General features: G+C 34.0%; 3 protein-coding genes across 4 annotated transcripts; 1 reads left to right on the top strand and 2 right to left on the bottom strand.

The window, feature by feature from the left end:
• Positions 1-1251: 1251 nt before the first annotated feature.
• LOC138334243 (uncharacterized) lies at positions 1252-15751 on the bottom strand. 2 transcript variants are annotated; one of them, XM_069282865.1, is made up of 2 exons: positions 15639-15751; positions 1252-2242 (listed from the first exon to the last, which is right to left on the bottom strand). In XM_069282865.1, exon 2 carries the CDS (start codon positions 2225-2227, stop codon positions 1625-1627), a length of 603 nt encoding a protein of 200 aa, XP_069138966.1. In that variant the 5' UTR covers positions 2228-2242; positions 15639-15751; the 3' UTR covers positions 1252-1624. The 2 variants fall into 2 exon arrangements, with proteins under 2 accessions (XP_069138966.1, XP_069138964.1); XM_069282863.1 differs by lacking the exon at positions 15639-15751 and adding an exon at positions 13375-13882.
• A 25446-nt stretch (positions 15752-41197) lies between these two features.
• On the top strand, positions 41198-46614 carry LOC138334240 (spondin-2-like). Its single transcript, XM_069282861.1, has 4 exons — positions 41198-41605; positions 44772-44983; positions 45147-45603; positions 46021-46614. The coding sequence occupies exons 1-4, from the start codon at positions 41389-41391 to the stop codon at positions 46233-46235; spliced, it is 1101 nt and encodes a 366-aa protein (XP_069138962.1). The 5' UTR covers positions 41198-41388; the 3' UTR covers positions 46236-46614.
• A 2368-nt stretch (positions 46615-48982) lies between these two features.
• LOC138334239 (ventral anterior homeobox 2b-like) lies at positions 48983-64282 on the bottom strand. Its single transcript, XM_069282860.1, has 3 exons — positions 63853-64282; positions 51347-51534; positions 48983-51158 (listed from the first exon to the last, which is right to left on the bottom strand). The coding sequence occupies exons 1-3, from the start codon at positions 63983-63985 to the stop codon at positions 50982-50984; spliced, it is 498 nt and encodes a 165-aa protein (XP_069138961.1). The 5' UTR covers positions 63986-64282; the 3' UTR covers positions 48983-50981.
• Positions 64283-72089: the final 7807 nt, after the last annotated feature.

Genomic DNA, 72089 nt, shown 5'->3' with positions numbered 1-72089 from the left:
TTTATGTTAATGTTGATAGTTAGTGACTGGAACAATCTGATGAGATAATATCGCTGCACTTTTTAAGCGTAGTTTCAGAGCATGAACTCTGGTCCCAGGTGGAAAAAAACTATCGGAAATCTGCTCATGGTGCACATGATGTTCGACTTACGATTACTAGTGCATCAACTTATCCCAGGGGTTACTATCACTATTATATTACCCTGGACTATGTCATAGTAAACATACATGTAATAAAACTGAAGTGAGATGTGCGACAACACATGAAACAGTTGGTTTGGCGTAGATCAAAAGAATCAACTAACGATACCCTCGCTGTACACCGCTTCGTTCTCTTTAATCTTCAAAAGAAGTCTCCTCAGCCCAGTTTTTTTTTTTGAAATACCTTCAGATTTGCTATTCAAGGAGTGGATATACAATAGTGATAGTCGCCCCTATCATATCGAGGATAATACAATAGATGTAATTCGCAAATCGACCTAACACTCCAGACACTAAACTAGGTTCTGGATATGTAAACAATGGCAACATAGAGCAATGATTATTCAGATTACACAATCATTTGTAACTAAAGCGAGTTCCATGTCATCATTAAGTTAAGAAATTCTCAACTTGACACTAGATCAATACAACAATTGATGATATTGTTTTTGATACATATGTAGTTGATTTTCTGTTTCCAGACGCCTGCCGTCTACCCGGGTACACCTATGATCCAACCTTCCGTGTGTGTATCCGTCTGTATTCAACTTCCCAGAATTGGTACGAGTCTCAGACTACGTGTCGTAATGACGGGGCAGACCTTCTCATCCTGGACACACTGGAGAAAGTGCTAGCCACGGAAACTGGTGTTCACAAACACCTATTTGCAGGTAAAACTCGCGCGCGTGTAAGGATGTGTGTGAGGGTGTGAGGGTGTGTGTGTGTGTGTGTGTGTGTGTGTGTTCGAGATATCTATGTATCAACAGTTTCATTTTTATTATCTTAGTAGTTCACCATTTCAACATTATTATAGAACCCCCTCCACAACCATCAATTTCAACATTGTTGTAGTTTTGGATCTCTCTGCTAAACAATCAAACTTTAACAATAGTGTAGAAGATAGGTTCCCCACTGTTTCGCCTCAGTCTTACTTCTTACAGTTATTACGTATACATTCCTTTGCATTGAAAATGCTACGATCATATTTTGTACATAATTTGGTACTTTAATCAGATTCCATAGCAATACATGTCAAAATATGTAATAATGTTATGTTAAAATATATTCTTTATTTAATGCATTTAGTAGCATTAATATCAAACTGCAAATGACCAAATCATGCTATTCCGTTTACATCATGCATACCTAGCTAGCTATATATATTGTACACTGTATGTAAGAGATATACAGCACAAAAGAAAAAGATATTGTCACATACTTTATCACATGCACGTCCAAAGCAAGATACGTTCTTAGATCAATTCAGCCGTTAAGGTTTGTGTTTGGGTTAGGGTTTCCCTATGCTCTTAATTTGGGACGAAACTAAGCCCAACATGTTCTGTACTGGTTGTACTGTACAGGCCATGTAACACACTGGCCACAGAACGTTATCCGAGAAAATATTATAAAACAACGAACAGTGTCATCGTTTATCTAGCCGAACTCTTGGTATACCATACATTATGAATGGCTTTCCTTCCAATTCGGGAGAAGCCACACCATTGTCTATCACGTGTTGTATGACGTCATTCAAGACATTGTTGTCCATTGTCCTGCGCGTGTAGTCCCATGATCGTGAGTCTTTAGCTTTACTATTTAAAATCATGGACACCAGTTGATCGTTTGTCTCTTTGCGCCAATGACTCCATTCCTGTAGACTTCCGGTGTCACTCCCAGCATCCCCTACATCTTCCGTATCTGTTTCCTCCACGTGATCTGTGGAACTAAATGTCAACAAACGGTCGTCCAATAAGACTCGGTCTACTATATCCGCGCGCTCACGTGACCGGTTGACAGTCGTTACCCATGCGTCAACTGTATCACACCGACACTTATCCTCAAACTCTGAAGAATGTTGTTTGAGTTTCCGTAAATCAGACAGAGGTAAATTTAGCGCTTCTGATTTGGATGTCCATGTCCGGTATTTCTCACATGATGCACAATGGCGGTGATGTTGTAACGTTCCCAGTTTCCGGTCTCTTGTAGTAGATTTTCCTATTTTACGCCAGAAATCGTGGATTCCCATCTTCTTTATACCGATCTGTAAGAAAAATGTAAAAACATTGTGTTTATGTTCTTCATAAATATTAGGGGTAACACGGGATCCATTCAAACGTATATCTGTAGGATACAAATTACTTATACATCCAATATTAGGGGTAACACGAGATCCCTTCAAACGTATATCTGTAGGATACAAATTACTTATATATCCAATATTAGGGGTAACACGAGATCCATTCAAACGTATATCTGTAGGATACAAATTACAATATATATCCAATATTAGGTGTAACACCTACGGGATCCCTTCTAACGTATATATCTGTAGGATACAAATTACTTATATATCCAATATTAGGGGTAACACGAGATCCCTTCAAACGTATATCTGTAGGATACAAATTACTTATATATCCAATATTAGGGGTAACACGAGATCCATTCAAACGTATATCTGTAGGATACAAATTACTTATATATCCAATATTAGGGGTAACACGGGATCCCTTCAAACGTATATCTGTAGGATACAAATTACTTATATATCCAATATTAGGTGTAACACGTGATCCCTTCAAACGTATATCTGTAGGATACAAATTACTTATATATCCAATATTAGGGGTAACACGAGATCCATTCAAACGTATATCTGTAAGATACAAATTACTTATATATCCAATATTAGGGGTAACACGAGATCCCTTCAAACGTATATCTGTAGGATACAAATTACTTATATATCCAATATTAGGTGTAACACGAGATCCATTCAAACGTATATCTGTAGGATACAAATTACTTATATATCCAATATTAGGGGTAACACGAGATCCCTTCAAACGTATATCTGTAGGATACAAATTACTTATATATCCAATATTAGGGGTAACACGGGATCCCTTCAAACGTATATCTGTAGGATACAAATTACTTATATATCCAATATTAGGGGTAACACGAGATCCATTCAAACGTATATCTGTAGGATACAAATTACTTATATATCCAATATTAGGGGTAACACGGGATCCCTTCTAACGTATATCTGTAGGATACAAATTACTTATATATCCAATATTAGGGGTAACACGGGATCCCTTCAAACGTATATCTGTAGGATACAAATTACTTATATATCCAATATTAGGGGTAACACGGGATCCCTTCAAACGTATATCTGTAGGATACAAATTACTTATATATCCAATATTAGGGGTAACACGGGATCCCTTCAAACGTATATCTGTAGGATACAAATTACTTATATATCCAATATTAGGGGTAACACGAGATCCATTCAAACGTATATCTGTAGGATACAAATTACTTATATATCCAATATTAGGGGTAACACGAGATCCATTCAAACGTATATCTGTAGGATACAAATTACTTATATATCCAATATTAGGGGTAACACGGGATCCATTCAAACGTATATCTGTAGGATACAAATTACTTATATATCCAATATTAGGGGTAACACGAGATCCCTTCAAACGTATATCTGTAGGATACAAATTACTTATATATCCAATATTAGGGGTAACACGAGATCCATTCAAACGTATATCTGTAGGATACAAATTACTTATATATCCAATATTAGGGGTAACACGAGATCCATTCAAACGTATATCTGTAGGATACAAATTACTTATATATCCAATATTAGGGGTAACACGAGATCCATTCAAACGTATATCTGTAGGATACAAATTACTTATATATCCAATATTAGGGGTAACACGGGATCCATTCAAACGTATATCTGTAGGATACAAATTACTTATATATCCAATATTAGGGGTAACACGAGATCCATTCAAACGTATATCTGTAGGATACAAATTACTTATATATCAAATATTAGGGGTAACACGAGATCCATTCAAACGTATATCTGTAGGATACAAATTACTTATATATCCAATATTAGGGGTAACACGAGATCCATTCAAACGTATATCTGTAGGATACAAATTACTTATATATCCAATATTAGGGGTAACACGAGATCCATTCAAACGTATATCTGTAGGATACAAATTAGTTATTATATATCCAATATTAGGGGTAACACGAGATCCATTCAAACGTATATCTGTAGGATACAAATTACTTATATATCAAATATTAGGGGTAACACGTGATCCCTTCAAACGTATATCTGTAGGATACAAATTACTTATATATCCAATATTAGGGGTAACACGTGATCGATTCTAAAGTATATCTGTAGGATACAAATTACTTATATATCCAATATTAGGGGTAACACGAGATCCATTCAAACGTATATCTGTAGGATACAAATTACTTATATATCCAATATTAGGGGTAACACGAGATCCATTCAAACGTATATCTGTAGGATACAAATTACTTATATATCCAATATTAGGGGTAACACGTGATCCCTTCTAAAGTATATCTGTAGGATACAAATTACTTATATATCCAATATTAGGGGTAACACGGGATCCATTCAAACGTATATCTGTAGGATACAAATTACTTATATATCCAATATTAGGGGTAACACGAGATCCATTCAAACGTATATCTGTAGGATACAAATTACTTATATATCCAATATTAGGGGTAACATTGAATCCATTCAAACGTATATCTGTAGGATACAAATTACTTATATATCCAATATTAGGGGTAACACGGGATCCCTTCAAACGTATATCTGTAGGATACAAATTACTTATATATCCAATATTAGGGGTAACACGAGATCCCTTCAAACGTATATCTGTAGGATACAAATTACTTATATATCCAATATTAGGGGTAACACGAGATCCATCCAAACCTATATCTGTAGGATACAAATTACATATATATCCAATATTAGGGGTAACACGGGATCCCTTCAAACGTATATCTGTAGGATACAAATTACTTATATATCCAATATTAGGTGTAACACGAGATCCATTCAAACGTATATCTGTAGGATACAAATTACTTATATATATCCAATATTAGGTGTAACACGTGATCGATTCTATGGTATATCTGTAGGAAACAAATTATATATCCAATATTAGGGGTAAACACGGGATCCCTTCAAACGTATATCTGTAGGATACAAATTACTTATATATCCAATATTAGGGGTAACACGTGATCCCTTCTAACGTATATCTGTAGGATACAAATTACTTATATATCCAATATTAGGGGTAACACGAGATCCATTCAAACGTATATCTGTAGGATACAAATTACTTATATATCCAATATTAGGGGTAACACGAGATCCATTCAAACGTATATCTGTAGGATACAAATTACTTATATATCCAATATTAGGGGTAACACGAGATCCATTCAAACGTATATCTGTAGGATACAAATTACTTATATATCAAATATTAGGGGTAACACGTGATCCATTCTAAAGTATATCTGTAGGATACAAATTACTTATATATCCAATATTAGGGGTAACACGTGATCGATTCTAAAGTATATCTGTAGGATACAAATTACTATATCCATATATCCAATATTAGGGGTAACACGAGATCCATTCAAACGTATATCTGTAGGATACAAATTACTTATATATCCAATATTAGGGGTAACACGGGATCCATTCAAACGTATATCTGTAGGATACAAATTACTTATATATCCAATATTAGGGGTAACACGAGATCCATTCAAACGTATATCTGTAGGATACAAATTACTTATATATCCAATATTAGGGGTAACACGAGATCCCTTCTAACGTATATCTGTAGGATACAAATTACTTATATATCCAATATTAGGGGTAACACGAGATCCATTCAAACGTATATCTGTAGGATACAAATTACTTATATATCCAATATCAGGGGTAACACGGCTCCATTCAAACGTATATCTGTAGGATACAAATTACTTATATAAATCCAATATTAGGGGTAACACGAGATCCATTCAAACCTATATCTGTAGGATACAAATTACTTATATATCCAATATCAGGGGTAACACGGCTCCATTCAAACGTATATCTGTAGGATACAAATTACTTATATATCCAATATTAGGGGTAACACGAGATCCCTTCAAACGTATATCTGTAGGATACAAATTACTTATATATCCAATATTAGGGGTAACACGGGATCCCTTCAAACGTATATCTGTAGGATACAAATTACTTATATATCCAATATTAGGGGTAACACGAGATCCATTCAAACGTATATCTGTAGGATACAAATTACTTATATATCCAATATCAGGTGGGTAACACGGGATCCCTTCAAACGTATATCTGTAGGATACAAATTACTTATATATCCAATATCAGGGGTAACACGGGATCCATTCAAACGTATATCTGTAGGATACAAATTACTTATATATCCAATATCAGGGGTAACACGGGATCCATTCAAACGTATATCTGTAGGATACAAACTACTTATATATCCAATATTAGGGGTAACACGGATCCATTCAAACGTATATCTGTAGGATACAAATTACTTATATATCCAATATTAGGGGTAACACGAGATCCATTCAAACGTATATCTGTAGGATACAAATTACTTATATATCCAATATTAGGGGTAACACGGGATCCCTTCAAACGTATATCTGTAGGATACAAATTACTTATATATCCCAATATTAGGGGTAACACGGGATCCCTTCAAACGTATATCTGTAGGATACAAACTACTTATATATCCAATATTAGGGGTAACACGAGATCCATTCAAACGTATATCTGTAGGATACAAACTACTTATATATCCAATATTAGGGGTAACACGAGATTCATTCAAACGTATATCTGTAGGATACAAATTACTTATATATCCAATATTAGGGGTAACACGTGATCCTAAGTATATCTGTTACAAATTACTTATATATCTGTATTAGGGGTAACACGGGATCCATACAAACGTATACTTAGAAAATTATTATATACAATATTAGGGGTAACACGTGATCCATTCTAAACGTATATCTGTAGGATACAAATTACTTATATATCCAATATTAGGGGTAACACGGATCCATTCAAACGTATATCTGTAGGATACAAATTACTTATATATCCAATATTAGGTGTAACACGGGATCCCTTCAAACGTATATCTGTAGGATACAAATTACTTATATATCCAATATTAGGGGTAACACGAGATCCATTCAAACGTATATCTGTAGGATACAAATTACTTATATATCCAATATTAGGGGTAACACGGATCCATTCAAACGTATATCTGTAGGATACAAATTACTTATATATCCAATATTAGGGGTAACACGGGATCCCTTCAAACGTATATCTGTAGGATACAAATTACTTATATATCCAATATTAGGGGTAACACGAGATCCATTCAAACGTATATCTGTAGGATACAAATTACTTATATATCCAATATTAGGGGTAACACGAGATCCCTTCTAACGTATATCTGTAGGATACAAATTACTTATATATCCAATATAGGGGTAACACGAGATCCCTTCAAACGTATATCTGTAGGATACAAATTACTTATATATCCAATATTAGGGGTAACACGGATCCATTCAAACGTATATCTGTAGGATACAAATTACTTATATATCCAATATTAGGGGTAACACGAGATCCATTCAAACGTATATCTGTAGGATACAAATTACTTATATATCCAATATTAGGGGTAACACGAGATCCATTCAAACGTATATCTGTAGGATACAAATTACTTATATATCCAATATTAGGTGTAACACGAGATCCATTCAAACGTATATCTGTAGGATACAAATTACTTATATATCCAATATTAGGGGTAACACGAGATCCATTCAAACGTATATCTGTAGGATACAAATTACTTATATATCCAATATTAGGTGTAACACGTGATCCCTTCTAACGTATATCTGTAGGATACAAATTACTTATATATCCAATATATTAGGGTAACACGAGATCCATTCAAACGTATATCTGTAGGATACAAATTACTTATATATCCAATATTAGGGTAACACGGATCCATTCAAACGTATATCTGTAGGATACAAATTACTTATATATCCAATATTAGGGGTAACACGGCTCCATTCAAACGTATATCTGTAGGATACAAATTACTTATATATCCAATATTAGGGGTAACACGGGATCCATTCAAACGTATATCTGTAGGATACAAATTACTTATATATCCAATATTAGGGGTAACACGGGATCCATTCAAACGTATATCTGTAGGATACAAATTACTTATATATCCAATATTAGGGGTAACACGGATCCATTCAAACGTATATCTGTAGGATACAAATTACTTATATATCCAATATTAGGGGTAACACGAGATCCATTCAAACCTATATCTGTAGGATACAAATTACTTATATATCCAATATTAGGGGTAACACGGAATCCCTTCAAACGTATATCTGTAGGATACAAATTACTTATATATCCAATATTAGGGGTAACACGAGATCCATTCAAACGTATATCTGTAGGATACAAATTACTTATATATCCAATATTAGGGGTAACACGGGATCCCTTCAAACGTATATCTGTAGGATACAAATTACTTATATATCCAATATTAGGGGTAACACGAGATCCATTCAAACGTATATCTGTAGGATACAAATTACTTATATATCCAATATTAGGGGTAACATTGGATCCATTCAAACGTATATCTGTAGGATACAAATTACTTATATATCCAATATTAGGGGTAACACGGGATCCCTTCAAACGTATATCTGTAGGATACAAATTACTTATATATCCAATATTAGGGGTAACACGAGATCCATTCAAACGTATATCTGTAGGATACAAATTACTTATATATCCAATATTAGGGGTAACACGAGATCCCTTCTAACGTATATCTGTAGGATACAAATTACTTATATATCCAATATTAGGGGTAACACGAGATCCATTCAAACGTATATCTGTAGGATACAAATTACTTATATATCCAATATTAGGGGTAACACGAGATCCATTCAAACGTATATCTGTAGGATACAAATTACTTATATATCCAATATTAGGGGTAACACGGGATCCCTTCAAACGTATATCTGTAGGATACAAATTACTTATATATCCAATATTAGGGGTAACACGAGATCCATTCAAACGTATATCTGTAGGATACAAATTACTTATATATCCAATATTAGGGGTAACACGAGATCCATTCAAACGTATATCTGTAGGATACAAATTACTTATATATCCAATATTAGGGGTAACACGAGATCCATTCAAACGTATATCTGTAGGATACAAATTACTTATATATCCAATATTAGGGGTAACACGAGATCCCTTCTAACGTATATCTGTAGGATACAAATTACTTATATCCAATATTAGGGGTAACACGAGATCCATTCAAACGTATATCTGTAGGATACAAATTACTTATATATCCAATATTAGGGGTAACACGGATCCCTTCAAACGTATATCTGTAGGATACAAATTACTTATATATCCAATATTAGGGGTAACACGAGATCCATTCAAACGTATATCTGTAGGATACAAATTACTTATATATCCAATATTAGGGGTAACACGAGATCCATTCAAACGTATATCTGTAGGATACAAATTACTTATATATCCAATATTAGGGGTAACACGAGATCCATTCAAACGTATATCTGTAGGATACAAATTACTTATATATCCAATATTAGGGGTAACACGAGATCCATTCAAACGTATATCTGTAGGATACAAATTACTTATATATCCAATATTAGGGGTAACACGAGATCCATTCAAACGTATATCTGTAGGATACAAATTACTTATATATCAAATATTAGGGGTAACACGGGATCGATTCTAAAGTATATCTGTAGGATACAAATTACTTATATATCCAATATTAGGGGTAACACGGCCATTCAAACGTATATCTGTAGGATACAAAATTACTTATATATCCAATATTAGGGGTAACACGAGATCCATTCAAACGTATATCTGTAGGATACAAATTACTTATATATCCAATATTAGGGGTAACACGAGATCCATTCAAACGTATATCTGTAGGATACAAATTACTTATATATCCAATATTAGGGGTAACACGGGATCCATTCAAACGTATATCTGTAGGATACAAATTACTTATATATCCAATATTAGGGGTAACACGAGATCCATTCAAACGTATATCTGTAGGATACAAATTACTTATATATCCAATATTAGGGGTAACACGAGATCCATTCAAACGTATATCTGTAGGATACAAATTACTTATATATCCAATATTAGGGGTAACACGAGATCCATTCAAACGTATATCTGTAGGATACAAATTACTTATATATCCAATATTAGGGGTAACACGAGATCCATTCAAACGTATATCTGTAGGATACAAATTACTTATATATCCAATATTAGGGGTAACACGAGATCCATTCAAACGTATATCTGTAGGATACAAATTACTTATATATCCAATATTAGGGGTAACACGAGATCCATTCAAAAGTATATCTGTAGGATACAAATTACTTATATATCCAATATTAGGGGTAACACGGATCCTTCAAACGTATACAAATTACTTATATATCCAATATCACGGTCCATTCAAACGTATATCTGTAGGATACAAATTACTTATATATCCAATATTAGGGGTAACACGGGATCCATTCAAACGTATATCTGTAGGATACAAATTACTTATATATCCAATATTAGGGGTAACACGGATCCCTTCAAACGTATATCTGTAGGATACAAATTACTTATATATCCAATATTAGGGGTAACACGAGATCCATTCAAACGTATATCTGTAGGATACAAATTACTTATATATCCAATATTAGGGGTAACACGAGATCCATTCAAACGTATATCTGTAGGATACAAATTACTTATATATCCAATATTAGGGGTAACACGAGATCCATTCAAACGTATATCTGTAGGATACAAATTACTTATATATCCAATATTAGGGGTAACACGAGATCCATTCAAACGTATATATCTGTGGATACAAATTACTTATACATATATATCAAATATTAGGTGTAACACGAGATCCCTTCTAACGTATATCTGTAGGATACAAATTACTTATATATCCAATATTAGGGGTAACACGGGATCCCTTCTAACGTATATCTGTAAGATACAAATTACTATATATCAAATATCAGGGGTAACACGTGATCGATTCTAAAGTATATCTGTAGGATACAAATTATATATCCAATATTATGGGTAACACGTGATCGATTCTAAAGTATATCTGTAGGATACAAATTACTTATATATCAAATATTATGGGTAACACGTGATCGATTCTAAGGTATATCTGTAGGATACAAATTACTTATAGATCAAATATTAGGGGTAAAACGTGATCGATTCTAAAGTATATCTGTAGGATACAAATTATATATCCAATATTAGGGGTAACACGAGATCCATTCAAACGTATATCTGTAGGATACAAATTACTTATATATCCAATATTAGGGGTAATGCGAGATCCATTCAAACGTATATTTGTAGGATACGAATCACTTCAAATAAGTGAACCACGTGTAGTTGAAAGATAAACAAAATGCTAGCCAGTTAGAGTTTTTAAAGTAAAATCATGGTCGACAAACACGACATGTTGTCAAATATTCAAATTGAACACGACTATTGCTGGTACCGCATAACTTTCGCGATATTCGCGTTGCATATACACGGTAGAATTTTGTTTATCTTTCAACTACACGTGGATATTTAAAAATAAAACCGGAAGCGAAGTTGATTGGCTGCCGTTTGCTCTACTAAATGTGTATACGGCGGCCATTACAAATGTGTGAAGTAGAAGGGTCTCGGAAGTATTTCATTGTACACAGTTGTTTAATTTCATAAATGGGATGTAACATGGGGGCAAAGGAGTACATAAGATCCCAATATAAAGGTATGTGTACGTTTTCCCGGCATTGCATGGACGATATATTAGAAATATGCCGCTCACGTAGCGTAGGCCAAATCTGGCCTACGATTTCACATTTTTAAGAGGTACCGCGAGCTGACTATATATTAGGCAAAAAAAAAAAAAATAAATAAAAGCCTAATAATATAGGCAGGTTTAGCGGACTATATGGGTACCAAAGAGACCCTGTTGATATGAAGAGAATTACATATAATATGTACCTGTATAAGTTTGATTTGGGCCGTTTTATGTCCATGCCATGAATCCATCATTATTTTCAATAAAGTATCAATTAAGATATTAAGTTATTGTATTTGAAATATTTACTACATCCTTGAACAAACTTAATATTTACTGAGAATATGTATGCACTTACAATACAAATTTAGGAGACGTATAAAATTTGTTCAAGGATGCGCTCTATGGTTTCTAAAACAAAAACCTAATAGTGTCAAAATTTATGCATATTTTGGATGGTAACCATGGCAACCACAGTAGCAAAATTAGAAAACATTCATTAAAGTTGAATCAGGGAGGGATGTATTAAATGTTTAAAATACAACAAATTAATCACTAAATACATGTAACAGGTTTGAAAACTTGATGGATTTGGGGCCCAAACCATACATAGTTATTTGCAAATTTTCGTAATATCAATGATGTACGATTTATAATGACAACTGCCATAAATGAATCAGGGGTGTACTTCTTATTTCACATACAACAGCTTAAGTTCTTATCTTTAATTAAAATTGATGGATTAAAAAAAGGCTCTGTCGTCGTTATTTCAATACTGCAAAAGTCTCTCGATCGGGATTTAGTTATCTTGGGTGATGGACTAAACACCACGAAAATTATTGTTGAGAATGTTATATATCGAGTGATATACTGTAAAGTGTTCATTCTGATCTTATGATATGTATAAAATGACGTTAAACTAATATAACTTTGGAATCACAAGATATATTCCGAGAAAATTAAATTGTAACCTGTCACACACAAACAACCCACGGGTACTCAGTAGCTATATATAGTCAAACAACCATTTAAGAACATTTTACATCAGAACATCGATTTTTATGTTACATTCATATACAATGTCACGTTTTAGATGATGATATTTAAAGAGTGACATTGTATACAATTGTTAATAGTAAATATTTACCTTTCAGGTGAGTTTTTATCCGCGCTAATTAACCAGACACATGCACATGTACACTTGCTAGGCTTGACTACTATCCTCTCTCTCGATCATCGCACTTTAACCTCTGTCTGTGTACATGTCAATTTCAATGATGACCTGTCACTTCCCCAGAATAAATTTGTCACTTTCACCAAAGAGGCCTCAAGGGGGTACAGACAATAGCTGTCTTGTCCCCTATTGTTTTCATTACCAGGAGAGTCCCGGCCCCTGGACCTCTGACGTCACGATCAGACGGAGATGGAGTGTGCCATACTGAATCTAAAACAAATCACTGCACAGATCATCACCCCCGGTCTAATCTCCCAGCTGGCTAACTCTGGCGATCATTATCTTAGTGTTGTTTTGGACAGGTACATGGTGCACGACCTTTGTCGCCCCAGGGCCGAGTTACGTACAGTATTACATTTACATGTATATCGTCTAAAGACACTTCGACACAATAGACGAATTGTATTGGTAGCGGATTTCCCGGTGGGCGTCACCCCTGTTTGACCCTTTACTTACGCGTAGTTGTGTAACCAGGTTATGAACTTTAAAGTCCGAGTTGGTTATCGTGTTAACAATGACCGCCAGAACTTGACCAACCTTTACACCTATGTGTTTGATTATCCCCAATCTACCTTATGTGTATTAATCCGCGGCCTTATCCAATCTGTTACATTATCGATCAATGTAGAATGTTCAGTCAACCGTGACGTGACCGGCCATGTCCATATAAGGCCATTGATGCATTGTTGTCATGCCTGCAGGTATAGTCACGGTTTGATAGATGGGGTGACATACAATTTCAATGTATAATCAATAAAAAGTGAAATCAACGCCGGTGATATATCATGGTCAGCTTTGTTTACGTTCCCGGGTTTAATCGCCATAATCTACCGTTTAACTGTCAACACGTCATATAGATATATATCTACAATTTGTATCTATATCGCTATTCGATATAGAGAAATGTTCAATAAGTTATGACGTTAATTTAACAATTTGTGTGATTGTTGTTATACTCTACAGGCAGAACATCACATATCAGGTATGTAATGTATTAAGATCACGAGACCATTTCTAAGAAATAAGTTTCTTCAATTTGAAATAATACATAATTATAATTTTTAAGTGATTATTATTTTTTTTTATTACAACATCTGCAATTTAATGTACAGTATATATAACTATATAATACGATATTTATTAGTATACATGAATAAAACCTTTTCACTGCAAAAATATTAAAGATTAATATTTATTCAAAGATTTAAATCAGTCCAATTTGATAGCGATATCAAAATGATGTTCGGATCAGTCTGGACAGAGATTTAGATAGCATATATTATGTAAATTTCTGTGTAATAAAAAACAGTATAATGTAACACTATCTTTTACGAGTAAAATCCCAAAATTTAGCATGAATATATCTAGAATCTGTGTTTTTATTTCAAACTTCTGCCATAACGAAGCAAACAAGGCACAGTTATTGAGTAAAAATAACATGTAAACGGTTATCAGTTATGTGATATTGGAGTAACAGTACCGAACTTATACCGAAAATAATATGTATATCTATATTGTTGTTTTTGAAACTTTATCCATTACGTTTACTAAAAAGCAAAAATACATCAATGATATTTCTGATATATGTTTCTAAATTACAGTATGAGTGTAGATTTAAATTAATTATTTCAAAATTAGAGTAAATTCTTTAAATAGTATATTCATTATCGATCCTTTTGTATATCATACCGAAATTTAATAGCATGATATATGAAAATTTATCGTATAATCCAAAGAGTAACCACATATAGTGTTCAAATGAAAAATGAAATTATTTGTATACAGGCATTATAAATAGAGAAAATATCTTGTACCTTTTCAAAAATATACTTAGTGATATTTAAATAAGTGTATTTAGTGTGGTAATGCTGTAACCCTTCTTGTATGACTATACATGATTATATTCGAAACGGTGAAAATACATGCTTAGAATTTTTACTAATACCTTAGAAATTACGGGAGATTGCTATATGCCCCGATTCCGTAATTACAGTACTAGACTGGAATAATTTTTAAGGTTAAATCTTTACAAGGATTTGTAAGTGATTCATCCTTAATCTTTAGTTGAAATAGTTCTTTTTTTGTTTCTGAATAAGTCAACTTCCATTATTGTTTTACCTGTGTACGACATATATATATATAAAGCGACAGCCGCCAAATTTGAAAAGGATACTTACAAGTGCACGATTTAATTATTCAGAAGGATACACCTCGGTGACGAAATGTGGAGACACACGATGTGGGACCTGCAATTACATCCACGAAGGGACCAATCTTCTTTTAAAGACTGGGAAAAAAGTAACGCCTAATAATTATTTGAGTTGCATGTATGTCCCACCTGTAAAGAATTCTACATAGGACAAACAGGAAATGCACTGAGTGAGAGAGTCCGAGTTCATAAGCAGCAAATACGCTCACCAGAAACTCGGAAAATCCCACTCAGTGCACACCTCGACACATGTGGTAAAGGCTATTTTACTATATTCCCATTTTACATGATGGGAGACGCTGGGATTACAAACAGACTCTGCAAAGAAAATATGTTTGTAAAATTATTTAAACCATTGTTGAATGGTCATTAATATGTTCATTATTGATTAGTTATAATAATTTAATAATATAGTGATACCTGTACCTATATTTACTGACAATACCGTTACCTCCCCTGCGAGTATTGTCTATTATGACGTCATCATTTACTATGACGTCATCTTGTATCTAAGCTAAAGTAAATAAACAATCGCCTGAAGATGGCCTGAAAGGCCTGAAAACGTTAGCGAAAAGGAATGCTGTGTTGATATATTTTTTTCTTAATATCTACTGATGCACAACGTCTTTTAAAAGTTTAAGTATATATATATATGTGTAATATATATTCCTAGGTATGATCAAGGATATTCTATTTCCATTTGCTTTTACATCTTCATTTTAAAAATGGAGGTGACAATAAAAAAAACCTAGAGCATAGATGTACGGGGTTTCCATAATTCAAATCACAATCCAATTAACGGATGTCCTAACCTGATTGACAGTAAGACAATAGCAAATACCCGATATTGTCCACCGAATAGCAAATTGACGGCGGCCAGGTAATTACAGGTGAGTTCGATGAATGGCGTTGTATACAGGTAAACAACATCCTGGTCCAGGTATTACATAACCATCAAACCAAAGGCATGGCTAATTATGTATCTATATCGGATTATCTACTCGTATATCGATCAAAAGTATTCGGCCACGTCATTTTTATATATTTCATGCATGGGACAAATTTTAATCAATTTTCATGGGTTCATTTCCCATTTTCGAGCGACAGTAGCAAAATTACAGACTGATTGCTTATAGTTATAATAAGAATAATTTTCGATTGGTAATTTCAGGACATACATGTATAGGTGTTTAGCACGCTGATCCAAACCCCGATTTAGGACTTTCTGTGTCATGTCATCCTCGATACTCCAGGGGATCCGATCCATGCCCGAGCCATGTAACGTACACTGTGGTTGGCTGTGTGGCGTTGATGTTTGGCGTCGCTCTCTCTGTAGTCTTCAAAGGAAATGCCTGTGATTGGTTCAGCTCTTTTCCGATGAGCTGCCTCCAATTTTACTATGAAAGAGTCCAGGGGTGTAGAGATCGTAAGTGATCGGAACCCCTGGAGTATCGAGGATGGTGTCATCTTAGTGACGCACTTTATATATTAGTTATGAAGGATGATATTGAATGGAAAATTATCACTCCTCTTTCCAACGGTAGTACCATTTTGGCACTTATTGTATGTTTATTGTGTTCATGTTGTTGTTATTTGTTTAGCTATAGAATTACATGTGTAATAGTAAAAGGTGTTAAATAAAATTGAATTAAATTGAATTGTAATAATACCCACCCGAAAAATGACTATTTAGCCGCTAAAACCACAGGGACCTGGCACGATTTTTTTAACAGTATACATATATATATTATAGTATCTATAATATATATACATATGTAAACTGTTGGTTAAAAAAATCGTGCCAGGTCTCTGTTTCTAAAACTTGGTGTGGTGGATGTTTTTGTCTCGGGGAGTTTTTCTCCCTTCTCGTGTACAGATAGAATATGAACTTCACTGTTTTAATCTAGAACCCTAAGACCTCTAGAAATGGTCTATGGACACTCGGGTGGGTCCAAGTTGATATAGAGATTGAACAGTGTTTTGATTGCGTTAAAGGTGGTATGAACGCAATGGGATACAGACATATTCAATGTAGCGCGTTAGCGCTACATGTAGAATATGTCTGTATCCCATTGCGTTCATACCACCTTTAACGCAATCAAAACACTGTTCAATCTATATATTTACATAAATAAATCTACCTTTACGTACAATTTAAAACGGTGATGGTTGCTAAGTTGGGTAACTACGGTAGTCAGGATGACCGAAGATATAGTTCCGATTGTTGAATGTTATAGCTGCAGTTTGGTTTGAAATACAACAATGACACTTTTCAATTATTTTCAACATATATTTTTTTTCAATTTGATAATATATATTAATAATGTCCATTTCGAATAAAAATTGAGATAACCAAGGCGGAACGACTACCGGTATGTATCGTTGTCAGGGTAGTGATGCGGTCCGAAGTGGAGCGAGCCGCCATATTTGATTTTCAACCGAGGAAAGTGACTGTGATAAAGCCTATTGATGGTATGACCGTTGAGCTGCTGAATGTTTGTCATGTATGTATCGGTCTAAGAACGCGATATACACTAAATTCTTCATAGTCATGACTTTTATTTTATTGTACGGAGGATAGACAAGTGTTTGCGTGTGTGTAGGCCTATTTTGAATGCAAAGACGGGGCCATTTAAGCTGATGATACTGTTTCGGATAGGCTACCTGTAATGTTTTTTTTTTCTGGAAACCTGTATATGATCTGTTAACCTATTGTTCGCTTAGACGCTCCCAGAATTGTTCACCGACAATCAGATGTTCTGTATATTTAGGTGAGATGAGTGACCGTACACACATGTACATCTGACGTAACTATGGGATTCCCCGAACATTCCTGAGGAAAGCCCCCCCCCCGGCCCCCCCCCGGTTGTAGCCCAGCGATTCATTTTGTAGTTTATTACCGTTACAATGCTTGAACACATGTTTTGTTTTGATGTCAAATACATATTTAATTGGATCTAATAAAAACTCTTCATTGTTATTTTAAAACCCGTCAACTTATGACACAAAATCTTATCGAAGCGTGAACTAGAAATAGTCCGAACCTGCACTGCGTTTGTATTCATACGTCATTGCGTTTACGCTAATTTGAACGCAACTCCCCTCCCGTTGACTATATAGGGGCATATGTAAATATAACGATTTAATTAATATACTATTACCCCTGTGCTCCCGGCCTCAGACCAAACACGTGTTTAACTTGTCTTGGACATCGGTTTCTCGGTAATATTCAGCAGATTGATAAAGCAACAAGAGGTCCCACTAAAACATGCTGGATCATTTAAAGAATCTAGATGTTACGGGTCTGTCTATATTATTAATGAACATTATGTACGCGCTGATCATTATTAAGTAAGTATTTTCAGTGATTCTTTTTCCCACATGTTTTGTTTTCTCTTTGTGCCCACTAAGCTGCACAGATCATCACCCCCGGTCTAATCTCCCAGCTGGCTAACTCTGGCGATCATTATCTTAGTGTTGTTTTGGACAGGTACATGGTGCACGACCTTTGTCGCCCCAGGGCCGAGTTACGTACAGTATTACATTTACATGTATATCGTCTAAAGACACTTCGACACAATAGACGAATTGTATTGGTAGCGGATTTCCCGGTGGGCGTCACCCCTGTTTGACCCTTTACTTACGCGTAGTTGTGTAACCAGGTTATGAACTTTAAAGTCCGAGTTGGTTATCGTGTTAACAATGACCGCCAGAACTTGACCAAAAACTTTACACCTATGTGTTTGATTATCCCCAATCTACCTTATGTGTATTAATCCGCGGCCTTATCCAATCTGTTACATTATCGATCAATGTAGAATGTTCAGTCAACCGTGACGTGACCGGCCATGTCCATATAAGGCCATTGATGCATTGTTGTCATGCCTGCAGGTATAGTCACGGTTTGATAGATGGGAGTGACATACAATTTCAATGTATAATCAATAAAAAGTGAAATCAACGCCGGTGATATAATCATGGTCAGCTTTGTTTACGTTCCCGGGTTTAATCGCCATAATCTACCGTTTAACTGTCAACACGTCATATAGATATATATCTACAATTTGTATCTATATCGCTATTCGATATAGAGAAATGTTCAATAAGTTATGACGTTAATTTAACACAATTTGTGTGATTGTTGTTATACTCTACAGGCAGAACATCACATATCAGGTATGTAATGTATTAAGATCACGAGACCATTTCTAAGAAATAAGTTTCTTCAATTTGAAATAATACATAATTATAATTTTTAAGTGATTATTATTTTTTTTATTACAACATCTGCAATTTAATGTACAGTATATATAACTATATAATACGATATTTATTAGTATACATGAATAAAACCTTTTCACTGCAAAAAAATATTAAAGATTAATATTTATTCAAAGATTTAAATCAGTCCAATTTGATAGCGATATCAAAATGATGTTCGGATCAGTCTGGACAGAGATTTAGATAGCATATATTATGTAAATTTCTGTGTAATAATAAAAACAGTATAATGTAACACTATCTTTTACGAGTAAAATCCAAAATTTAGCATGAATATATCTAGAATCTGTGTTTTTATTTCAAACTTCTGCCATAACGAAGCAAACAAGGCACAGTTATTGAGTAAAAATAACATGTAAACGGTTATCAGTTATGTGATATTGGAGTAACAGTACCGAACTTATACCGAAAAATAATATGTATATCTATATTGTTGTTTTTGAAACTTTATCCATTACGTTTACTAAAAAGCAAAAATACATCAATGATATTTCTGATATATGTTTAAAATTACAGTATGAGTGTAGATTTAAATTAATTATTTCAAAAATTAGAGTAAATTCTTTAAATAGTATATTCATTATCGATCCTTTTGTATATCATACCGAAATTTAATAGCATGATATATGAAAAAATTTATCGTATAATCCAAAGAGTAACCACATATAGTGTTCAAACGAAAAATGAAATTATTTGTATACAGGCATTATAAATAGAGAAAATATCTTGTACCTTTTCAAAAATATACTTAGTGATATTTAAATAAGTGTATTTAGTGTGGTAATGCTGTAACCCTTCTTGTATGACTATACATGATTATATTCGAAACGGTGAAAATACATGCTTAGAATTTTTACTAATACCTTAGAAATTACGGAGATTGCTATATGCCCCGATTCCGTAATTACAGTACTAGACTGGAATAATTTTTAAGGTTAAATCTTTACAAGGATTTGTAAGTGATTCATCCTTAATCTTTAGTTGAAATAGTTCTTTTTTTGTTTTCTGAATAAGTCAACTTCCATTATTGTTTTACCTGTGTACGACATATATATATATAAAGCGACAGCCGCCAAATTTGAAAAGGATACTTACAAGTGCACGATTTAATTATTCAGAAGGATACACCTCGGTGACGAAATGTGGAGACACACGATGTGGGACCTGCAATTACATCCACGAAGGGACCAATCTTCTTTTAAAGACTGGGAAAAAAGTAACGCCTAATAATTATTTGAGTTGCATGTATGTCCCACCTGTAAAGAATTCTACATAGGACAAACAGGAAATGCACTGAGTGAGAGAGTCCGAATTCATAAGCAGCAAATACGCTCACCAGAAACTCGGAAAATCCCACTCAGTGCACACCTCGACACATGTGGTAAAGGCTATTTTACTATATTCCCATTTTACATGATGGGAGACGCTGGGATTACAAACAGACTCTGCAAAGAAAATATGTTTGTAAAAATTATTTAAACCATTGTTGAATGGTCATTAATATGTTCATTATTGATTAGTTATAATAATTTAATAATATAGTGATACCTGTACCTGTATTTACTGACAATACCGTTACCTCCTCTGCGAGTATTGTCTATTATGACGTCATTATTTACTATGACGTCATCTTGTATCTAAGCTAAAGTAAATAAACAATCGCCTGAAGATGGCCTGAAAGGCCTGAAAACGTTAGCGAAAAGGAATGCTGTGTTGATATATTTTTTTCTTAATATCTACTGATGCACAACGTCTTTTAAAAGTTTAAGTATATAAATTATATATGTGTAATATATATTCCTAGGTATGATCAAGGATATTCTATTTCCATTTGCTTTTACATCTTCATTTTAAAAATGGAGGTGACAATAAAAAAAACCTAGAGCATAGATGTACGGGGTTTCCATAATTCAAATCACAATCCAGTTAACGGATGTCCTAACCTGATTGACAGTAAGACAATAGTAAATACCCCGATATAGCAAATTGACGGCGGCCAGGTAATTACAGGTGAGTTCGATGAATGGCGTTGTATACAGGTAAACAACATCCTGGTCCAGGTATTACATAACCATCAAAACCAAAGGCATGGCTAATTATGTATCTATATCGGATTATCTACTCGTATATCGATCAAAAAGTATTCGGCCACGTCATTTTTTTATATTTCATGCATGGGACAAATTTTAATCAATTTTCATGGGTTCATTTCCCATTTTCGAGCGACAGTAGCAAAATTACAGACTGATTGCTTATAGTTATAATAAGAATAATTTTCGATTGGTAATTTCAGGACATACATGTATAGGTGTTTAGCACGCTGATCCAAACCCCGATTTAGGACTTTCTGTGTCATGTCATCCTCGATACTCCAGGGGATCCGATCCATGCCCGAGCCATGTAACGTACACTATGGTTGGCTGTGTGGCGTTGATGTTTGGCGTCGCTCTCTCTGTAGTCTTCAAAGGAAATGCCTGTGATTGGTTCAGCTCTTTTCCGATGAGCTGCCTCCAATTTTACTATGAAAGAGTCCAGGGGTGTAGAGATCGTAAGTGATCGGAACCCCTGGAGTATCGAGGATGGTGTCATCTTAGTGACGCACTTTATACATTAGTTATGAAGGATGATATTGAATGGAAAATTATCACTCCTCTTTCCAACAGTAGTACCATTTTGGCACTTATTGTATGTTTATTGTGTTCATGTTGTTGTTATTTGTTTAGCTATAGAATTACATGTGTAATAGTAAAGGTTTTAATAAAATTGAATTAAATTGAATTGTAATAATACCCACCCGAAAAATGACTATTTAGCCGCTAAAACCACAGGGACCTGGCACGATTTTTTTAACAGTATACATATATATATTAATAGTATCTATAATATATATACATATGTAAACTGTTGGTTAAAAAAATCGTGCCAGGTCTCTGTTTCTAAAACTTGGTGTGTTGGATGTTTTTGTCTCTGGGAGTTTTTCTCCCTTCTCGTGTACAGATAGAATATGAACTTCACTGTTTTAATCTAGAACCCTAAGACCTCTAGAAATGGTCTATGGACACTCGGGTGGGTCCAAGTTGATATAAACTTTAACTTATTCTCGGACCCCTGTGCTCCCGGCCTCAGACCAAACACGTGTTTAACTTGTCTTGGACATCGGTTTCTCGGTAATATTCAGCAGATTGATAAAGCAACAAGAGGTCCCACTAAAACATGCTGGATCATTTAAAGAATCTAGATGTTACGGGTCTGTCTATATTATTAATGAACATTATGTACGCGCTGATCATTATTCAGTAAGTATTTTCAGTGATCTTTTTCCCACATGTTTTGTTTTCTCTTTGTGCCCACTAAGGTTGGAACATTATGCCGATTTATATTTTAATTTTAGATGAAATATGCTTGAAATAGTCGGAACGTTACATCTCACTAGTATTAGCACGACGGTCTGCAAATAGGCCATCTTTATGAGACTGCCTGTCTGTTGCAATAAGTATACATTGTATATACAGTCGAACTTGGTTGATACGAACTCGGATAATACGACAACCCGGCTTAATACGAAGTACTTGGCCGGTCCCGGCCGAATTCCCTCTTTATCTATGTTAAAAAAAACTCGGAAAATTCGAATTCGGAAAACTCGAAAAACTTGCTTAATACGAAGTATATTTTTGGTCCGAATGACAAAAATCCTACATAAAATGTTCGTATAATACGAAGTGAGATTTATGTGGCTAACGACGGATGATTTTGGAACGGCGGTCACTAGTTTCTGTGTTTCTGTTTTTAACGGATATATTTTGTTTCAGATATTGGCAGTGGAAATATTCCGTTATGTATATATAATTATGTATATGCAGTGACCATATACTGCAGTTATATGTGTTTGTAGGGGATAGTACCATTGGAAACCCAGTGTCTATACTTATACGCTCTGTAGGCTGATTAACACGTGGATAACCGACGGTGGGGGGGGGGGGGGAGAGGGGGGAATAACCGACGATGGGGGGATAGCCTAGCTATATGTACGATTTTATATGCAGTTTCACTCGCATCTCTTGGACCCACTCTTTGCAGTGCTCTTTGACATTCTGATCCTCGACCTAACTTTCTGGACAAGACAGACTTCAGAAAAGTGCTCCTATATTCCGCGAATGGCATCTTCTTACGAAGAATCTCGAGGATATATATATTCTTTATTCCTAGAAGTTTCTGTATTTTTTTTTTACCGTAAATGCGTTGTTAAAGTATTTCCATTTGTTGCCAAATGATTTTGGGCGCAGTTAATATTTGTTTGATCAGGTTTTATGTCATATTAATTCATTGTTTTTATTCAAGCCCTGTCTCTTTGCAATAGTGGAATCTCTTGTCCATTTATAGTGCTATCTCACTGAAACATGCCGGCAGAGACACATCCCCGCGGTCATTATACTGACAACAGGCAAACTCACGCACTCCCTTTTATGCTAAAGTGTTTACACCCCAAGTACGAGTAGTGTAAGGGAATGAAGTAGTAAGCTGAACGCCAGGTTTGTCCCAGGAAAACTAAATGGAACACGCTGCAGATCTTACACTTGAAACCTCTACTTGACAGTGTGAACTTAATATGCATACCATATTTCATATGACGCCGGTACCGTTGGGTAGTTTCACATTTATATGTCAAAATCTCTTTGGTCTGTAGTCAGATATCATATTCTGTGGACAGTCAATTAAACTTGCGATTTCTTATTGATATATACAATTGTAGTATATATAAACCTCAAGCTTCATAAAACATAATTATGTACAAAAATGACATGGACATGCAGTAATGTAATATTTTTATGAGTTCTAAAACGTGAGGTTATATTTATTTACCGAAATATTGACTGGTTTATATAGGAATGTTAACGCTATGGAATCCATATAATACATGTACAATAGAATATGTGTGTTAAGGCCGCGAATTAGTTAGTTGTGGTACTGTGACCAAATAAAGCTGAGAATAGCTTTTTGCTAGACGCATGTTTCGGTACGACCCCGGTCATCCTGTAAACATGTTCTCCTATGTCGTTTTTATTGAAGAGATGACGAGGAGAATAAAATATAACACTATGCATATACAAGATAAATGAGCAGCATAGTGTATTGATAAGAATATAGTGATATAACATTAATAAAATTGTCTCTCTATTCTGTGTAATGCGCATGAAACTGAATGAAAAACAAGTAATAGACCTAAAAAAGGGTGGAAATGTCTGGATCAAGATGACGTCTATCCTTTGTAAATGACGTCATGCTACGTCATATTTGACGTCATAAAATGACGTCGGTTGAAATTTCGGAAGATATTTATTTACGGTCATTTACGTTAATTCAGTCATATATACGCAAATATCAAAATAAAGCAAAATGGGGTCTGGTATTTTTGAGATCGGCCCAATCGGCCCTCTGGCACTCTGGAAACCCGAAGATCGGCCCAATCGGCCCTCTGGCACTCTGGAAACCCGAAGATCGGCCCAAATCGGCCTTACGGCACTATAAGGGTTAAAGTTATTCGTTGCCGAACTCCTCGACAAAAAATCCGGAACTTTTCTGTGTGGATTTTCTTTCATAATTACACGAAGATACCTGCTATTAGAGCATAAATTAGAGTATTTGAAACATCGAATTTCACTCTTTTAGTTATTTACATTCGAGCCAAAGTTATTGTACGATTAACTTCACTCAAAAGTAATCATAAAATATCGTTGATCGACTTTTCCTTTGACCGTCGATGTAAGTGATAGCACATCAGTTATAGTACAGCTATATAAGCCACGGACTATTGTGACGTCACACGGTTTAGCGCTAGAAAATATGCATAATCGGGTGGTCAGAAAATTTGACCTCGATATCGGCGGTTTACAGGTTATTCCGGTCGCGCGCGGCACGGAGAGGTTTCTACACGTGCTAATAAAGCCATTTCCAACATAAACTGAAATTATCATTTTTGACTGCACAAATCCTTTAAGTATGTGTCTATTTAATTTTATATCAGTAGTTTCAATTTCATATCTTAAATTGTCTATATTACGTTTTCAAAAGTAAATGTTTTATGGGTAAATTGCATTATATATATATATATATCATTTACATGAAATAGTAAATACAAGCATTTTCACAAGTCAAAAACAACTTTGAATTGTTGCAAAAAACAGTCCTAATGTGTTTTTGAGACACTTTTTCTTTTTTAATAAGCTATCAGTAATACAATCATATACCGGGTAATACATAGCTTTTAAATAAAAATATTTGGTGCCTATCAATCAGTTGTCTAGCGATACCCTTGTAGATCGTCTTTCATTAAAATATATACACTTTTATAATATTTTTCTTGCTATTTTAAGTTCTAAAAGTATTGTACGTAAAAATAGCTGAATTACATATTCTTTATTAAATACTGAACGTCTTTAAAAGATCATGCAGAATTAAATCCACTTCAAACTATATGACGTCTTCCACTAATTGGTGGCTAGTCTACCTACAAGTATCCAATTCAGCTTGTTTTGATTGTTAATTACCGGTACACACAATATGTTTATGATCCCAACCCCGCTAGTTATCTTGACCGTATATTGCGTCATGGTCCTTTTTTTTTTTTTTTTTTTTTTTTAGCACTCAGGACTATAAGGTCATTCTCTATGCATATATGGTCCCAATGCGACAATGGTATATAGCATATGTATATATATATATTTTTTTTTTCTTATCTTTCACAATAACAAGTCTCATTGTTTCTAACAGTAATTGTTTCTGACGGAGATAGAGAGAAAGAGAGGAGAATCGAGATAGAGAGGAGGGTAGTGAGAGTAAGGAGCAACGTGGAGAGAAAATACAGAAAGATAGAGAGAAATACAGAGAGAAGGTGAGAGAGAGAAAATACATAAAGCGATAGGGGGAAGGGGAGGAAAAAAAACAGAACGAGAGAGGGTAAGAGAAAAAAGACAGCGAGAGTGAGCAGAAAAAAAGCAGGGGGAAAAGACAGGAAGGGGGAGTTTGAGAATAGAGAGGATGTGGAGGCAGGCGAGACAGTCGTGGGCGCGTGGCAAGTAGAACTAATGTAGATGAGCGAGAAAGCTTAGAGAAAAATAGAATATCCGGTAAAGGGAGTGAGTATATCCGGTAAAGGGAGTGAGTATATCCGGTAAAGGGAGTGAGTAGAGAAATGAGAGACAGGCTAGATCAAGTGCGAAAGCTAAAGTAAGCTATGTGAGAGTCATGAAGTCATCATCTTTCTTACAAGGACTCACATTACGCTAATATTCAAGTATAATACAATCATGCGGAGAGAAGAAATGTGAATATTTATATATTGTTTGAGTAATTTTTTTTAATTGTTGTAAATATCCATTGTCTCACTTTTTCCATATTTGCTAAAGATATTCTTCTTTCAGTGTCATCATAGTGCATTTTTTTTATTATTATTATCTTTTTTCGCCATTGTTTCAAATACACTGTATTTAATTTCTGAGCGAGTCATGAACCAAAAACATTACATACAATTATACTTAACAAAATTGATTTCATGCGCACACAATCTTCATTTGTACAGGTATACATCAAGTGTCATTGCCCTATATTCCACCAAAACAGTCCATATAAAAGGAAAAAGGCTACGACACTCAAATCTTATACATAGAAAGTAAAAAAAAAAAAAAAAAAAACTTTTTCAAGTATGAATACTAATTGCCATATTTTGCATGATATTATTACAAACATGTACATGCAAATTAGATAATTCAAAGAAATTAATTTACAAGGTATCATTACACGCATGTAAAAAGTTATTTATGCATGTGTTGCTTGGCAAATGCCAAATTTTCCTTACATCGCTATACATTTTCAATTCGTTTTTTTAATACCCTAAAAATATCAATTTCCTTCGTTCTTTTTTCACTAACGTAGTATGTTTTATAAACAGAAAAATATATAATCGATACTAGGACATTTAAATCTTCATATACTGGCGATTCCGTTTTATAGCCGGTAACAATATATTTGATATTTGCAAAGTTCCTTCCAATTTTAATTTTCTTAAACGTTTCATTGACTTTTTCCCAGAATCTTTTAACATGTTCACATAAAATAAAGAAATGATCGTAGTCCTCCGTTACCTGACATGTAGTACACAAAGGATTGGATTCTATTTTCCATTTGTACAGTAATTTTTTACAGGGTAGTATACACATGAAAAGTTTCCACCTAAAGACTTTTAATTTATTCTCATCCAAAGAGTGAAAACTAAAGTTGAGGCTTGTTTTTAATTGAGTATCGCTTGACAATTCAAATTTATTTTTCCAAAAATTAAATGTATGTGCTTTAATTTTCTTATTCTTTACTAATAAGTCATAAATTACTTTATTGGTAAGCTTTTCAAGAGGAATACACTGTCTACTCTTAGTCGTTATTTGCAATTTCAAAGCATCATGCGTGATTGTTGTATTAATAGAAGAATTAGATTGGAGTTCCTGTAACCACCACTTTGGAATTGATTTTTTCAACATAATAAGCTGTGACATCCAGTTCTGTTTCGAGGTCAGCTTGTTCAAAATATACTTCTCACAGATTTTTCCAGAATCATCGATTACATTGTCAATTGTTAATAGATTATCTTTAACCCAATTTGGAAACAATAAGGAATATTTCCCGTTTTTAATATGTCTGTTGCCCCAAATGATTTCTTTTCTTATATCTAGGTAATTTCGTGGATTGCATTTGTATCCACCCCCCACAATTTTCCACGCATTTATTATATCTAAATAAAAATCTGATTTAAAGTTGACTACATGGTCAGTTTGACTCTTATTGCATAAGAAAATAAGGCCATCTATACCGTATTGATCAAAATAGAAAAATGGAATAGAGGTCCAGTTAGCACCAACATTATCAAAAAATCTTTTAACCCATGCCACTTTTAACATATATATATGAGATTCCACATCGATCATTTGTAGCCCGCCGTCCTCGTGTTTACCGATAAGTGTCTTTCTCTTAACTTTTTCTATTTTCCCATCCCAAATGTAGGTGAAAAGTATCTTTTCCAATACACTAATCTGTACTTTACTTATGTTTTGAGTCGACGCTATATATGTAATTTTAGATAAAAGTATGGCTTTTACGACAGTAATTCTACCTAGCATAGTTAATTTTCTTTTCTTCCAATTCTTAATGTCACGTTCTATAGCCTCTAATTTTAACTCCCAGTTTCGATTCTGACAGGCAAATTTATCTGGTCCAAAAAAATATCCTAACGATTTTACTTGCCCTCTACTCCAGGTTATATTCTCATATACATCATGTCTAAATTTGTTTCTCCCTAGCCAAATACCCTCTGATTTGTCTTTGTTAATCTTTAACCCAGAAAGTTCCCCAAACATTCCAATTTCCTCTAAGGCCGTTATTATATCAGAATATTTCAAAAACAAAGTTGTGTCATCTGCTAATTGACTTATTTTTAAATGTTTGTTTCTTACCGTTACACCACATATATTCTTGTTGGAGCGTATCCTAATTGCCATAATTTCGGCCGCTATGATAAAAAGTAGACAAGATAACGGACAACCTTGTCGAATACCACGATGTATATTAAATCTGTCTGAAATCCAGTTATTATTAGAAACATACCCGTAAACATTATTATACATAGATTTTACCCATTTGATAAAGGATTCCCCCAAGCCAAATGCTTCTAAAGAAGCGAACATAAACTCCCATTCAATCGTGTCAAAGGCCTTAGTAAAGTCTAAAAATAAAACCGATGCATCAATGTTAAAATGTTCCGAAAAATCTATAACATCCTGAATTTGTCTAATATTGAAACCAATAAACCTATTTTTTATATACCCGTTTTGGTCTGTATTAATAATTTTTTCGATAACTTGTTTTAACCTGAACGATAGAGCTTGAGCAGCTATTTTGTAATCGACATTGAGGAGTGTCACTGGCCTCCAATTTTTTAAAAGATCCTCGTCACCCTTTTTGTGTATTAAAGATAAAATTCCACATTTTTGCATATTTGAAAATTCGCCTTTGGCGTAGCCTTCATTTAAAGAGTTTACAACTAAATCGCCTACATCGCTCCAAAATTTTCTGTAAAATTCTACTGTTAAACCGTCCATCCCCGGACTCTTTCCCAATTTCATTTTAAGCACGGTTTGTTTGCATTCATCAACGGTTAACTGCCCCTCACATAGGTTTTTGTCAGTAGCTGATAAAGAATGTGGGATATTTGTTTCATTAATATAAGTTTTTATAGCGTTCGCATCCGGTTTGTTACTGGTGTACAATTTTTGATAAAAATTATGTTCGAACTGTAGAATTTCATTATTTCCGGTAATAATTGATCCACTGTCTACTTTTTTCTAAATTTAAAATATATTTTGTTGTTTCTCACCATGTTCTATCCATTTGGCTCTTGCTCTGACCTGTGCTCCTACTGCACGTTTTTCATATAAATCCTCTAATTGTTTTTCTATCTCACCATCTTCTCCATTCTTTAATCTCTTTTCTAATTCTACAATTTCGTTTTTCTGGTTTTTGCATTTGTTTGTACAAAAAGCTATTGTTGTTTCTTTTATATTGATTTTACACACGTCCCACAATTGTCTTTTGTTTAGCGTTGTATTAGATTTGTTATTTATTGTGTTTTTTATAACATTTTTTATTGCATGCACATATCTTTCATCGTTTATAATACTGTTGTTTAATTTCCAATACCCCCTCCCCTATTTTTTTTAATTTCCTCAAATACTTTTAACGAAATCGCCATATGATCGGTGGAACGAATCATAGCTGGTCTGATGTCACAAGATTTAATCAGTGTTGACATATTTTTATCGATAAGCCAATAATCTATTCGGCTTGCATCACCTGTTGCCTTACGCTTCCAGGTAAATTGTAAACATGTAGGGTTTTTTTCACGCCATATGTCAATTAATTGGCATGATTTTGTCAGTTTTATCAAACCATTTACTGGTTTCTTTGTATATGTAAATTTATTTTTTGTCTTTCTGTCAATACTTTGGAAGGAATCATTAAAATCACCACCCAAGATTATGTGTCCTTCTGAAAAACGTTCAACATTTTGTTGTACATTTTTGAAGAAAACATTTCTCGCGTGCACTTCATTCGGTGCGTATATGTTGACTAAAGTATATATGTTATTATTATACTTGATATTTATTAAAATAAAGCGTCCGTCGTCATCTGTGTGTTCACTAATAATGTTATAACCATTTTTTCTACAATCCTTTATAAAAATAGCTACACCTCTGCTATTACTAGTACCATTACTACAAAGAAATAAATCACCAGGAAATTCATATTGAAGTAAGTTGATTATTTCTGTTGTAAAATGAGTTTCTTGTAAAAACAATATATTACCTTTTTGTTGTTTTAACCATTGTTTAAGACGTTAAGACGATATTGCGTCATGGTCCAATAATTATAACTTATCAAGCATACAGGTAAGCCACAGTATCCAGCTATACAGGTCTAGCCAACTTTTGGGATTTTAGGTGAGAAACAGGTAGGGTAAAAGGTTGGCCATGGTGGAATAGGTGTGTTTTACTAAAACAACACGGGTTCTACTAGCACAACACTGACAGCACAGGTAAATCCCAGGGAAAACCATATCCTAGTATATATTCATTAGATGTCGATATTTGATTAAGAATGATACGCTTTTGGTTTATGTTGGTTTGTAATGAAATAAATTGTACATGCATAAACTGTATCATTAACTTCACGAAACAGAACAAATGCTATTCAAATGGATCATGTTGATCAAAAATAATTTTTATCAGAAAATTTGTGTACCACATATTAACTATTTAAAGAACGAAGTTAAACAAAAAAAAAACCGTTACCAACAGTATTATACATTGGACCTCTTGTCACACATTTAGTGTGTCTGAGTGAGATATAGATAGAAACATTTATCATTATACAGAAATATTCTAATCAGTCAATTAAATACGATTGAATTGAAATATAAGGATTGAATCTTGCTTTGGTCGATTTCATGGGGTGATGAATTGAGTTCCCTTTGAAACAAATTGAATATGAACCGCTCATTTGAGTCAGTTCGTTCAATTCGTTTGAAAATGAACTCATTTCAGCACCCCATGAAATTTACCAAAGTAACATTCGCCAATTCTCCCATGAATATCAAACATTTCCATCAGAATATCACTGTTCAATTATTTAGTCCATCAGGGTGTTGTCCTGCGCACATTGTCAAATTAAAGGTCCATTATACATGTAATTGATATACATACCCATTTTTGAGACATTACTCTTTATGATTTCAACATTTGAAAGTTGTGCATTGTTTTCTCATTTATGCACACAATACATATGTTATACCCAGAGTTTAATTGAATTTACAAAGAATAGGTAACGTTTCATTTGATATGAAACAATTTCATATTAAGTACTATATTTTCAAAACTGATCAAAGCAATTTTATTATCAGAATACCAAAAGTCTTAGTGGTTTTTTTCAGTCGTAAAAGAGTCGAATAGAAAAAGAGGAAAAGTGTTCCATCTTGTATCAATTAAGATGAAGAACCTTGTAGTTTAGCTACGCTGAAAGGTATTATAATATTAAGTATCACTAGTATTTTGCGACGCGTCATTATTGCTGTATATGTATATACATGCATTATGTTTGTTTCCTCATTCCAATAAGTTGTAAAAAGATAAAAATAAGTACATTATGTAAATATAGTATTGTGAACAGTAGAATCAAATATTAAAATAAATATAGGTAAGTGACTACTTTTAACTTGAACATAATTAATTACCTGATGGTCACTCAGGTATGACCAAGTCTGACCAAGGTGTGAAAACAGGAAAGTTGGCCAGACTGGAATGATGTTCACTTAAAAAGTTGGCTAGACTGGAATGAACCCTCAAGGTGACCATCGATAGATGGCTAGAGGGCAGAATCGTGGCCTTCTGTGTTTGCACGGCTTTATGAGAGGGGAGGGGGGTTAGATTGGGATTAGGTAAAAACTAGCTGACAAAACATATAGTAAGTGATGCTGAACACACCTCAAGTATTGTCATGACAGGCAGCCGTAAAATGGAGCTGACGGGAGCTGTACAATGCGTAAACCAAGCATGTCTGTCACAACCTTGAATTTACCAATAATACATGTATATAATTATTATAATCAAAATTAATTTAGATTAGGTACTCATTCAACATTGTAATAAGGTATTTTATATACATAGTCATGATAATCAGGTTTCTGATATACATGTATGTAAAAAGCCAATGTAAAAAATAAATTAATGAAAAAATATTGGATGAACTATGATATTCCAATAATCTTGAAATATTATACACTTGGTATTTAGATTATTTTAATATATAAAGCTTCATTATCAAATAAATTAAAATGCACTACCAGTTAAAACACATATCCCTATTGGCTAGCACTGTACGCATTTGTGTGATGAGTACAATGTATGTATTAACGGTTTGTAAAAGGTCAGAATAGGATATTGTCAAATTATCAAGGTTTCTAGAATTAAAATAATTGTGACAAATTCAGAATCTAATCAACAACTATGAATCTACAGTTTAAATGGGTAGAAGTTGGATTTATTTTGATTCCAGTCTCTTTGATTTGTTATCAGGCATGTGACCTACATTTTAGCGATCGGTCCTTTGAACAGTGTTGATGCTCACGAGCAGCCACATGCACGATACTAAATTTTTGCTTTCTTAAGCCAGTGCTTACAGGTTCCTCAATCGGTTGACACAATGAAATGTAATATTGTTATGATGGGAGATCTAAATGCTAGAATCGGAGAGGAAAATGATTTCATTGAGGGCGTCGATCAAATCCCCCAGCGTATATCTATCGACTCAACACAAAACAGTTATGGTGACATGTTATTAGACTTTTGTATAGATACGAATTTGTGTGTTATGAACGGTCGTACGGGAACACAAGATTTTACATGTGTGTCGTCAAAAGGAAGGTCTGTCGTGGATTACATACATGTTCCCCATGAACAACTGATTTTATACGACGATTTTAAAGTGAACAGAATGTCTAATTTGATTAACGATAACGGTTTAAATACACCATGTTCAAATCCCGATCACTCTTACTTACAATGTTCTATCGATATTCCGGAAATGGATCATAATAACCGCTTTGAAACATCTCTTGAGTCCAAACGCACAGCTCCGATGTTCAACGCAAACAAAATACCTGGAGATTTTTTAAAATCCGTCGATTATATAGACGCAATTAATAAAACTATAGACCGCATTGAGCAGGAATTCGCTTGTAATAGTGACATAAATACAGCGATATCGTTAAAATGACGTCATCCCGTGAATGTGACGTCACTTCTCAGCGGGACTGAATGGAGTTTCATTTACCGGAATGTTAAAGTTCTGGGTCAAGTTAGAAAAAGTTCCGCCAGATGTGGAACACATTAACGTGATTGTATTGACTGATAGAGCATTTCGTATTGACGGATAGTTATCGGTCAGTATACATGTATATATATGTGGGACAGTTGCAGGATAGATATATGATTATTTTCATTATAATTATTTATCATGGTCTAACGGGCGTTATTCAATTTGTCTGCAATCCTGGGAGAATTATAGGACCATAAATCCACAAGAAGATAATTTAATGCTTAATTATCCAACACCACCACATTTATACAATGGCCTGAGAGTTGAAGCACACGACGTATTGTTGTAGAAATCTGATTTCGAATTACGACACACTTGCATTTGTAAAATTCAGACATATTGAACGATTAAACTCTTGATATATATGTGCGTGCAAAACCACAGGAAAAAACCTGTTAGCTGGTATTGGTATATTTACTTAGTGGACATGCGGGATAATGGGAAACACATTCTACAAAACAGACAGCGTACATTATTGTAGAACAAGTTATGTGTTGTGTGTCGGAGAACATACTTTGTGCTTTATTTTTTTGTTATTTTAACTTGTATGCTGAATTTCGTTGATCGCGGTATTTCATGTTGATATGTTTTCGGTTTAAAAGTCAAATCAAATGTTTTAATGACATAGAGTGAAACATAAATAACAATAAGGTTGTCGTAAAACATGTCGGCCAAGTATGAGGTGATTTTACACATTGACCACGTTTCTATAACATCGGACCTGTAAGAAACATCATTGGACGCGAATAGCCCACGATTGAATCGGTTGATAACTTTTCTTCGACTATTAAAACATGCATCGTTCTCATTAAAACGCTTTATTTGTACCTTATTTCACCAGACAATATACATGTCTTAGTGAGTGTTTTTTGTTCCATCTTCATGCATATTTCTGCTAACATGTAACTTATGTTTGATTATGATATTTATTACATTGTATGACGGGTATAATGAGCATAACTACATTACCAGACGTCTGTATCGAGTCTGACACAGACATTTATCATCCTGGTTCCCAGACGACTGTGTACAGTAACATGAACAGTCTGACAGCAATATTAGCTAAAGAACTGATGTCTCATCGTTGTTGTTCTCCGATACAATGTTTACATTTGTCTGAGAAACAATGACGAAATGGAAAACCACGCAACTTGAAAAATCTCCTTCAAGTGTATGCCTTATGTACATGTTGTAAGAGAGACCGTCCTAAACTATATTACATTGTAGATGTGAATGTCACAAAAATCATTTGATTTGAGACTATCGGTATAATTTGAATTGTAAAATATATAGCGTAGCTACAAATGTACCTGTATGCAGATTATATCGACGGGACGCCCGATCGGACAGTATGAATATATATATATATGTACTCTGCCGTAACGGACAAAGTGATCGAATAATTAGTTATAGTTAAAAGCACTACATCTATAAACGTGTATAGTACTACATGTACACTTAGTAAGTAGAATACATATTTTACCGATTTGTGATCTAGACCCCTAAATCGTCTAGAAATGGTCTATGGACACTCAGATGGGTCCATATTGATATAAACTGTAACTATATATAAGATCCCTGTTGTAGCGGGTTTTTTGTTTGTTTGTTTGCTTTATTAACGTCCTATTAACAGCTATGGTCATGTAAGGACGGCCTCCCATGTATGCAGTGTGTTGCGTGTATGTTGTGCGAGGTGAGTGTACTGGGAGACTGCGGTATGTTCGTGTTGTGTCTTCTTGTATAGTGGAACTGTTGCCCTTTTTATAGTGCTATATCACTGAAGCATGCCGCCGAAGACACCAAGCAACACACCCCACCCGGTCACATTATACTGACAACGGGCGAACCAGTCGTCCCACTCCCTGTATGCTGAACGCTAAGCAGGAGCAGAAACTACCACTTTTATAGACTTTGGTGTGTCTCGGCCAGGGGACAGAACCCAGAGCCTTCCTCACAGGGGCGAACGCTCAACTCAAGGCCAAAAGTGAGGCGGTGCCAAGGGAGGCATTAGGAAAGATAAAGTCAGTTAGGAAGAAGAGAAAAGATAAGATCCTAAATTTAGTCGCCTTTTACGAGCGGGTGGAGGTGGGGTACATGTATTTTATTTGCTGTGGTTAACTAGATGTTCGAAAGCCACTGTGGAAGCCAACACTTTTTTTCCACAAAAAAAACAAAACTTTTTTCTCTTATTGTTCAAACAAAGCGTATAAGTACCTGTCAAAGACGTAAATAAGAATCACTTATAAATATTTCGCACCTGTTAATTATGAGGCGCCGATTAGGACTTTTAACTTTTTGTAATCAAAATCAATTTTGTGTACACACAAAATTGAATTCTGTCATAACGATATCATTTTCGTCTTACAAAATTATCTTTCAGCACACAAAATTCATTTTTGTCTACACAAAATTCATATCTGTCATGACAAAATTCATTTTTTGTGGACGGAATTGAGATTTGTTAGACAAAAGTGAAAAATTAACACAAAATTCAATTTTGTCTACACAAAATTCATTTCTGTCATGACAAAATACATTTTTGTGGACAAAATTGAGTTTTGTTAGACAAAACTGAAATTTCAACACAAAATTCAATTTTGTGTCACAAAAGTCAATTTTGTTATCAAACCCAAATACGGATATATGCAAATGAACTGTCTCATCACGATTTTGTAACGTGGCCTCTCATTGGATATAGTGACCGTTGATATGCCACACGCACACGGTGTTAAACCAATATGTCATTACATAATGGATAGGCTGCAAGAGCTTTTGGAGGAAGATCTGCCAATCAGTTAGCAGCTTATATTACAAGTAAAGGTCAACCATGAAATCATTTGCATACTTAACTAACGTAAATTAATTCTGCTGAGACGAAAATGTATTCTGTCGAGACGAAAATGTATCCTGTTCACAAAAAATGAAATTTGTTATAAAAAAATAATTATTGTCCACTGAAAGATAATTTTGTTTAACAAAATTTATTTTTGTCATAACGGAAATGAAGTTATTATAAAAAATATTTTTTGTAAGAAGAAAGTGATTTTGTTACGACAGAATTCAATTTTGTAGACATGACTTTTGTCCACTGAAAAATTGTTTGCATAACAAAACTTATTTTTATAATATGTTACAAATTTTGTTAATCCGAATTCATTTTTGTTGAACAGAATTTATTTTTTGTCTATACAAAATTGGATTTCGTGTACAAAATCACAAGTGTCCCATCTGGCGCCCCGTAGTTAATGGTTGCGAGGTTTGAAAAGCGTTTAAACTATCCAAGCTACATATATGTACGTCTACCAAGCACAGGACAGAATATACAATACAACAATACAATACATTTTATTTAACGTCGCATATTTCTTACAAATAGCATTAGCTCTTGTGAGCTATTATCGCGACAAACAAAAGTACATGTATACGTGTATTGTTAACAACACAAAGCTTATATTAAAATGTGGAAAATCAAAAGATATAGATTTGTATATATAGCACAGAAAATTTGAGAATATGCACAGCAATTGTTACTTCTATAGGAATATTTAACATTTGGGATGATCTTGTAAAGTATGAAGCTACAAAACTAATTTCACAGATAAGTGAACTATAACAGTTACCGACGTAATCAGCATACACTGTTACAGTCTAATACCGTCATACTCTACGATATTACTATATACGTAAATGTGGAAAGCTCCCCGCCTCCTACCATACCTAGCTTTAGCGGCTAAAAAAATCATATTTCTCGCACGTCGTCATAAAAAGGGTTAATACCGTTGAAAAGAACGATGGTTTTACTTTTAACATCATTCTACACATCTATACAAAGTGCCGTCACTAAGACGATAGCAGACCGGTCATTACAAAAATATGGGCCAGTCGGGTTCTGGAAAATCATCATGTCATTTTCTCTTCGGATGTCACATGTGTGTGGTGTACGCCAAAGGTATATGACGAGGTGTCCCGAAAGGACCAAAAACAACTTTTCTTTTCAGTCAGCCGATGAGATTGCAGAGGATCCGGAGGTCTCATTTATGCATAATGCATGAGAAAATATAATTAAATGTCATAATGATTTTCCAGAACCCGACCGGCCCAAATTTGTGTAATAACGGGGCTGCTATCATCATAGTGACGGCACATTGTATATATTTGTAGGGTGATTTTGAAAGAAGATTTTTTTTCTCTTTCCAACGCCAGTAACTGTTTTTATGAAGACGTGCTAGAAATGTGATTTTTTGCCGCTAAAGCTACATGTTAGGTGGGGTAGAAGCTTTGAGTCGGGGAGCTTTCCACCCTTTACATACATTTATATATAACTATGTAGAGTATGATTTTACCGATTTTGATCTAGACCTCTAAAACGTCTAATAATGGTCTTAGATAACTCTGGTGGGCCCATAATTATAAAAAATGTAACTAATTTTTTGATACCTACAGTCGACCTGCATAGAAGCCCTGATCATAGAATTATAGATCAATATTATCCACTACACTGCCTCTAACGATACTAAAAATAGAAGTCAAAACAGAGCTAATGAAGACCGACTTGTTGGGGGTTCCTGTGTGAAGTACTATGGCTGGGTGATATATTTAGACATAAATCACAGATTCCCCTGTCTTGTGACCACAGGGTATACACGGGACGTAGTTTAGACACTGGGGTTTCGAGGGTGTACATTTTAAATGCATTTCCGTTTCTAGATAGTGGTGATTTCAGTGAAACGAAGACATTTATTCTCCCAAACACATGTTGGTAGATAAAAAAACTATGTATGATACCCCCTCCCACACTGATAGTCTAAACACGTCCCCCTCACACACTAGCAGTCTAAACACGCCCCCTCCCACACTAGCAGTCTAAACACGCCCCCTCCTACACTGACAGTCTAAACACGCCCCTCTCCCACACTAACTGTCTAAACACGCCCCCTTTAACACTGACAGTCTAAATACTCCACCCACACTGGCACTCTTAATAAGCCCCCTCCCACATGACAGTCTAAACGCGCTCACATCCCACACTGACAGTCTTAACACGCCCCCTCCCACAGTGACAGTCTAAACACGCCCCTCCCACAATGACAGTCTAAACACGCCCCTCTCCTACACTGACAGTCTAAATACGCCCCTCCCCTCCAACCTGACAGTCTAAATACGCCCCCATACACTGACAGTCTTAATTCGCCTCCTCCCACCTGACAGTCTAAATATGCCCCTCTTCCACACTGACAGTCTAAATACCCCCATTCCACCTGACAGTCTAAATACGCCCCCTCCTACACTGACAATCTAAACACGCCCACTCCCATACGTATAGTTTAAACACGCCTCCTTCCATACTGATAGTCTTTATACGCTCCCCTATCACACTGACAGTCTAAACACGCCCCTCTCCCACACTGACAGTCTAAACACGCCCCTCTCCCACACTGACAATCTAAATTGTTCCCCTCCCACACTGACAGTCTAAATACGTCCCCTCCCCACACTGACAGTCTAAACACGCTACCCTCTCACATTGACAGTGTAAGCACGTTCTCCTCACACACTGACAGTCTAAACACGCCCCCTCCAACAATGACAGTCTTAACACGCCCCTCCCCATACTGACAGTCTAAACACGTCCCCCTCCCACACTGACAGTCTAAACACGCTCCCCTCCCACAATGACAGTCTAAACACGTCCCCCTCCCACACTGACAGTCTAAACACGCCCCCTCCCACACTGACAGTCTAAACACGCCCCTCTCCCACACTGACAGTCTAAACACGCCCCTCTCCCACATTGACAGTCTAAACACGCCCCTCTCCCACATTGACAGTCTAAACACGCCCCTCTCTCACAATGCCAGTCTAAACACGCCCCTCTCCCACACTGACAGTCTAAACACGCCCCTTTCTCACACTGACAGTCTAAATACGCCCCTCTCTCACACTGACAGTCTAAACACGCCCCCTCCCACACTGACAATCTAAATACGTCCCCCTCCCACACTGAAAGTCTAAACACGTCCCCCGATCCTAACTATCCCAGCAGTTATAAACCCGTCACAGTGTAGCGAAGGCGGAAATACAAACGTACATGTACATGGAAATGTCAAAACATTTATGATTTACACGGTAACGTGTTACAAACAGGACAATAACGAAATGCGAAGTAAAGAAAACGTGGCACAAGCCTACACTATTTTGAGCTTGTTGGATTTTGGTGTGAAGAAAAGTGCATTCGACAGCCTTAGGTGCATTCGTTATAGTGGTTGTCTGTAGGTACAGATGATTATATATTTCAGTTAACTGCGGACAACAAGTAAACAAAATAATTTCTCCACTGGGCAGATCAACAACACAGCTGGATATCAAAAAGTCATAATAACAATTAGGACTAATTACATCTCTTTATGATTCGAATGACGCCGACATTTACTTTCGACCACATAGAACGCACTTTGAACAATAAAGAGCTACTCCAAAACGTACGTTAAGGCTTTTTTCTCTCTTGGCAAAGATTCAATCGAGATTGTGGCCTATGACGTCACGATTCCCACCTTGCCAAATGTTATTTATCAAGTCCCAGCCGTGAAGCATCTGTCTGAATACAATAATGCTACAGCGCGTACTCGCATGAACTATATCTTGTCTGACCTTTGACCCTCTCCTCGTCTAACCTTTCTCACAGCAGATGAGAGATACGGGAAAACAATTAACCTATTTGTAGAAAACGTTAATCCGCCCTTGTGGACGTCCATGTATCATATATAAGTTTGCTCTCCATCTCTACACCATCATACCGAGCAGTACCAGCAACCGGCACGCACGTGTAATACTCAGAAACAATCTCGTTAAAGCATTTCCGGATTCAAAGATAAGATATTTCACTAAAACCTACACCATCAGTGATTCCAAATCTAAAATACCATATACTTTTACAAAACAGGATACATTTGATTGCTTTAAAGACAATGGATGCCCACTTTGCTTTCTTTTGTCTGATTGTGATTGGCCTGTTGTTGGTCAACCTGGTGGACACACGCTCCAGGAAATCCAAAAGGCGTGGCCGATGTCAGCCTAAGATGTTGGCGGAGTATAACCTAACATTTTACGGAGACTGGTCCCAGAGGAAGTTTCCGCGACTGTACCCCCGCGTCAGGCCCCCAGCACAGTGGTCGAAGCTTGTCGGTAAGATTGTCTATGTTACTTTTGACGATCAGTTAATGTTTTCTAAATGAAAATGGATTTTGTCATTATAAAGGTATTACTAGTTCGAGGAATTAAATGATGTGTATCAAAATATGCATGCTGTTACTAGCTGAAATATGCTTAATAACGCCCATTTAGGTTTTCATACTTACCTGTAACTTTATATAGAATTATTTCTTGGAAGTTTGTTTACTAGACTGAGCACCTTAACGTTATGTTTACCAAGGCAAGTTTGAGTAATCGGACTATGTTCTTCTCTAATGATGTGGTAATCGGTTTTATTTGCTATGAGTTATTGGAGTAAAACGCATGAATATAAACTTTCGATAGCCACGAGTCTGCATAGGTTAGGTTTAATATGTCAAGTTTTAAAATATCTGGAGTTCGAATTTAAAAGATCAAGATTCATATACTACGTAGTATGATACAGTCTATGAAACATTTAACATTAAAATATCAAAATACAAACACATTCACGCCACACCTGAAAATTAGTTACAGTTTATATAATAATGGACCCACCAGAGCGCCAATTGACTATGTTTAGACATTTTAGGGGTCTAGATAAAAAAAAATGGTAAAATTCCTATTCTTCACTGTACACTATTCGTAGATGTAATACTAAAGGGTGGAAAGCTCCCCGACACAAAACTTCTACCCCACGTATTAGCTAGCTTTACCACCCAAAATTCACATCTCTAGCACGTCTTGATAAAAATGGCTACCTCTTTTCCTTTCAAAATCATCCTACACAACTATACAAAGTGCCATCACTAAAACGATAGCAGCCCCGTTTCTTAAAAAATGACACGCAGGTGTCCTCAATCGCGCTCTGGAAATTCATGGTGGCATTTTCCTAGGCATTACGATGAGCGAGGCCCCCGACCCCTGTAATCTCATTGGCTGGCTGGTATGAAAAGTTGTTACGGTCCTTTCAGGACTTTAATATATAATATACACTTATATAATCTGTCACTAATTCTCAGATCCCTGTGATGCACGTATGTTTCGAGATGTATAATCAGTGTTATTACATTACATAAAAACATTTTTATATAATTATCTAGCGAAGTCTTCCTATAATCAATTCATTGACATTGAATATTATATAACATATACTATATATTATGACTTTAATTATGCTTTATTTAAGGATTAACTTGAATAGATTTTTTTTATGTTATGGAGATATTACACAAAAATCTGAGTGTACTCTAAATAAACCGAGAAGCGGTTTATGATGAGAGCACATTCAGATTTTTGTGTTATATCTCCATAACATAAAAAATATATTCAAATTTATCCTTATAATTCAATTTGCTAAAGATAATCTCTTCAATATTCAAAATACATTTTGGGACTCTTTTGTCTATGAAATCATTACGCCGTCATCTCTGCCAATCAGAAGCAACGTTACAAACGGCGACGCCATTTTTTTCCTTTATGGGCTGATAAAGTAAATTTTTAAGCCAATGAAAATGCTCGTAACAGGCAAAATTGAATTATTAAAACTTAAAATTTGTTTTATGCCTAAATGTTTTGCGTTGATTACGTTTGGCCAGCTTTGTTCAATCAGGATTTGAGAGAGCGCGTGGGGTGATTTCATCACGTTTACTAGTACACATTAACACTCGTGTCTGTACGTATACCATCATCAGACCCCCCGCGAGGTGTTGGCACATTACGTGTATACCAGCTAGTACACATTAACACTCGTTTCTGTACGTATACCATCATCAGACCCCCCGCGAGGTGTTGGCACTTTACGTGTATACCAGCTAGTACACATTAACACTCGTGTCTGTACGTATACCATCATCAGACCCCCCGCGAGGTGTTGGCACATTACGTGTATACCAGCTAGTACACATTAACACTCGTGTCTGTACGTATACCATCATCAGACCCCCCGCGAGGTGTTGGCACATTACGTGTATACCAGCTAGTACACATTAACACTCGTGTCTGTACGTATACCATCATCAGACCCCCCGCGAGGTGTTGGCACTTTACGTGTATACCAGCTAGTACACATTAACACTCGTGTCTGTACGTATACCATCATCAGACCCCCCGCGAGGTGTTGGCACATTACGTGTATACCAGCTAGTACACATTAACACTCGTGTCTGTACGTATACCATCATCAGACCCCCCGCGAGGTGTTGGCACATTACGTGTATACCAGCTAGTACACATTAACACTCGTGTCTGTACGTATACCATCATCAGACCCCCCGCGAGGTGTTGGCACATTACGTGTATACCAGCTAGTACACATTAACACTCGTGTCTGTACGTATACCATCATCAGACCCTCCGCGAGGTGTTGGCACATTACGTGTATACCAGCTAGTACACATTAAAACGTGTATCTGTACGTATACCATCATCAGACCCCCCACAAAGTGTTAGCTCATGATGTGTATACCAGCTAGTACACATTAACACGTGTATCTGTACGTACTGTCATCATCAGACGACCACCGCGAGGTGTAGGCACATTACGTGTATACCAGTTAGTACACATCAACACTCGTGTCTGTACGTACTGTCATCATCAGACCCCCCGCGAGGTGTCGGCTACCGTCAGTTAGACATAACTTTAGTCTTTACAACAATAACTTCGTTAATTCTAATACGATTTAAATTTAACTAACCATCGACTGTATGTAAATAAGGTTCAGGAAAGGATTATTACTATTCTGGCTAACAGCCATCCTTATCTCGCCCGCCCTAACCTTGGACGCTTCCTAATTCTCACTGATAATTATTGTACTATCAAACACGGATAGGCTCTAATCATTAACGTCCCACCTACTCATAATTCAATTAAACGGTTGATATATAACAGTCACAAACACACACCTTTATTACACTCAAAACTACATAATGTACCATACACGGCAATGATAGCCCGACGGATCAATTTGGACTGTATAACTTGCAAAATGTTCTATTACGTGTGCCCTGATTTTCATGCCCTGATTTTCAAGCCCACGAATAAAGAAAAAGAGAGAAAAAATTAAATGTTCCCAAATATATACCAGAATGATTTATTTATTTGTCATCACAAATGCGTTTGTGACATAACAAAGCGTGCTGCAGCGAATAAACTATTCCTAAAGCATAACATTTTTTACAGGTCGTTCCCATGACAACACGTACCAATTATGGACGCTAGGTGAAAACGCTACTGACGCCGTTAAGGCTTTTGCTGAGGATGCAGATTCATCCGCGCTGGACCAGGACGCGCAGGCGTACAGGGGGATCTTCGACTCGTTCACCGCAGCTCCTATAGAAAGTGGGATGGGGCGATCCGCAGTCCGCTTTCTGGCAGACGGACAACACACGAAGGTAAACGATTGTGAAACAGAATTGAATAAAACCTTATACAGAACCAATATGACAATATCACCCCTTTCTCTATTAGTCATTGTTCACAAAAGATCCTGACTTACTTACATTTTAAATAACCACTTTGAACAATGTTTAAGAGACAAACAATTATTGATTGCAGATGTCGTTCCTTGTGAAAATTGTCCCCAGTCCAGACTGGTTTGTTGGAGTTGCCTCCCTTGACCTATGTCGTAATGGACGGTGGAGAAAGCAAATAGAAGTTGATCTTGTGCCCCTTGACGCGGGCACTGACCAAGGACTGACATATACATCACCGAACTGGCCGAACATTCCTGTCGTACCTATCCGTGAGATTACCAACACACAACCCAACCATCCCGCTGGCTCCTTCTATTACCCGGAACAGGAAACACTACCACGGATAGGTCATATTGTGATAACAGAAGTTGCCGAATACAGACGAAGAGGCCGGAAACTGGATTCACATCCAACGGGACCAAACGTCGTGATATTTAATCCGGAAGATGATGAAGATTATCCCGACGATGATTTGAATATTGGTGGACTAACTGCAATATCTGGATCTACTGGCGCCGGACATGACGTAGAAGACAATGGTAAACATATACAATTATGAAAATACAATGTTTTTTTTTTTGTTTTTTTTTTAATTGGGCCAAAAAAAAAAAAAATGTCTGTTTAGAGTTACTCGACCGACCTAATTTTTGAACCTCGACCCTATTTTTTTCCCACTTTCCTACGAAAAAAAATCAAGAAGTCGGGAAATCGATCTTAGACTACGGTTCTGGCCATTATTTTAGAGTGAACGACACTTAAAAAAAATCCTACCGACCTACCGACCCCATTTGTTTGCCAATGTAACCCTAAAACAGACATTTTTTGGGGCCTTATATTATTATATTGAATGATCAGAATTGTAGAAAATATTGCAACAGAGTTAATTTTCAATGGCGTTGGTTTTTACCTTGTATTTTTAAGTACGTGGCTCTACCCAGACATTTTGTTCGTTATAGGTAAACCACGAGATTGTGTAGTATCAGAATGGAGTGATTGGTCAACATGCTCAAAAACATGCGGATTTGGAGTTGAAACACGATCACGTGACGTTGTTCACTCTCCTGTAAACGGAGGATACGGATGTCCAAGGTTAACAGAACAGAACACGTGTGGGAGCATGCGCAAGTGTAAATGGGGACATTTCGACTATCTATTTAAACGATCTGGTTGACTAGAAAACGATTTTTAGGCCAAATTGTTGTTTATGTTGACTAATTTATTGTTAAGTTTCAATAGCGATTTGATATGAGATTTACAATCATTTTATTTTTATACTTGAGTAGACTGTGTCTTATGCATTTGCATATCACAGATCTAGAGTTATATGACTTAACGGGTAGGTACTAATTGTAACGTCATTTATTAGCGAGCGTAACGTCACAGGTTTCTTATCAGAGAAAACGACGTGAACTTGGCTCCCAAAATAATGACATCACCATGGAAACCTACCCACAAGGGATGTAACTCTGTGATATGTAAAGACGAAATATGTGACTTCTGTGGTTACGAGTTATCTTTTATACATTAAACAATAACAGAGGAAACCCGAACCTGACTGACTTTATTATTTAATAATTATTGTTTTCTTTGTTTTCTTACTAAACCAGTTTTTATGATTAGCCATTTTTATTCTTCATAACTCTATGAAGAAAAAATCCTTGTTTGTTTACGTAAAGGAGACATCGACGTAGTGAACAAACCCATTGGAGAATAAAACTCGTACGCTTAAACGTATTTTATTTTGTCAACTTATCTGAATATTTGCAAACATTGATTTCGCTTTTTGCTAACTTCATAGGATTATTATTATTTTGCTTGCAAATTTAACGGATTCATCCAGTTTCAAAACAGAATTTCTGTCACATATGCAATTACAAATATTGACATCAATGCTTAATTTATTAAACTAAAACATTGCATCCAAATTTGTTCGTGTACATATTAGTCGTTAAAAAACGTACGCTATACGTGTTTAGTCGATGTCGACCCATCTGAATATCTAAAAAAAGTCTGTTTAGTTATGAAGCAAAAAACGTCATTTTTATTAGCGATGGATAGGACAAACAGTACAAGAAATCAATAGAAATTTACTTTATTTACATAAATAGCTCACCTCTTAATTAACAGTCGTTAAACCTGTAGACATCTGATTACAGGGTTTATTTGTTATTCTTAAATCGATCAAATTCTCTGAAATTATGTAAATAATCACACGCCCATGCATGATAAAACAATATATCGCCAAAAATTGTTAATTTGTATGAATACTATAATAAATTAAAAAAAAAAAAAAAAAAAAAAAAAAACCCAACCTCTAATCGACATTGAATTTGAAGTTTGAAATTATGGTGACATAGATTTCTCATGAAAACTGATAAAGATGTGATTTAATGGAACTTAATTTACATTCGAGCTAATAAGCATTACATGTTCTTCAGAACAGTCTGTAAATCATTCCGTCAAACATAAGTCTCATTCTCATTGAATTCTATAAACATCATTATGTGTACAAATCAATGTTAGTCATGTTAGTATTTAAACCACATGTTTACTAGTAGAATTGTAAATTGAGGCCCAAAGAACATACATAATGTATAGCTTTGGAAATCACAGCCGTCTTCTAGTTCTAACTAAATATTCACTGCAGTACAGTCCTGGGTGGACATAAGCCATTTATTCAGTCTTCACTATCGTGTATATCGGAAAGCAGATTGCATACAGCTCACATACTATCCCAATCTCATATAAGGATAAAAAATAGGTCATCACCGAAGGTATTATTACGTCACCGATAAAGGTAGTTTAGTGTTGTGACGTCATCAGTAAGGGTAGTTGTAGAGTTATCATGTCGTTATCAGCGGTAATTGGAATGTTGGTGTGACGTCATCAGTACGGGTAGCTGTAGAGCTAAAACGTCGTTATCAGTGGTAGTTGTAGTGTTGTGACGTCATCAGTAAGGGTAGTTGTAGAGTTGTTACGTCGTCATCAGCGGTAGTTGGAATGTTGTGACGTCATCAGTAAGGATAGTTGCAGGTTTATGACGTCGTTAACAGTGGTAGATACAGTGTTTTGACGTCATCAGTTTGGTAAGTTATATAGGGATTAAATGTATTTTTCTAATTTTCATAGTGGCTATGAATAGCAGAAGCTATCTATATATCCTGTGGAGCGCGTTAGCGCTCCTCGGAAGATATGTCGATAGCTTCTGCTATTCATAGCCGCTGCGACATTCAATCCATATATTTACATTATAATAATTTATGAAAATAAAAATCATTGAAAGGTTATTATATCATATTTAATATTATGACACCTATATACGACGAGAAACTAGATTAATGGAACAGCTGGATGACAATGTCGTTCCACAACGTCGCGTTTTCAAGCTTCCGCCTTCCGGTCGACCTTTTTTTTGCAAATGACAAACGATAATCAAGCTAAAATAAGTTTTGATTGACTTATTACAGTAAACCTTAGTTGATTCTACATCAAGAAACACAACATTAAAGATTATACATTAAAATATTTTTGGGACTATTTTTTATTGATATGAAACTGGCGTAATGTTTGAAATCAGCTGATCGCTGCACGAGAATCGTTGTATTCATAGTGTATTCATAGTGTTTTCATAGGCAAATGTTTGTTTTTGTCAGTTGATTGATTCATATAGTGACGAAACACTTAGAATATAAATATATAGTTATGACGTCGTTATCAGTGGTAGTTTTAATGTTCGTGTGACGTCATCACTAGGGGGTAGTTGTAGGGCTAAAACGTCGTTATCAGAGGTAGTTGGAATGCTGTGACGTCATCAGCAAGGATAGTTGTAGGTTTTTGATGACGTCGTTTATCAGTGGTAGTTGTAGTGCTGTGAGTCATCATTTTGGTTAGTTATAGTGTTATGTCTTCGTTATCAGTCGTTATCAGTGGTAGTTGTAATGTTGTGACGTCATCAGAAAGGTTAGTTGTAGAGTTATGACGTCGTTATCAGCGGTAGTTGTAATGTTGTGACGTCATCAGAAAGGTTAGTTGTAGAGTTATGACGTCGTTATCAGTGGTAGTTGTAGTGTTGTGACGTCATCAGTAAGGGTAGTTGTATGATTATGACGTCGTTATCAGCGGTAGTTGTAATGTTGTGACGTCATCAGAAAGGTTAGTTGTAGAGTTATGACGTCGTTATCAGCGGTAGTTGTAATGTTGTGACGTCATCAGAAAGGTTAGTTGTAGAGTTATGACGTCGTTATCAGTGGTAGTTGTAGTGTTGTGACGTCATCAGAAAGGTTAGTTGTAGAGTTATGACGTCGTTATCAGCGGTAGTTGTAATGTTGTGACGTCATCAGAAAGGTTAGTTGTAGAGTTATGACGTCGTTATCAGCGGTAGTTGTAATGTTGTGACGTCATCAGAAAGGTTAGTTGTAGAGTTATGACGTCGTTATCAGTGGTAGTTGTAGTGTTGTGACGTCATCAGTAAGGGTAGTTGTATGATTATGGCGTCGTTATCAGCGGTAGTTGTAGTGCTGTGACGTCATCAGTAAGGATAGTTGTAGGGTTATAACGTCGTTATCAGCGGTAGTTGTAGTGCTGTGACGTTATCAGTAAGGATAGTTGTAGGGTTATGACGTCGTTATCAGCGGTAGTTGATTGTAGTGTGGTAACGTAATCAGAGCCAGGTTTCATAGACATTCCTTAAATGGGAGGAATCTCTCAACTTAACATTTTCCATAGGAAAGCTTTACATATATTAAGGAAGGCTAAGATGATTTTTTGAAATGCTTTTCTATGAGGGAATTTAAGTTAAAGAATTCTTTAGAGTCAAGGAATGTTCTTGAAACTTGGCCCAGTAAGGGTAGTATTAGGGTGAAGTTGTTTGCCTGTTAACAAGTTAGTGAATTTAAAACGGTCACTGGCACCCAATAAATATCTGAACAATTTCAAAACTGTGTACTACGGTTAACCAGATATTTATAAATTTAGTGATACAGTTGACATTTTATGTCTTCTATTTATATAAAAACGGCTGACGTTGTATGCAAATCGTGACTATTTACCTAAAGAATGATTTTTATTTTTTTGTTATTTACTGGTGTGTAAACTGCAATTTTGTACAGATATTTTAAATGACGTGCGTTAGGGCGTCATGTTGAAATATCTGATAATTACATTTCGAGCGACCATTTCATACAATTGTTGGGACAGTCGGCCATTTGACGGAATCCCGGAACGGCTAGCTTCAATTTGGCGGGAAATGTTATCAAATTCAGAAGGTACACAAAATATAGTTCCACAATAACTTTATCTTTTTTCATCCCTTTTTGTACAATATTTGTTAAAAAGAATTATTTTCTGATATATTATTTAAGATTAACATTACATTTATACATGCATTATATTGAAGATTTGTCAATACAGATACAATAGGCCTAATCGAATGCGCATTCACACTACTTGCGGAAGTGTTCAGTGTTCTGGTGTGTATATTCTTGCGCGGCAACCACTGCGTTTACGCAAGTGTAAACGATTTCGCAGTTGGTAAGGTTATATAGCAAAAAGAAAACGGAAATGTAAATATATTCCTTAAGTAAATCTAGTATATCCATAAAATAATATAGTGTTTGTTTTAATATTAAATGATCAAATTATACTATGTCAGAACAAGTAGCCGTCTATAGCCAAATGATAAAAAACTGAAAATATGTAATAAATAATAAAGGGTAGGGTGACGTCATCAGTATGGATACTTGTAGAGTTTTGACGTCATCAGTTAGGATTGTTGTAAGGTTGTGAAGTCATCAGTATGGGTAGTTGTAGGGTTGTGAGTTCATCAGTATGGATTGTTGTTGGGTTGTGACGTCATCAGTAGGGATTGTTGTAGGGCTGTGACGTCATCAGTATGGATTGTTGTTGGGTTGTGACGTCATCAATATGGGTAGTTGTATGTAGAGAGGAGAGGAGTGGGATAAGTTGGTGCCCGGTTCTGTAGAATCCTTAATATATTACATGCTGCCAAACTCTCCGCCTTGCTGTCACTGACTTCCGCCTCGCGACCTCTGTCTCGCTTGTATTTCGTCCTTCTGTTCTGGAACCAGACTTTCACCTAGAAATATTAAACAGAAAAGTGTATCAGTTATATTTTAACATGCCACATTTAGTTGTTTGGAATCCGCAAAAGGAGAACATACAAATACGATTATTATTGTTACTAGATATAGAAAATAGTACAACAGGAAACGTTATTTGGGTCAAATAAGGTTTTATATTTAAGACTGATAAGTAACCACGTACCTGTGTTTCCGAGAGGTGTAACTTTTTGGAGAGTTCCGTGCGTTCCTTCCCTACTAGGTATTGGTTATGCTGGAACTCTCTCTCCAGTTGGTACAACTGTTCCGGGGAGAATGTTGTCCTCGCCCGCTTCGGACGGTCCAGATCCAGCGCTTTAGGGAACACTAACTCCTTCACAACGCCATTGGAATCTGGGAAACAAACAAGCGGAATCAGTTATGACATGGACAGTATACAATACTGATTTAACTCATTAAGAAATTCAAGTATACTGAGTAAAAAAAAAAAAAAGAGAAATTGAATTTAGAAAAAGGAGTAAAAGTAAAATAAAGAAGAAAAAGAACAAATGTAATTATAAAGTATAGATAGAAAACTTGTTATAAGTGTTAAATAAAACAACAGTAACTAAGGAAAGACAACCCCTTTACTTGTTATAACTGTTAAATAAAACAACAGTAACTAAGGAAAGACAACCTGTTTATGTGTTATAACTGTTAAATAAAACAACAGTAACTAAGGAAAGACAACCCCTTTACTTGTTATAACTGTTAAATAAAACAACAGTAACTAAGGAAAGACAACCTGTGTATGTGTTATAACTGTTAAATAAAACAACAGTAACTAAGGAAAGACAACCTGTTTATGTGTTATAACTGTTAAATAAAACAACAGTAACTAAGGAAAGACAACCCTGTTACTTGTTATAACTGTTAAATAAAACAACAGTAACTAAGGAAAGACAACCTGTTTATGTGTTATAACTGTTAAATAAAACAACAGTAACTAAGGAAAGACAACCTGTTTATGTGTTATAACTGTTAAATAAAACAACAGTAACTAAGGAAAGACAACCTATTTACTTGTTATAACTGTTAAATAAAACAACAGTAACTAAGGAAAGACAACCTGTTTATGTGTTATAACTGTTAAATAAACAACTAAAAGAAAGACAACAGTAACTAAATAAAACAACAGGAAAGACAACCTGTTTATTGTTATAACTGTTAAATAAAACAACAGTAACTAAGGAAAGACAACCTGTTTATGTGTTATAACTGTTAAATAAAACAACAGTAACTAAGGAAAGACAACCTGTTTATGTGTTATAAACTGTTAAATAAAACAACAGTAACTAAGGAAAGACAACCTGTTTACTTGTTATAACTGTTAAATAAAACAACAGTAACTAAGGAAAGACAACCTGTTTATGTGTTATAACTGTTAAATAAAACAACAGTAACTAAGGAAAGACAACCTGTTTATGTTTATAACTGTTAAATAAAACAACAGTAACTAAGGAAAGACAACCTGTTTATGTGTTATAACTGTTAAATAAAACAACAGTAACTAAGGAAAGACAACCCTTTACTTGTTATAACTGTTAAATAAAACAACAGTAACTAAGGAAAGACAACCTGTGTATGTGTTATAACTGTTAAATAAAACAACAGTAACTAAGGAAAGACAACCTGTTATTGTTATAAAAAACAACAGTAACTAAGGAAAGACAACCTGTTTATGTGTTATAACTGTTAAATAAAACAACAGTAACTAAGGAAAGACAACCTGTTTATTGTTATAACTGTTAAATAAAACAACAGTAACTAAGGAAAGACAACTAATAAGAAAAAAGAACAAAACACTGTTTATGTGTTATAACTGTTAAATAAAACAACAGTAACTAAGGAAAGACAACCTGTTTATGTTGTTATAACTGTTAAATAAAACAACAGTAACTAAGGAAAGACAACCTGTTTACTTGTTATAACTGTTAAATAAAACAACAGTAACTAAGGAAAGACAACCTGTTTATGTGTTATAACTGTTAAATAAAACAACAGTAACTAAGGAAAGACAACCTGTTTATGTGTTATAACTGTTAAATAAAACAACAGTAACTAAGGAAAGACAACCTGTTTACTTGTTATAACTGTTAAATAAAACAACAGTAACTAAGGAAAGACAACCTGTTTATGTGTTATAACTGTTAAATAAAACAACAGTAACTAAGGAAAGACAACCTGTTTATGTGTTATAACTGTTAAATAAAACAACAGTAACTAAGGAAAGACAACCTGTTTATGTGTTATAACTGTTAAATAAAAAACAACAGTAACTAAGGAAAGACAACCTGTTTATAACTGTTAAATAAAACACATAACTGTTTAAAATGTTAAATAAAACAACAGTAACTAAGGAAAGACAACCTGTTTATGTGTTATAACTGTTAAATAAAACAACAGTAACTAAGGAAAGACAACCTGTTTATGTGTTATAACTGTTAAATAAAACAACAGTAACTAAGGAAAGACAACCTGTTTATGTGTTATAAACTGTTAAATAAAACAACAGTAACTAAGGAAAGACAACCTGTTTACTTGTTATAACTGTTAAATAAAACAACAGTAACTAAGGAAAGACAACCTGTTTATGTGTTTAAGTAACGAACAACTGTTATAAACTGTTAAATAAAACAACAGTAACTAAGGAAAGACAACCTGTTTATGTGTTATAACTGTTAAATAAAACAACAGTAACTAAGGAAAGACAACCTGTTTATGTGTTATAACTGTTAAATAAAACAACAGTAACTAAGGAAAGACAACCTGTTTACTTGTTATAACTGTTAAATAAAACAACAGTAACTAAGGAAAGACAACCTGTTTACTTGTTATAACTGTTAAATAAAACAACAGTAACTAAGGAAAGACAACCTGTTTATGTGTTATAACTGTTAAATAAAAACAACAGTAACTAAGGAAAGACAACCTGTTTATGTGTTATAACTGTTAAATAAAACAACAGTAACTAAGGAAAGACAACCTGTTTATGTGTTATAACTGTTAAATAAAACAACAGTAACTAAGGAAAGACAACCTGTTTACTTGTTATAACTGTTAAATAAAACAACAGTAACTAAGGAAAGACAACCTGTTTATGTGTTATAACTGTTAAATAAAACAACAGTAACTAAGGAAAGACAACCTGTTTATGTGTTATAACTGTTAAATAAAACAACAGTAACTAAGGAAAGACAACCTGTTTACTTGTTATAACTGTTAAATAAAACAACAGTAACTAAGGAAAGACAACCTGTTTCCTTGTTTTAACTGTTAAATAAAACAACAGTAACTAAGGAAAGACAACCTGTTTATGTGTTATAACTGTTAAATAAAACAACAGTAACTAAGGAAAGACAACCTGTTTATGTGTTATAACTGTTAAATAAAACAACAGTAACTAAGGAAAGACAACCTGTTTATGTGTTATAAATGTTAAATAAAACAACAGTAACTAAGGAAAGACAACCTGTTTATGTGTTATAACTGTTAAATAAAACAACAGTAACTAAGGAAAGACAACCTGTTTATGTGTTATAACTGTTAAATAAAACAACAGTAACTAAGGAAAGACAACCTGTTTATGTGTTATAACTGTTAAATAAAACAACAGTAACTAAGGAAAGACAACCTGTTTACTTGTTATAACTGTTAAATAAAACAACAGTAACTAAGGAAAGACAACCTGTTTATGTGTTATAACTGTTAAATAAAACAACAGTAACTAAGGAAAGACAACCTGTTTATTTGTTATAACTGTTAAATAAAAACAACAGTAACTAAGGAAAGACAACCTGTTTATGTGTTATAACTGTTAAATAAAACAACAGTAACTAAGGAAAGACAACCTGTTTATGTGTTATAACTGTTAAATAAAACAACAGTAACTAAGGAAAGACAACCTGTTTACTTGTTATAACTGTTAAATAAAACAACAGTAACTAAGGAAAGACAACCTGTTTTGTTTATAACTGTTAAATAAAACAACAGTAACTAAGGAAAGACAACCTGTTTTGTTATAACTGTTAAATAAAACAACAGTAACTAAGGAAAGACAACCTTTTACTGTTATAACTGTTAAATAAAACAACAGTAACTAAGGAAAGACAACCTGTTTATGTGTTATAACTGTTAAATAAAACAACAGTAACTAAGGAAAGACAACCTGTTTACTTGTTATAACTGTTAAATAAAACAACAGTAACTAAGGAAAGACAACCTGTTTATGTGTTATTAACTGTTAAATAAAAAACAACAGTAACTAAGGAAAGACAACCTGTTTACTTGTTATAACTGTTAAATAAAACAACAGTAACTAAGGAAAGACAACCTGTTTATGTGTTATAACTGTTAAATAAAACAACAGTAACTAAGGAAAGACAACCTGTTTATGTGTTATAAACTGTTAAATAAAACAACAGTAACTAAGGAAAGACAACCTGTTTATGTGTTATAACTGTTAAATAAAACAACAGTAACTAAGGAAAGACAACCTGTTTATGTGTTATAACTGTTAAATAAAACAACAGTAACTAAGGAAAGACAACCTGTTTATGTGTTATAACTGTTAAATAAAACAACAGTAACTAAGGAAAGACAACCTGTTTACTTGTTATAACTGTTAAATAAAACAACAGTAACTAAGGAAAGACAACCTGTTTATGTGTTATAACTGTTAAATAAAACAACAGTAACTAAGGAAAGACAACCTGTTTACTTGTTATAACTGTTAAATAAAACAACAGTAACTAAGGAAAGACAACCTGTTTATGTGTTATAACTGTTAAATAAAACAACAGTAACTAAGGAAAGACAACCTGTTTACTTGTTATAACTGTTAAATAAAACAACAGTAACTAAGGAAAGACAACCTGTTTATGTGTTATAACTGTTAAATAAAACAACAGTAACTAAGGAAAGACAACCTGTTTATGTGTTATAACTGTTAAATAAAACAACAGTAACTAAGGAAAGACAACCTGTTTATGTGTTATAACTGTTAAATAAAACAACAGTAACTAAGGAAAGACAACCTGTGTATGTGTTATAACTGTTAAATAAAACAACAGTAACTAAGGAAAGACAACCTGTTTACTTGTTATAACTGTTAAATAAAACAACAGTAACTAAGGAAAGACAACCTGTTTACTTGTTATAACTGTTAAATAAAACAACAGTAACTAAGGAAAGACAACCTGTTTATGTGTTATAACTGTTAAATAAAACAACAGTAACTAAGGAAAGACAACCTGTTTACTTGTTATAACTGTTAAATAAAACAACAGTAACTAAGGAAAGACAACCTGTTTACTTGTTTTAACTGTTAAATAAAACAACAGTAACTAAGGAAAGACAACCTGTTTACTTGTTATAACTGTTAAATAAAACAACAGTAACTAAGGAAAGACAACCTGTTTATGTGTTATAACTGTTAAATAAAACAACAGTAACTAAGGAAAGACAACCTGTTTATGTGTTATAACTGTTAAATAAAACAACAGTAACTAAGGAAAGACAACCTGTTTATGTGTTATAACTGTTAAATAAAACAACAGTAACTAAGGAAAGACAACCTGTTTATGTGTTATAACTGTTAAATAAAACAACAGTAACTAAGGAAAGACAACCTGTTTATGTGTTATAACTGTTAAATAAAACAACAGTAACTAAGGAAAGACAACCTGTTTATGTGTTATAACTGTTAAATAAAACAACAGTAACTAAGGAAAGACAACCTGTTTATGTGTTATAACTGTTAAATAAAACAACAGTAACTAAGGAAAGACAACCTGTTTATGTGTTATAACTGTTAAATAAAACAACAGTAACTAAGGAAAGACAACCTGTTTATGTGTTATAACTGTTAAATAAAACAACAGTAACTAAGGGAAGACAACCTGTTTATGTGTTATAACTGTTAAATAAAACAACAGTAACTAAGGAAAGACAACCTGTTTATGTGTTATAACTGTTAAATAAAACAACAGTAACTAAGGAAAGACAACCTGTTTATGTGTTATAACTGTTAAATAAAACAACAGTAACTAAGGAAAGACAACCTGTTTATGTGTTTTAACTGTTAAATAAAACAACAGTAACTAATGAAAGACAACCTGTTTATGTGTTATAATTGTTAAATAAAACAACAGTAACTAGGGAAAGACAACCTGTTTATGTGTTATAACTGTTAAATAAAACAACAGTAACTAAGAAAAGACAACCTGTTTATGTGTTATAACTGTTAAATAAAACAACAGTAACTAAGGAAAGACAACCTGTTTATGTGTTATAACTGTTAAATAAAACAACAGTAACTAAGGAAAGACAACCTGTTTATGTGTTATAACTGTTAAATAAAACAACAGTAACTAAGGAAAGACAACCTGTTTACTTGTTATAACTGTTAAATAAAACAACAGTAACTAAGGAAAGACAACCTGTTTATGTGTTATAACTGTTAAATAAAACAACAGTAACTAAGGAAAGACAACCTGTTTATGTGTTATAACTGTTAAATAAAACAACAGTAACTAGGAAAGACAACCTGTTTATTGTTATAAACTGTTAAATAAAACAACAACAGTAACTAAGGAAAGACAACCTGTTTATGTGTTATAACTGTTAAATAAAACAACAGTAACTAAGGAAAGACAACCTGTTTATGTGTTATAACTGTTAAATAAAACAACAGTAACTAAGGAAAGACAACCTGTTTATGTGTTATAACTGTTAAATAAAACAACAGTAACTAAGGAAAGACAACCTGTTTATGTGTTATAACTGTTAAATAAAACAACAGTAACTAAGGAAAGACAACCTGTTTATGTGTTATAACTGTTAAATAAAACAACAGTAACTAAGGAAAGACAACCTGTTTATGTGTTATAATGTTAAATAAAACACAGTAACTAGGAAAGACAATGTTTAATAACTGTTAAATAAAACAACAGTAACTAAGGAAAGACAACCTGTTTATGTGTTATAACTGTTAAATAAAACAACAGTAACTAAGGAAAGACAACCTATTTACTTGTTATAACTGTTAAATAAAACAACAGTAACTAAGGAAAGACAACCTGTTTATGTGTTATAACTGTTAAATAAAACAACAGTAACTAAGGAAAGACAACCTGTTTATGTGTTATAACTGTTAAATAAAACAACAGTAACTAAGGAAAGACAATCTGTTTATGTGTTATAACTGTTAAATAAAACAACAGTAACTAAGGGAAAGACAACTTTTATGTGTTATACTGTTAAATTAACTAGAAAACAACTGTTTATTGTTATAACTGTTAAATAAAACTACAGTAACTAAGGAAAGACAACTTATTTACTTGCTTTAACTGTTAAATAAAACTCTTATAATGTTTTACAAAGTTTGATTAATATTGTACACGGTTTATTTAATATTCTACACTGTTTAATGAATGTTCTACACATTTAAGTTTGTATTCTACACGGTTTAATTAATATTCAACACGGTTTAATTAATATTCTACACGGTTTAATTAATATTCTTCACGGTTGAATTAATATTCTACACGGTTCAGTTAATATTCTACACAGTTTACTTTGTATTCTTCACGGTTTAATTAATATTCTACACGTTTTTTTGATATTCTACACGGTTCAGTTAATATTCTACACAGTTAAGTTTTTATTCTACACAGTTTAATTAATATTCTACACGGCTTAATTAATATTCTACACCGTTCAGTTAATATTCTACACAGTTAATATTCTACACAGTTAAATTTGTATTCTACACGGTTTAATTAATATTCTACATGGTTTAGGTCAATGGTTTAGCTCATTCCATGGTACAATAGAAGATTGCTCCTCGTGTTTCTGGACGTTGGTAGTCACTGTCAATACTTCAATGGTACTTTGTAGTAGACCTATCGTATTATCATCATCATAAAAGGGAATTATCGAACTTATTACTATAATATAAAAACTTTTATAAAAACATTATTTAATAAGCAGTTTGCTGTTTTATTAATATCGTTTCAGAACCTGACCTCCTGACCACCGATGTGCCGCGCGCCATTGTGCCTTTCTCTATTAGTATGGCGCTTTGTTATATCGAATCGCTTTAATTCACAGTGCAGCCGAACTGTCTTTTAGGAGTTCTATATAACAATTGTCGACAGCCATACCACCAACAATAAACACGTTTAACTTTACAGGTGAATATGAAACCAGATATTGTTCGTTAAACATGAAATGACAGTCTGTGTTACATTCCTCCCCATTGATATAATCTAAATGTACAGAACAACGTTGGTGTCCATACCTTCAGGCCGGGGCCTACCACGCCTTATTTCATCGTGTAGGTTTCAAAGTTTTGATTGTCGCCTCGGCTAGTATCAGGCTACCTGTCTAAACATCATTCTTGAATTGAATAAAAATCACAATACCGATTAAAATATTCAATTGTTGGGTCACATTTCATCCCGACTAATTGGTGCCATGACAATAGAATTGTCAACTGTTACAATAGTGTTCCGTTTGATCCATGTCGTCCCTAAAATACATTTACTGTCATAACCGGGACGGATGGAGTCTAAAGACTCAAGTAGAGAGAGGCCATTAACATACCATCAAAAGTTAGTGACACAAGGGAATGTCGAGTCATAGTCTTACTCATTCTCGTACCCAGTGACACCCAAAAAGTGCTACAGCACATTTATTAAACATGGATATTACAAGTACGTTTTAAACGTAGTTGTAAACATCTACAACCACATCTCCTCCGCTGGCAGAGGATCTATATTCATTTACATGTAGGGAACTTGATATGTGATCCAACCCCATTTTTGTGGCGACCTATCTTCGGTTTTAAAAGTTAAACACTTTCTTGACAACATTTTATTTCACAGTTTACAATTATAACATGTTTATATTTCTTGTGGCAATTTCATTTTGAAGAAAAATTTAAATTTGAATACTTCAGTCTTCTACAGAGATCCATTCCTCATTGCTCATTGGTCCACAGTGTATTTTATTACAATGTACAAGCGCATCAATGTATTTTTTTCATATGAATGTTGGAAATTGGAAATTTTCAAAACGAAAATTAATTATAATATTAACAGCATCGTTGGTAAAATATTTATGGTAGACCGTAGCACATGGCATCGCACGTGGAGTAGCTGAAATTCTGAATGTTCACGAAAACAAATGCTGTGAGATACTTGTAGAGTTACAAGGTACATATCTCCATTTTGCTAGCTATCCGGAATATTTAACGAGTGAGATACATGTACAGTTACAAATTACATATCTATATTTTGCTAGCTATCCGGAATATTTAACGCGTTTATCTTTTGGCAATTCAGCAGACTTAGGGGCCTACTTTTAAAAAATTATAATAACTCAATAAAATCTAAATTAACAAACATTCAACATATCATTACCATTATAATTAGAAACGATATGTAAATGGCAATTTAAGATATGATGATATGAGTAAATGTGATTTATCTACAACATATTCTTATATGCATATAAACACTAGTAAACATAATGACATGATTATCTTGTGACAGAAGTATGTCCTGAATATATGGACTTATTAAATTGAAATATACATTTATTTGCATATTTTGTCTAAATTTACAAAAATACAACAATCTACAAGCCAACAGAAATATCTAAGGTGAAGACAGGTGCATAGATACTTTTTTGCATCTAAGTTATGTTCAAGTGTTTCAAAGAAGTGATATATAGACATACAAAAATCACTAGTTTAAACAGGGTCTAAAGCCTTAAAACGTTATCCGCTACAATCCGTTTACAACACTATTACTGTACTTTGGTATCTTACTACTCAGATATTATAATGACTTTTTGGGATTTTCACTCCATTGTTACTATCTATCGGGCAATATAACCTTGTGAAGTTTAGCTGAACCAACAAGAATAGTCTTCTGTCTTTAAACTAGTTGGTATAATAATCTAGTTTACATTCACAAAGGTTTATTTATCTAGACTTTTTGTGAATGATTAGAGAACTGTCATGTTAACACAGCCACTAGCTTTCTCCTATACCGTACTCTAAGGATACTCCGCGTGGACAATGTTAATATTTACAGAACACTGTGGTTTCGGAGTCAATGTCTCATTGTACTGTGGATACGATCTGATATTGTCTTTTCTACAATTCAAGTATCAAGTGCTCTACTTACTTTGTTGACTCTATCACAAATATTTAACAAGAGTATTGTCATGTAATATGGAATTAATAACGCTACTGACAGCAGGTACTGAGCGAGAGAGGTAACAACTACTTAACTCATAAAGATTGATCAGTCAATATTGTGGAATAAAGATCAGGTTTTAATTTGTAATGACCAATATGTTCCCAGGATAAAAGATGTCAATTCAAGTGAAGCATTCTGAGTAATCTGGAAAAATATCATTCTTATCATTGTATGGTACCACAAGGATGCATAATATCAATTCTACTTAAGAAATCGACATAAGTGGCCTCTTTCATGTTTAAGTCTAAAACAACGAAACAAAACCAAAGTGTTGTACGCTCAAATGTTACAATAATTTTATAACGTAGCTACCTTTAAAACAATCAAACAAAAACCAAATGTGCACGGTCAGATAATACAATAATTTTACATCTTAGCTACCTTTAAAACAATCAAACAAAAACAAAATATTGCACGGTCAGATGATACATTAGTTTTATAACGTAGCTAACTTTAAAACAATCAAACAAAAACAAAATGTGCACGGTCAGATAATACAATAAGTTTACAACTTAGCTACCTTTAAAACAATCAAACAAAAACAAAATGTTGCACGGTCAGATGATACATTAGTTTTATAACGTAGCTACCTTTAAAACAATCAAACAAAAACAAAGTATTGTATGGTCAGATGTTACAATAATTTTTAATGTAGCTTAACGTATTTTAAAAACAATCAAATTGGCTGCCAGAAATAAAGTGAATTAGGTAAATATAAGGTTGAAGGAGAGAGGTTAATATAATGTTTCCTATTAACTTTCCCTTACACTAACACGAATGTTTTTTTTTCTAAATCCGTAGAAATAAATTGTACATCCCCCTATTCTCTGGAAAGGCCTTGTTTGATTTTATTTAGAGATTGGGATTTGGCTTTTCACTTAACATAATCTAAATTTAAACAAATTATAAATAAAGTATGTGTTATTGGAATAAATTTTGATTATTTTGTTATAAAACAATCTAGCAAATATGATGTTTACAGACGTATTTATATAGATAAATGACGTACACAATTTTAATATTCCATAGACAAAGTCCACTGAACATAGATATTGATGTCAAACAGATTCGGTCAATGGTACAATTTATAATATATCAATTAGTATGAATTAGTTTACTTAAATCAATTAACAAAACAATATCACAATAGACAACAATGTGACAGGCTCCGTTCTTGCCAACGTGGGCAACACACATTATTGTCAAAAAGCACAATAAGTAATAATTAACTTTCCGTACATATTGGTATGTCTGTAGTCATGCTGTTAGAAATAATAACAAACATATCTGATCAATGAGGGTATGTTAACATAAACATATGGCTACATTTTTGTTATTGAAGCGAAATGAAGTAATGGGATAAAAACAAACATTTAAACGTAACGTCGATAACCCGGCGACTAAATAACTAGTTTACAACCCTCAATTTAAAGTCGCTTATAATGCATAAGACATTGCGTTTACGTATACATTTACCAGCCATAATATTTATAGAGATAATGCACTAGTATTTAATTTGTTACGAGGGGGAACAAATGACATTTTAAAACATACAATTTTACAGAAATGGTAAGCTTTTGTTTTCATTACCAAATTTTCTGAAACTTCCAAAATATATGCGTTGGAAACTTACCAATATTTGGTCAATATAAACAAAACTTGTTAATGAATCACAAATGCCCTCTGCAGACACCTAACAGTCAGCATCATGTAGGATAAAGGGGATTAAACATTCAAAAGTAAATCAAGTATTAGGCCACCAGTTCCAATAACATTCATAACCGAAATTGTGAGAAAGTGAACGAAGAGGAATAAATGTAGGATTTATCTAGAAAAAGATGATAGGTACAGAGGACAATAACTGACAGTGAAACCTAGATATCCATGTAACAAGACTCATATGATATCATTTCTAGCATCAACCTACCACAGATCGGACCATCGCATAGTAGAAGGACAAAATTGAAATGTATATAAGGAAAACAGTTATGTAACATTTAACAAGCTAAAATAAAGACGCAGGCAGTTGTACAGTAAATTTATAGGCAAAAGCGTTCAAATGTAAAATTGGTATTCAATAAAATTAATAAGATTATTCAAATTACAAAACGTCGAAATTGATATATTATTGAAGATAATATTAAATATTTCCAAATAAAGGATTAAATCAAATCAAATTTCCGCCGAAAACGTGTATGTAACCAATGTATGTTTAAAAACTGCTGAACATTAGCAATATAAAGAATGCTACACCTTTAAATATACGAAAATGTTATAAATGTATCATAGAAAAATACGAAGTGAAACAATTAAACCAAAAGTCAAACACGGAGACAAAATACATTAGCAAGCTAGCATTGGACACACTTGATGACATGTTCTCTATATTATATGTACATACCCTGGACCACCATGGTTTTGCAGTATTCTGGATATTTAGACTTGGTATTAGGACTTGGAGATTGAACATCCTCTCGTGAACTGTTTCCATGGTAACCACCAATCAGTCCAATGCTTAGATAAGTTTGATTCATCGCTGTGTCGAAGCACGTTTATATCTCAGACTCAAACTTGGCAAAATTCCTTCATTTGTGTGATGTAACTGAGTTTCCTCTTTATAAAAACAATAATTTCAAAAGTCAAAGTAAAGAGTTGTAATGTTTCACCAGTTCTTCTTTGCTTCATCAATTGGATATGTTCTTATTCAACCGCTTAGAGACATCCTGTAAGGTTATTCCATATACTAACATAATGTGATCTAAATGTAGTGAAATGTGAATTGGTTATTATTGAGTCTAATCCATTTCTGTTCTAACATTCAGTATGAATGATCTCACGTGTACAAACTGTCTAAATGTAACTTTCGTTTCTTTTATGGTAGTGTACTTGAGGGACACTGACCACGTGATTCAATGATACAATTGTTTCACTTTAAAGAATCGATTTCGGTTCATTGCAGAATAAAAGAAATATCACGTGACCTGACTCGCATTTTATCAACTGCAATATGAGGACTCAATTGAATATACCTGTTACCGCCTATAGCCACGCCTGTCGAACCATGTAACAGTAGTCACGCCTTCATTTTGTTGTAAAGACATAGAAGGAACTGCTCCAAATGGCGACCTGCAGAGAGGTGAACAGGAATGGCAAATGGGGTACATGCAATGTTCAATGGAAGACGCATAATTAGCGTGAAAGACAGCGAGTTGTATCTCCTCTATAGATCGCCTGATAGATTGTGCTCGAAATCCTCAACATACGTGTTATGATTTAAATTTTATTTTGACCGCAGTAACATCCTGGTTTTCTCCGCTTCATATGTCAAGTTTATTGATTTATTTAGTATCATGCAACGTTTTAATTCGTAAACAACTTTCATGATCAAATTCAAAACATGATATAATAGGTTTTGTGAACAACAATTATTCATAGCTTATATAAACAACATGGATTTCTCTTATTTATCAGATTTCTTTGGTTTGTTATATTTACACCCTATTAACAGTTAAGGTAATTAAGAACGGTCTCTCCTGTGTATGTGATGTGTCTGAAGTGTGAGGTGGAACCCTTGCCCTTTTATAGTGTTATATCACTGAAACATGCTGCCGAAGACACCGTGAAACACACCCTACTCGGTCTCATTATCCTGACAACGGCCGAACCAGTCGTCCGGCTTCCTTAATGCAGAGCACTAAACAGGAGCAGAAACTATCACATTATAGACTATGATGTGTCTCAGCCAGGGGCCAGAAACACCTGTATTTAAAGTCGTCATCTGATTTCCTGTAGAATTCTATGTTGATAATGATAAGCTATTTGGTTTCTCAGCGAGTTGGATAATGGATAATGGAATTCAACATTTGTTTCATCACACAAAAACAAACACAAAATAAATAAATGAAACAAAAAAACTCGGTTACTTTACATATTTCAGTTGAAGATTATGTCCCCAAGGTAATGTGTTTAAGCCATACCTAATATCTAGTGTCTTGTGCATGCTCCGTCCAGAAGCAAATCGAGAGGCTTAGCACATAGGAAGTTTGAAGTTAGCTTCGAATTCCTAATAATGTGTTCTAAGTTAAAATGAACTTAAAAGACATATCAATAACGAAATGCAGACATCGGAACTCACAGCAGTCATTTCTGACCTTTAAAAGACCTTATTCTTCTTTTCGTACTTTTTCACGTTTGAAATTTAAGTCACGATGAAATGAATAGAAAAGAAATTAATGTGTTTAACTATTTAAAAAACAACAAGAAAGTATAGTATTGATTTTAACACTGCAGTTCAGTAAATTTCGAAAAACGATATCAACATTGTAGATCATTTAAAATTTGTATACGAAATATCTTAGCTATTGAAGTCTTTTAAATACTTTCATATGATCAAAACTAGGTAAATCTAATTTTAATGGAAAGGGTGCGGTGTAGTTTTAATATTTTTGATAATTGGACATCATGATGTGATGCCAATACAGTTAACACTTATCGGAATGAAGTTTAAATGTTCAGATTATCTTTGGTGTATATTTCTTTTTATTTCATCGTAACCAAGTTTTTATCATTGATTTTAATGTAAATTCCGTTGGGCCACTTTTCTTGCTTTAAAAACATTAAATAAATGCTTAACCATATCTAAAAAAAACAACAACGCTTTCCCATATTTATTTTCTCACATTTGTTTCATTCATCAAATAATTTGTCTACAGAATTGAAAACATAAAATATCCTGGGAAGTTAAACTTGGTTTACAATGAAATCGGACAATATATTACAAGCCAGTCTGTTTTCGGTAAAGAAAGTACGGGAGTAATCGGTTACATACTTTTGAACACAATAAGCCAGCTCGTTGGATTTTGGAAATCTACGTTCTGATAAAGTATTTATTGTTACTTGATCTTTAGAACGTGTGTAACATGTTCACACCTATCCTAAAGATAAATCATCAGATTACAAAACATATCCAGTGTTAATGTGATAATACCTCATGTTGATTTAACAATAATAAACACTTAATATGTTTTATATCTATATGTATATCTTCAGTGAAGAGGACTCCAGAAAATTAACTTTCTCTTTATGGTTCTGTGAATGTTTGATTTACAACTTTATCGAGGTAGATGTTGAATCCGAGGCGTTACATATCCAGAGCTAATTTCTCACCAGCAGGGTAGCCGCTAGGTTTAATGAATGAGGGAGGAGCCGGCAACTGGAATACGCCCCTACACTTCTATGTAAGTTAATAAATGTTATTTGACTATATTTGGAGTTTAAATATAGAAGAGGACAAGAAAGCACTGCGTACATAATAGAAATAACCCCTGTCACGGCACACGACAGGTTAGAATACAAACAAAAATCATATTAACTACCCTACCATTATCGGGGATAAATAGATGTTTCCATGCTAGTTTTTGTCTGTTATTTTAAACCTGGCGAGTTCTAACTTGTATCAACGCCATTGATATTTCAAGAAGGTCTACCGCACTATTGCCGGGTATTTCCAATATCTAATGAATTTATAGACGTTTTCTTTATTACAAAGCCAGTATAAAAAACCACGTCAATTTGATAATGATTGGGTAAAAATATATATCGATTGTATAAACTTGTTATATAAGCTCAGGATATGTGTATCCAAAAAATCTTCTCAATTAAGAATAATGTTTGGATACATATATTCTGAGCTCGTATAACAAGATTTTGTTTATGATTTTAAGATGTATGAAAGGTCATATTTATATTCTATAAAGTTCCAGCAAAACGATGTGACTATGACCGTAACATGTACGCCATTTGCAATTTGTAATTGCCCCATTGTCTTTGTCACAAGTGCTAGAAGTACATAATGTAACACGTTTTCAATGCTTACAGTTAATTCAATTGTATATTTCTGAAATAACATTTCAGTTATTGGATCTGCGAGTCAACTATACCGTTTTAGTCGAGTCTGTTATATATATATATATGTTTATCACTCAGTAAAATTTCTGCTAGTTTGGTGTCCCTGCAGTCTTTTTTCTGCTTGCTCATATCATAACTATAATTATATATTAGATATGTATTGTTTCAATCTAAATTAATCATGCAAATACCTCAAACATCATAATGTATCAGTGAAGATATTTTCGTCTTAGAAATAAGCCTATTTATACTAAGAACAAGATCAATTGTTTACAAAAAACACTTCTCACTTTTCAGACAGGTGTTAAAATTGAATCAAGCTCTGAAATCAAACATGTATAGTGTGAGAGTATTTGTAACGGTTATATAAAATAAGTTTGCCAATAACGTATTATGAACACCAGAGGGATAGAAGTAAAAGATCAAACGATTAAATTCGTCACAAAAGTACTTCTTACACTTACAATTGTCATTTGACTGTTTGATAATTCTCTAGGTACTCTATTGTAATATAAAAGTCATATCTCAGGTACTATTCAGAAGCTCTTATAATAGTTAAACTTTAAATTATAAACCCACTTAATAGTTTATCCAAGCTTAGCTGAGTCAATGCCATTGTATCCTAAGAAGGCACTTAGAGTGTGGGAGCACTATACTCATAGAAAGTGAAAGATACAATTTCAATTAGACAAAAAAGTAAATAATTTCATCTGAAGTGGTTCGTACTGTAGTAACCTCAGCCTATGTATATGTTTGGGTCTGCTTAGTCATCTTAACGTAGTTATTTTATCTTTGATATATAATAATAAATTTAATAAATCATCATCGTTTACGGAATTAAAAGATGATCAATTGCTTAGGTTTTCTAATTACTTGAAACTCATATTTTGATATTTTTGAACAGATGTCAAAGGTTTTTTTTTTTTAAATATTTATCTTTAAGTATGAATTCATGCCTGGTGTTTTTCACCGCCCGAAGATAGGTGCGGGTAGAAATCAGACACTGAATCACAATCATACACAGAAACAATGTATATCATAGAAATAAAACAAAGTTTTGAACATTATGTGGAAACATACTCAATGATATTTGGAATGCAAATCTTAATCACATTTTCATGTTTAAAGATGCTCCACCGCCGACAGAGCATAAATGATATTCATAATTTGAACAATAATTGGTGTTTAATCGTGTATATATATGCCTAATTAACACAAAAAATGATATAAAATAATTTATTTCGCCTTTGGTGTATGCACAATCAGTACTTCATTCAATATAGGATATAGTGTTACTGATTTTTTTCGGGATTCAATTAATTATTTTTTCATATCTTTAACTTAAAGTAAAATTAGAAGCTCAAACTTTTCAATGGTGGTAATGGTGTAAAGTAAGTAACTTTTGTAACTGAAGAAAAATACTAAATCGTCTGCTCCTGTTTTTGATAGTGAGAAAATACCATTTGTCAACGGTGGAGCATCTTTAAGATATTCCCAAGAGATTTCATGAACTCCCCACTAAATATAAAACTATTGAATTTATGTGGAATGGAATAAAGATGCAATTAAGCATAATCATTTCACAAACCGAAATGATTCATAAAAGTAGAAATATCAAATTCGTTTCCTTGAATGTCGTTTGCTTATTCCGTCATTTTGATTGATTGTATGAGTGTTTTAGTCATACAGAAAGGCTGCAAGGGAAAGTATTCTTTGTACATATCTATTTTTAAAATTCATTCAAAAACAACGTTAATTGGTTTAGTCGTTTTAAATGTAAAGCACATCGTATGTTAAATCAATGGCAAGATTTGCTGATCATGGCATTGACAATATTTATTTCTCTTCATATAACTGAAACACGAGATAAGCGGACAGAATGAGAACAACCACAGAGTGATAACAAGATGCCCAGTTTAGACACAATGATTGAAATATGAAGTGTTGTCGTACCAAACACCTAACAATAACGTTGTGCCTGGAGGTAAATGAACGCGCTCGCGACTTGGTCGTGGATTAGTTGTCCATAATGTAGTTATAAAGGTTATTGTATGGGATTCACAAATCAACAACAATAGACGAATTCCCCACCTACACCACCGAGCAATTAGCTTGTATTTCTTTGCATTGCCGATCGGGCATGTCCCATCTGCCTGGGATGTTGTCAATCCCTCGGCTCTGATCGCCCCTCCCAGAACAAGCGACCCCCCATAGGACCAAGGCCTTCCTCCTATTATCCTTTAATTCGCCGATCATTAGGCGACACTCTATATGACCATCATGCGCTTTAGAGAATACAAATCTCTCAATGTCATTGTTTGGTAGTTTCAGCCCCCAATCATTACAAGACCCGGTTCATGCTGAGAAGTAACTTGCTTCATTAGATAATAATTAGTTGTTGTTCACGTCTAATTAAAACAGATCTTGCTAATTTTTCATATGTGGCGTTTCGGAGGAGACTAATATTTAGGTAAATAGTGAATTTTTATTCTTTAACTTACTCTCACTAACCATTATTTCTGCATGTACCATGTAGATCAAATTATAAAGATCTCACTAACTATTACTTTTACATGTACCATGTAGATCAAATTATAAAGATCTCACTAATCATTATTTCTGCATGTACCGTGTTAATCAAAATATAAAGATCTCACTAACTATTACTTTTGCATGTACCATGTCAATCAAATTATAAAGACAGCACTAACCATTACAGTTACATGTATCATGTAGATCAAATTATAAAGATGTCACTAACCATTACATTTACTATACCCTGTAGATCAAATTATAATGATCTAACTAACCATTACATTTACATGCACCATGTAAATCAAATTATAAAGATCTCATTAATCATTACATTTACATGCACCATGTAGATCAAATTATAAAGATCTCAATGACCATTACATTTACATGTAACATGTAGATCAAATTATAAAGATATTGCTAACAATTACATTTACATGTACCGTGTAGATCAAATTATAAAGATCTCAATGACCATTTCTTCTGCATGTACCATGTAGATCAAATTATAAAGATCTCACTAACCATTACATTTACATGTACCATGTAGATCAAATTATAAAGATTTCACTAACCATTACATTAACATGTACCATGTAGATCAAATTATAAAGATATCACTAACCATTACATTTACATGTACCATGTAGATCAAATTATAAAGATCTAACAAACCATTACATTTACATGTACCGTGTAGATCAAATTATAAAGATCTAACTAACCATTACATTTACATGTACCGTGTAGATCAAATTATAAAGATCTCACTAACCATTCTTTACATGTACCATTTAGATCAAATTATAAAGATCTCACTAACCATTACATTTACATGCACCATGTATATGTAGATCAAATTATAAAGATATGACAAACCATTACATTTACATGTACCGTGTAGATCAAATTATAAAGATCTCACTAACCATTACATTTACTATACCATGTAGATCAAATTATAAAGATCTCACTAACCATTACATTTACATGTCCCATGTAGATCACATTATAAAGATTTCACAAACCATTACATTAACATGTACCATGTAGATCAAATTATAAAGATCTCACTAACCATTACATTTACTATACCATGTAGATCAAATTATAAAGATCTCACTAACCATTACATTTACATGTCCCATGTAGATCACATTATAAAGATTTCACAAACCATTACATTAACATGTACCATGTAGATCACATTATAAAGATCTCACTAACCATTACATTTACTATACCATGTAGATCAAATTATAAAGATCTCACTAACCATTACATTTACATGTCCCATGTAGATCACATTATAAAGATTTCACAAACCATTACATTAACATGTACCATGTGATCACATTATAAAGATTCACAAACCATTACATTTACATGTACCATGTAGATCAAATTATAAAGATCTCACATGACCATTACATTTACATGTACCATGTAGATCAAATTATAAAGATTTCACTAACCATTACATTTACATGTACCATGTAGATCAAATTATAAAGATCTCACTAACCATTACATTTACATGTACCGTGTAGATCAAATTATAAAGATTCACAAACTATTACTTTAAGATGTTTCTTGTAAATCAAATCATAATGATCTTACTAACCATTACATTTACTATACCATGTAGATCAAATTATAAAGATCTCACTAACCATTACATTTACATGTCCCATGTAGATCACATTATAAAGATTCACACAACCATTACATTAACATGTACCATGTAGATCACATTATAAAGATTTCACAAACCATTACATTTACTATACCCTGTAGATCAAATTATAATGATCTAACTAACCATTACATTTACATGCACCATGTAATCAAATTATAAAGATCCATTAACCATTTCATTTACATGTACCATGTAGATCAAATTATAATGATCTTACTAACCATTACATTTACATGTACCGTGTTTTTCAATTCATAAAGATCTCAATGACCATTTCTTCTTCATGTCTCATGTAGATCAAATTATAAAAATATCACTTACTATTACATTTACATGTACCATGTAGATCAAATTATAACGATCTCACTAACTATTACTTTTACATGTACCATGTAGATCAAATTATAAAGATATCACTAACTATTTCATCTATGTGTACCATGTAGATCAAATTATAAAGATATCACTAACTATTTCATCTATGTGTACCATGTAGA

Source organism: Argopecten irradians, chromosome 11 (assembly GCF_041381155.1).
Source record: "Argopecten irradians isolate NY chromosome 11, Ai_NY, whole genome shotgun sequence".
In the NCBI taxonomy this organism is placed as follows: Eukaryota; Metazoa; Mollusca; class Bivalvia; order Pectinida; family Pectinidae; genus Argopecten; species Argopecten irradians.
The sequence above is the reverse complement of the archived record's forward strand: the minus strand, read 5'-3'. Positions and strand labels throughout refer to the sequence as shown.

What these genes read in the sequence shown, in the direction of transcription:
- LOC138334243 (XM_069282865.1), bottom strand. Translation starts at nt 2,227, where the DNA reads ATGGGAATCCACGATTTCTGGCGTAAAATAGGAAAATCTACTACAAGA.
- LOC138334240 (XM_069282861.1), top strand. Translation starts at nt 41,389, where the DNA reads ATGGATGCCCACTTTGCTTTCTTTTGTCTGATTGTGATTGGCCTGTTG. An exon ending in ACAGTGGTCGAAGCTTGTCG is followed by an intron (nt 41,606 to 44,771) that starts GTAAGATTGTCT and finishes CATTTTTTACAG; the next exon opens with GTCGTTCCCATGACAACACG. An exon ending in CAGACGGACAACACACGAAG is followed by an intron (nt 44,984 to 45,146) that starts GTAAACGATTGT and finishes TATTGATTGCAG; the next exon opens with ATGTCGTTCCTTGTGAAAAT.
- LOC138334239 (XM_069282860.1), bottom strand. Translation starts at nt 63,985, where the DNA reads ATGAATCAAACTTATCTAAGCATTGGACTGATTGGTGGTTACCATGGA. An exon ending in CAAAACCATGGTGGTCCAGG is followed by an intron (nt 51,535 to 63,852) that starts GTATGTACATAT and finishes TTTGTTTCCCAG; the next exon opens with ATTCCAATGGCGTTGTGAAG. An exon ending in TACACCTCTCGGAAACACAG is followed by an intron (nt 51,159 to 51,346) that starts GTACGTGGTTAC and finishes TAATATTTCTAG; the next exon opens with GTGAAAGTCTGGTTCCAGAA.